The 60948-nt window shown below is 36.3% G+C and overlaps 4 protein-coding genes and 1 long non-coding RNA gene across 8 annotated transcripts; 4 read left to right on the forward strand and 1 right to left on the reverse strand.

The window, feature by feature from the left end:
- Positions 1-12028: 12028 nt before the first annotated feature.
- Positions 12029-16541, forward strand: LOC112417368 (uncharacterized). The gene is made up of 5 exons (XM_039829068.1): positions 12029-12142; positions 12259-14625; positions 14683-14948; positions 15237-15926; positions 16184-16541. Exons 1-5 carry the CDS (start codon positions 12029-12031, stop codon positions 16539-16541), a joined length of 3795 nt encoding a protein of 1264 aa, XP_039685002.1.
- A 10914-nt stretch (positions 16542-27455) lies between these two features.
- On the forward strand, positions 27456-28583 carry LOC120577508 (pentatricopeptide repeat-containing protein At1g79540). The gene has a single exon (XM_039829069.1). The coding sequence runs from the start codon at positions 27456-27458 to the stop codon at positions 28581-28583; it is 1128 nt and encodes a 375-aa protein (XP_039685003.1).
- A 2558-nt stretch (positions 28584-31141) lies between these two features.
- On the reverse strand, positions 31142-36705 carry LOC25502517 (ran guanine nucleotide release factor). 3 transcript variants are annotated; one of them, XM_024773283.2, is made up of 10 exons: positions 36457-36705; positions 35576-35639; positions 35402-35465; positions 35216-35297; positions 34538-34573; positions 34305-34442; positions 33140-33226; positions 32474-32521; positions 32282-32358; positions 31142-31573 (listed from the first exon to the last, which is right to left on the reverse strand). In XM_024773283.2, the coding sequence occupies exons 4-10, from the start codon at positions 35288-35290 to the stop codon at positions 31423-31425; spliced, it is 612 nt and encodes a 203-aa protein (XP_024629051.1). In that variant the 5' UTR covers positions 35291-35297; positions 35402-35465; positions 35576-35639; positions 36457-36705; the 3' UTR covers positions 31142-31422. The 3 variants fall into 3 exon arrangements, with proteins under 3 accessions (XP_024629051.1, XP_024629050.1, XP_013445511.1); XM_024773282.2 differs by lacking the exon at positions 35576-35639 and adding an exon at positions 35990-36066; XM_013590057.3 differs by lacking the exon at positions 35576-35639.
- Positions 36706-43887: 7182 nt separating this feature from the next.
- LOC25502519 (protein SEEDLING PLASTID DEVELOPMENT 1) lies at positions 43888-53251 on the forward strand. 2 transcript variants are annotated; one of them, XM_013590059.3, is made up of 6 exons: positions 43888-45102; positions 47876-48038; positions 48118-48353; positions 50483-50662; positions 50747-50869; positions 52708-53251. In XM_013590059.3, exons 1-6 carry the CDS (start codon positions 44155-44157, stop codon positions 53020-53022), a joined length of 1965 nt encoding a protein of 654 aa, XP_013445513.1. In that variant the 5' UTR covers positions 43888-44154; the 3' UTR covers positions 53023-53251. The 2 variants fall into 2 exon arrangements, with proteins under 2 accessions (XP_013445513.1, XP_024628507.1); XM_024772739.2 differs by having other exon boundaries at positions 52656-52884.
- Positions 45113-47337, forward strand: LOC120577369 (uncharacterized). Its single transcript, XR_005643425.1, has 2 exons — positions 45113-46193; positions 46288-47337. It is a non-coding gene; the product is annotated as an uncharacterized lncRNA (long non-coding RNA).
- Positions 53252-60948: the final 7697 nt, after the last annotated feature.

Raw genomic sequence — 60948 nt, forward strand, 5'->3', positions numbered from 1 at the left:
GAACGAAACCAAGGAAAAAGTACAAAAGCTAAAGCTCAGTTAAGATTTTTGAAGTTGTATCTCTTGGTGTTCATTCTTACAAGGTCCATATCCATGATGTTTACAAAAACTTGACTAAGTCCTTCAATTTTTGATGGAAAAAGTTGTTTATGAATGGATGCATGTATGCATGGTTATGCTAAAGTACATAGAATACATGATGAGGTTAAGTCCCATAATGTTGGAGTCAAGGGTAACAACGCCATTTGGTAAGGACTATGGTTTCAAATTGTACCGGTGTCACGGGTTCTACCAAGGTTCCCAAAGTCCTCGACCACTTTCGAATATTATCGGATACCGAGAAAACACCCCGGTCCAACAACGTCCGTAGGAAAGTCTCGTTTGAGTGTAGTATCGCGTGTCGACTAGTTCCGAGAAAACACCCGGTTAGCCACCGCACTACGTCCTAAAAGGCCAAGATGGGTTAAGGGTTACTAAAGGTCCTTAGCTTCAATGGAAACTTAAGAGTAATAAAGTCTAAACGTGAAAACACACGCCGACATATATCACTTCAAGCTCCTCCGCTAAGTGTGGTTATCTCACAAGTGCCAAGACACGAGTATACTCTCGGTATGCCACTATGAGTCTACCACTCCTATCTTATATTTCCCTCAAGCTCGGGTGTAGAGCTTATTTTCTCACCCCTCACGTAATAAGGTAAACATGTAAGCAAATATTTACAAAGTATAAACAAGTAATAAAGCACAAAACATAGAAAGTAAGGTGGGTTTAACCCGCGTAGGATCTAATATCCCCAGTGAAGTCGCCATTTCTGTGCTCCCTGATTTTCGGATGTCAAACCATTAATTGATTTGAATCGTCAATCTTTGAACTCTCAGTTTTTATTCATGGGAAGGGAAAAAATGAGTAAAAAACCCTTATCGAGACTTTGGATTCGGGGGTTGGTTTCGAATAGGGAAGGTGTTAAGCACCCTAAACGACTTCGGTACTCCGAAGGAACCGCTTACCTAGATTATCTTGTGCTAAATTCATTTTGCTTACTCGAAAAATTATTACCTAAAAAATCTAAGTAAAAGAATGGAGAGAGAAGAATTATGTTTTTGGTTATTTTTATTTGATTTGGAAGGACAAGTCCTCTGCCTACGTACCCTTTTTGGGAAAGGGATCAAAACCGACGTAGTTCCACTCAAAAATTTCTTTAGTGGGTTAGGTTGATTTTAAGATTTTTCGAAATGGGTTTTAAGAAGAGAAAGAGGCCTCAAGGCATGAGATAAAAGAAATGAGTGAGGTTAATTGATTTTAAATTTTGAAAATGATTGAAGTTGAATTAAAATTGATTGAGAGTTTGATTAAGAAAAATAAAGGAAAAATGTTATTAAGAAAATGATTTTTGAAGTTTTGCATATTTGACTTTTTGAGAAAATGATTTTTCTAAACTAACGGTGAAAACTAACGTAACGTCGTAAAAATTAACGGAAAGCGGTAAATAAAATGTGGTAGTGTCGGTGCTTGTGTTACCTATATTATTACATCAATTCCTAAATACAACCCTAAGGCCTTTATGCCAAAATAAAAATGCAAGAAATAAAATTACATCAATTTCCTATTTATACACACTAAGTCAATGACAAAATAAAATAATGAGAAAATTAAATGTGCATGCTATGATTCAAGACAAAAATTAAATAGTTAGTAAGCATAAGAAATATCATGGTGAATGAGACATAAGAAATAAAAAGCAAGGAATAAAGACAAGCAACAATTAAGATCATCATATAAGAAATAAATAGAAAATTTTAAAAGGAAACAAATAGGATGGGTTTTAAAAGATTAGAGAAAATTAAGATAATAAGAACAATATTTTTGGAATTTTTAAAAGCATTAAAATGTCAAAAAAAGTGTAAAAAGTATTAAAAAATGATAAAGAACAATTAATTAAAAAAAAAACAAAATTGGCTCAGCAGGATCTAATCTGGACCGTTGGATGAATCCAGAGGTCCAGATCTGAATCCCAAGATCTCATCACAGCCATAGGATCTAAGATCCAACGGTTAAACAAACAGAACACGGAAGACTGTAAACAAAGAACACGCGTGTGATCTAAACAGAATCATCCTTGACCGTTAGATTAAAGATCAATCAGTCTAGATCTGAAGATGTACAAGGTATCACCATGGATCACACATACAGGACCGTTAGATTAAAAGAGGAGGAAAGATCTAATGGTTCAGAAAGAAGGGAAAGAGGAATCAGATGGACCGGTCCGGTTCAGATGAACCAGACCGGTTCACACATGCTTATAAAAGGAGTTTTGGACCGGTTTTTTCTCATTTCCTCCTTCCTCCCTCTCTCTAAAACATTTTTAGTGAGAGAAGGTCTGCAAGTGCAGCCTTCTTCTCCGGCGAGCTGGTCCGTTTCCGGCGTGGTGGCCGCCGGCCAACAGGCGGCGCCGCCGCGCCGGAGAAACAAAACACCTCCGTTCGAAAAAATTTCTACATTTTTAAGGATCCTTTTTCGCCTAGAGTTCAAATCCGGCCTCAGAAAATTCAAAACAAACTCCTACAAGTCTAGATCTAGGAACAAAGATTCAAAGAAAAGTGAGCAAAAACACTTTGTTTACCTCACTATTCCGGTCCGGTTTGTTTGCTCCTCTCTTCTTCACAACCTCACGCGGATTCCAAGCTTGGATCTGTTCTCCCTCTTGTTCTTTGATTCAAAAAACGTGTTGCTTGCTTATCTCCGGTCCGGTTCGTTTTATGTGTATTATGTGTTGATTCGAGTTGGTTCTTCTCTATTAATGTATGGTGATGAATTTCGATTCCGAATTGTGTGGTGTTGAGATTTTATGGCCGAATTTGTGATGTTATGTGACTTGTTTTATGATGATTTTTTGTGAGAAAGTGTTTTTGTTGGTTTAGTGTTATGAAGAGTTTTGGTTCTTGGAATGGAAGAGGTTGATGTTCATGATGAGTGGCTATGAACATTCATGATGATTATTGTGTATTTTTTTTATTTTTTTTTTATCTGAAAAAGTTGAGAGAGATGAAAGATTAGGGTTTCTGATGGTGATTGCTGCAGCTGCTACAGTGAATTTTCGGACCCCTTTTCCCAATGATTGACAGTGTATTTATAGAGACAAACTAGGGTTGGCTCAGGCACAGAACTAATACCAAAAATGCCCCTGCTGAAAACTTGGAGACAAAGTTTAACAAATAAAAGATAATAATAATAATAATAATAATAATAATAATAAAATAAAAGAAAGGAGGAAAGAAAAGAGGGAAGGGTCACGTGAGTGACTCCCCTTTCTTTGTTGTTTTTTTTCTCTTTTTTTTCAAAGAAAAAAAATAAAAATGACATAATAATAAACAAAACAAAAAAATGAAAAGTAAAAATGACAAATAAATGAGTTTTAAATGGTAAAAGAAAACGAGTAAAGAATTTTAAATGGGCCAAATTTGGGGTATGACAGTGGAGATCTACATTGAGCAGGTTGTCAGATTGCATGGTGTTCCATCTAGCAATGTGTCTGATAGAGATCTGAGGTTCACATCTATGTTTTAGGAGAGTTTGCAAGCAGCTTTGGGAACTAAGTTAAGATTGAGTTCTGCTTATCATGCTAAAACGGATGGTTAATTGGAGATGGCTATTTAGTCTTTAGAAGATTTGCTAAGAGCTTGTGCTTTGGAACAAGTTGTAAGTTGGAGTGAATGTTTACCGTTCATTGAACTTACTTACAAAACAGTTTTCATTCGAGTATTGGAATGGATCCTTACGTTGTATGGAAGGAGGTGTATGACGCCGTTGTGTTGGTATGAGTCGGGAGAGAGTGCTTTGATAGGACCAAAATTTGTTCAGCAAACTATGAAAAAAGTTAAGATGATTTAGGAAAAGATGAATGCATCTCAGAGTAGGCAGAAGATTTATCATGATAAGAGGAGGAAGGATATTGAGTTTCAAGTTGGATATTGGGCGTACTTTGAAGTCTAAGAAGTTGACACCTCGTTTTGTCGATCATTGTGAGATTATAGAAAGGATTGGAGCAGTTTCTTATCGAATTGCGTTACCACCGACGTTGTCGAACCTGCATAATGTGTTTCATGTGTCTCAATTGCATAAGTATGTGTATGATTTGTCCCATGTGGTTCAAGTGAATGATTTGGAAGTAAGTGATAATTTGATCGTTGAGACTGTGTCGTTAATGCTTGAAGATCAAGAGGTTAAGCAGTTTAGAAGAAAAAAGGTTGCCTTGGTGAAGGTTGTAACGCCCTATTTCTATTAAAGCGATAAAACACGCGAATAATATAAATATTCAAGAAATAGACGCTACGTCATCATACAAAATACATGCCATGATATCAAAATACATCAACATAAAAGTTCTCCAAGTCCCGACAAGTGGGTAAATCTCCAACATGAATAAATCTGAAACAGATAATCTAGATAATCAAAACAGACACCTAGATCAGAGCCTATTCTAGACTCTACGAAACTGATACCGGAGATAGCTCCCGATATCCGACCAAGCATCAAGCAACTCACCGAAGCAACTACTTCTGCACAACGTCTACCCATCCATACAGACAGGTAGGCGGTCAAAACCACTAGGGGTAAGCATTACATCAATCATAATCAATAAAATAAATTTGAACATAAATGAATCATTTCAAGTTCTAAATAATTAACATGGATGTTCAACCTCGATAATAATTTATAAGATAAATCCAAATATCATAACCAATCACTCACATCCACAAGTATGTCAATTATTTCACATTTAGGACTCATGCAACAATATGATATGTCCCTAAACATGAGACATAAATGCATGTGGTACCATCGTCACCAACGTCTAGGCCGTCACCCCATGATGCCAACAAAATATCATAATCACCGCAATTGGATATAAAATATGTCACCATCAGTCATGAATGCATGAACATATGACTTGACAACAATGCATATGTTCACACAAACCATTCACTACATTGGATATAAAATCCGTCACCATCAGTCATGTATGTATAAACATATATCTCAACAACAGTACATATGTTCATACAAACAATTCACCACAATCTCACTAAACACTTAGCATGTATGCATTTACCAACAATCCATCATCACATGTCATATATGCACTCAACATCATCATTCAATATAAATACATGAATTTTCACATTTCAAATAAAGATGATATACAAAAATATTATGATGAACATCATATCCAACACTTAACAAGTTAATCACATAACTTTATTTAACCATCCAAAGCTATTCACCAAAGACTTATAAGTTAAACGACTTTAGAAAGTTAAATTCGACAAAGTCCGTATCAAGTGGAAAACGGCCAACAATGATAATCCCCAAAATAAAGTAACATATTCAAATTTGAAAACTCACAACTCAATCTTAATCAATCATGTAATCATGATCTTAAGCTACTTACAAACTATTAGACATTAGTTGAAAGTATAGCTTAAGTTCGTATGAGAAAACCCAAATTCACATTTTCCACACTCCCACCCGAAATTCAAGTTTAACATGATTAAGATATTTTACCAACATTACAAGTCCTACCTAAGTCTATAGAAACTGTAGGTTAAACTTGTTCCAAAAATATACAAGTTCCAACATGTAACGCCCGTTTTGATTAATTGATCATTTTAATGAGTTTTAGAATATATTTATATGATTGGTGTGATTTATGTGATTTACGTGATTTATGTGATTATGTGATGTGTGTTATTTTATTTGAGAGGTCTTATTTTATCATTTAATAGAATAAGATTTGAAAATAAAATAAACATTGAGATGATGGGTTGTTTTGAGATTTTAGAGAGTTTTGTGGGAAAAAGAGGAATAAGATAAAATAGATGATGGGAAGAGATATAAATAGGAGAAAACCTAAGTCAGAATAGTTTTCACGTACAATCACTTTTGTGAGATATAAATTGGCGTTTTGTTTATATTTAAGTCTCCTCGACCCTGTGGTTTAAAAGTTCTCCCTTTTAAAACCTTCGTGACGAAGAAACATAAATAGGGGCATCTGTCATACCCCAAATTTGGACCGTTTAAAATCTTTTTGTCCATATTTTGAAATAGTCCACATTCTCTTTTATTCGTTTTTTTTACCATTTAAAACTTGTGTTTTTTGTCTTTAATCATTTAAAAAAAAAACTTTTATTTTGCATTTAAGCCCCTGCTTGCATTTTTACAACAATTAAAATCACTTCATCTGCATTTTTATAACGCATTTTATAGTCTTTTTAGTCATAACAGTCAAGTCATTTTATAACGCATTTTATAGTGTTTTTAGTCATAACAGTCAAAGGTCTAATCGTATTTTAAAAAAAAATCACGTCTTTTTAATCATTTCAAACAAAATTTCGACAGGGAGGTTACTTTGGAGTACCTCATTTTGGTTTCCGAAAGAGACAATTTTTAATTTTATTAATTCATTTTCTCCATCTTTATTATTATCTTTGATTCTCATAATTTAATTTCCTCTTTTATTTTTTCATCATTTGATTTTAACTTTACAAGTATTTCCTTTTTTAAACTTTTTTTATTGTTCTTTTAAGTCTTTAGTTTCAGTCATGTCCAGGTGTCCAAAATCTATTGGTCCTTTAATCCAAAACCCTAGTTTTTAGCAGTATAAATAGCTGCAATTACTGCTACAGTAAGGGAGAGAGAAAAAGAGTCAGAAAAACGCGTCAGAGTCAGAAAACGGATCAGATTGGTCCCCATCACATACAAACACCTTTTCCCTTTCTCTCTCATCTAGTTACAGATCAAAACACCACAAAATGATGAACATCACATAAACGTCATGAACATTCAAGTATAATTTCCAGAATTATCAACCACCACTCAATTTTCTTTCTCGAATTCACTCACAAACATTACAATACAGATCCAAATTCTCGTTTTCATTGTATACCAACACATAATCAAGTTCCACTAACACAACAACAACAAGATTCAACACAGAATTCCAGATCGGAACCTTTAAGCACCAAACGAAATCAAAGAGGTGAAGAAGAAGAAACGGAACCGTGACGGTGCAAGGAACGGAGCCGGATTCACGAGCCAAGCAGCAAGGAGTTTTCCGTCAACAAGTTATTTTTCTCCGATCTAAACACTGAGGTAACGCTTTCTTACTTCCTCTTTTCCTCGATCTCTTCCGTTTTGTGTTCGTATTTGGTGATGAAGTAATGTTTATAAAGAGTTTTTGTTGATGAAGTTTTTTCTAGATCTAGGGTTTATGTGAACTGTTTTCAAAAATTTGAGTGTAGATTCGAATAAAGAAGAAGGAGAAGAACTAGATCCACAAAAAAAAAATTAAAAAAAGTATAGTTTAATTTTTCCGACGCGGTGGCTCCGTCGCCGGAAATCGGCCGGCCGCCGCGTCGGAGTTCTTTCCTCCTTCTTCCCCGGTCTGTTTCAAAAGAAAGAGAAGAGAGATTCTCTCTCTAAGTGTGACTTAGAGAGAGAAGGATTTTGTTTTGTGTGTGTTTTTTTGTTGAAACCACTTTATATAACCTCATCATTTTATTTTAATTCCATGTGTGTTTTTCCATCGTATTATCGTGTATGGTTAAAGCTAGGCCGTCAAATCGTAGATCTAACGGCCGATGATGCATCTTATAGGTGGTTGAGTGTTTATTTCTTTTATGTGGAATACTGCGTGCCTGCTGCTGAACCGTTAGATCGTTGATCTGACGGTCACTGTGCTTCCAGTATATCCTTCCTTTTTTCTGTTTTTTTTTTAAACCGTTGGATCTTAGATCCTATGGCTGTGATGAGATCTTGGGATTCAGATCTGGACCTCTGGATTCATCCAACGGTCCAGATTAGATCCTGCTGAGCCAATATTTTTTTATTTCTTATTTTTAATTGTCTTTATTTTTAAATACTGTTTTTACACTTTTTTGACATTTTTGTGTTTAGAAAAATTCCAAAAACATTGTTCTCACCATTTTAATTTTCTCTAATTTTAAAAATCCATCCTATTTGTTTTCTTTTCAATTTTTTTGTTTATTTCTTATATGATGATCTTAATTGTTGCTTGTCTTAATTCCTTGCTTTTTATTACTTATGTCTCATTCACCATGATATTTCTTATGTTACTAACGATTTAATTTTTGTCTTGAATCATAGCATGCACATTTAATTTTCTCATCATTTTGTTTTGTCATTGATTTAGTGTGTATATATAGGGAATTGATGTAATTTTATTTCTTGCATTTTTATTTTGGCATAAAGGCCTTAGGGTTGTATTTAGGAATTGATGTAATAATGTAGGTAACACAAGCACCGACACTTGCACCGACACTACCACAATTTATTTACCGCTTTCCGCTCGTTTTTACGACGTTACGTTAACTTTCACCGTTAATTTAGAAAAATCATTTTTCTCAAAAAAATCAAATATGCAAAACTTCAAAATCATTTTCTTAATAACTTTTTTCCTTTATTTCTTAATCAAACTTTCAATCAACCTCACTCATTTCTTTTATCTCATGCCTTGAGGCCTCTTTCTCTTCTTAAAACCATTTTCAAAAATCTTAAAATCAACCTAACCCACCAAAGAATTTTTTTAGTGGAACTACGTCGGTTTTGATCCCTTTCCCAAAAAGGGTACGTAGGCAGAGGACTTGTCCTTTCAAATCAAATAAAAATAAACAAAAACATACTCCTTCTCCCTCCATTCTTTCACTTAGATTTTTAGGTAATAATTTTTCAAGTAAGCCAAATGAATTTAGCACAAGATAATCTAGGTAAGCAGTTCCTTCGGAGTACCGAAGTCGTTTAGGGTGCTTAACACCTTCCCTATTCGAAACCAACCCCCGAATCCAAAGTCTCGATAAGGGTTTTTACTCATTTTTCCCCTTCCCACGAATAAAAATTGAGAGTTCAAAGATTGACGATTCAAATCAATCAATGGTTTGATATCCGAAAATCGGGGAGCACAGAATGTCGACTTCACTGGGGACGTTAGATCCTACGCGGGTTAAACCCTCCTTACTTTCTTTATTTTGTGCTTTATTATTTGTTTATGCTTTGTAAATATTTGCTTACATGTTTACCTTATTACGTGAGGGGTGAGAAAATAAGTCCTATACCCGGGCTTGAGTGAAATATAGGATTAGGACGGGGTAAAATCATAGTGACATACCAAGAGCATTCTTGGACCATGTTTACATGTGATAACCCTACTCGGCGGAGGCCTCACGGAAGGTAGTAGTCTTGTTAACATGAGCATTTGTGTTGACGTTATTACTTTCAATGTGAGCGTCCGGTGAAGCCGTGGACCTTAGTAACCCTTAACCCATCTTGGCTTTTTTAGGACGTAGTGCGGTGGCCAAACCAAGAGCATTCTTGACTTCGGTCGACACGCGATACTACACTCAAACTAGACTTACTTATGGATGTTATTGGACTAGGAGCGTTCCTATACACCGATATATTCGTAAGGGAAGTTGTAATTTGGGAACTTGGTAGAACCCGTGATACAGGTACAATTTGAAACCATAGTCCTTACCAAATGGCGTTGTTACCTTTGACTCCAACACTGTGGAACTTAACCTCACCATGTATTCTATGCATCATCATGCATACATGCATTCATTCATAAACTTTCTTTTCCATATATCGAAGGATTTAGACAAGTTTTTTTGTAAACATTGTAGATATGGCTACTAGAAGTATTAGGAGGTACCGGTTCGTGAGCCAGGATTTGGAAGAGTTAAGGAAATTGGGAGATTTTGTCTCTGATCCGTGGGGTTTCCAGTCTCGCCATGGAAAGTTGCTCAACATCCTTAATTTGAAGTTCGACGAGGGAGTTCTCAAGACCTTGGTCCAATTCTATAACCACCACTACCATTGCTTCATGTTCCCCGATTATCTACTCCTCCCTACCCTTGAAGAGTATGCCCATTTGGTCGGATTACCAGTGCTTGATAGAGTACCCTTCAGTGGCCTTGAGGAGGTTCCTAAGCCACTAGCCATTGCAAAGGCCCTTTGTCTCAAGATAACCGACATAACCTCTAATCTCACTACCAAAGGAAGAGAGAAAATCCCAGGTTTAACTTCCGGATTCCTAATCGGTAAAGCCAATGCTTGTATCAAAGCAAGGAGTTTCCATGCTTTCGAGTCTATATTGGCTTTGCTCATCTATGGTTTAGTGCTCTTTCCTACCTATGACGGTTTTGTAGATGCAAATGCTATCCAAATATTCCTCACAAAGAACCCCGTCCCTACTCTTCTGGTTGACACTTACCACTCCATCCATCATAGGAACGAGCAACAAGATGGACTTATTCTGTGTTGTGCACCGTTGCTATATAAGTGGTACACCTTACATTTGCCTCGATCCTACCTCACTAAGGACAAAGGTCAATATTCCGAGAAGATCATGTCCCTGGCTCCAACCGATGTAGTGTGGTACAACCCGGCTTATGACACTGGAACCATCATTGATAGTTGTGGGGAATTCAACAATGTGCCTCTCCTTGGTATACATGGAGGAATCAGCTATAATCCAATTCTTGCCAAGCGCCAGTTTGGGTATCCTCTGAAGAATAGACCACTCAGCATCCATCTAGAGAATGTGTATTACCACAACCAAAGTGATAGTAAAGATATGAGGAATCAGATTGTGAGAGCTTGGCATACCATTCACAAGAAAAACAGCAACCAATTGGGGGAAAAGTCAAGCCTCACCTATGAAACCTATACTCAGTGGGTTATTGATGAAGCTGCTCGGTATCAGATGCCTTACCCATTACCTAGATACTTACCCTCAACTACCTCGGTGTTGCCTCTACCATTACCTCCTACTACTCAAGAAAAATATAGAGAAAATATGGATGATCTGCATTGCGAGTGTAACGCTTGGAAGAAGAAGTACGAGGAAGAAGTGGCCAAAGTAAGGGAGAGAGATATGGAAATAGCACTGCAGAATCATGCACTCCTAAGGAAGGAGCAGAAAATCATAGAACTAAATGGTGTGATCCAAGAAAAAGATGCTTTGCTCAACCATGATCCAGCAAGGAAGAAGAAGCAGAGGGTTTTCCGAGGAGTTTGAAGTTTTTGCCATGCCTTCTTTTATTTGCTTTATATTTTTACTTTTATAAGTTTATCCCTTGGTTGTGTTGTTAGAAAGGGATTTATTTTGTATTTGTTTTAATTAAGTCTATCCCTTCGCTTTGTTGTTAGAAAGGGAATTATCTTGTAATCAACTTTGTTTTTTAATGAATTGTTTAGGTTGATATGTTTACAAAATTGCTTCTATAGGTCCTTCGATAAAAAAACATATATATAAAAATTGCATATTTTGGCATATAGCATATCATGCATCATATCGCATTCATAAAAAGTGTCAAAACCAAGTCTCATACTCTCCTCATTTCTGCCTCAGAGAAGCAAAGTGGCCCGGCGTATTCAGTACAAACCCACTCGCATTCACAACACTCGAGCCCATATCAAGAAGAGGATGTTAGCAGCAGAACAGGAAAACGCTCAGCTCAGAGAGGAACTGGTTAACCTCAAGGGAGAGATGGAAAGAATGGCAATTATGATGGAAACTATGATGGCTGAGAGAGAGCAAGCAGCAATCTCCAATTCAACTCCTGTTGTGGTCGTCACAGCTGTACCTGAGGGTCCCCCACAACCATCTCCGACTACTACTGCAACTATCGGCATCACCCAGCCTCTGATGACTGATTTTTCTTCTGGTAATATGGCAACTATGGGTAACTCAGGCTTCCGTCCTCTTGGCCCCCAGGGTCTCTTTTCTACTCCTCAGTATTCCATGCCTCCAGGCTACCCATGGGGCATGCCGCTTGTAGCTAATGGGGGTTTTCGTCCAAGTGCTACTGAAATGTCATTCGCTCATGGTCAACAGACTTCACCACTTTTTCAGATGGGCCAGCTATTTCCTCATGCTGCTATGACTCAAGCAGGACCCACTGTGCATGTTGAGCCACAGTAGGAAGAGCAGATCTATCATTCCGACAGTGTGATGGGGGACGACAAAGCAGTTAACTGGGAAGAGAGGTTCGGGGCTTTGGAAAAAGAGATGAGTAACATGCGTGGTAAAGAAGTAGTCGTCCAGAGTATATACGATCTTTGCTTGGTACCAGATGTGGATATACCCCCAAAATTCAAGATGCCTGTGTTTGAGAAATACCAGGGGGACTCGTGTCCACAAAATCATCTAACTATGTATATTACGAAGATGATAGCTTACAGGAACAACGTACCTTTGCTCATTCATTGCTTCCAGGACAGTTTGACCGGTCCTGCACATACTTGGTTTTGGGATTGAAGGGCATTACTACGTTTGAAAAATTGGTTGACGCTTTCATGCAACAATACAAATACAACACGTATCTGGCGCCTAGTCGCAAAGAGTTGCAGTCCTTGACCCAGAAGGACAAAGAATCATTCAAAGAGTATGCACAACGCTTCATCCAGAAGGCCTCCCAGATTCGTCCGCCCTTGGATGAAAGGGAATTATCCGAGATGTTCTATGAGACTCTGAGCCCTTGTTATTCAGAGAAAATGATTGTTTGTGCATCACAGAAATTCACCGACCTGGTAGAGACGGGGATACGTATTGAGGATTGGGCTCGTAAGGGAGCAGGTTCTTCAGGTGGTTCTGCAGGAAGTTCGTCTAATGGTAACAAGAAGTTTGGTAATGGTTACTCAAAGAGGAATGCTCAAGAAGTCGGCATGGTGGCCCATGGAGGATCTCAGCTTGTGTACCCTAATCATCCTTATGTTGCTAACATTACCCCACAAATGACCGCTCCCCAGAATCCAAATTATCAACCACCAAGACCTCAAGGACCTTCACCATACTATCCACCACTATATCAACTACCATACAACCCACAGCAATTCCCTCAACAACCATATTACCCCCAACAACCATACCAACAAAGGCCACAATACCCACCACAACAACAACCCCGTCCTCAAGCTCCCTACAATCAGCAGAATCAAAAACAACAATTTGATCCCATACCAATGACTTATGGAGCATTACTGCCTTCCTTGCTCGCGCAAAACCTGGTTCACACACTACCACCCCCTCGCATTCCAGATCCTCTCCCACGCTGGTACCGTCCTGAACTTCATTGTGTTTATCATCAAGGGGCAGCAGGTCACGATGTGGAACGTTGTTATGCCCTCAAGAAAGAGGTCCAAAAACTGCTCAATAGCAAAGAGTTAACTTTCACCGACCCTGATCATGTTGCCCAGAACAATCCTCTGCCTCCCCATGGGCCTGTTAATATGATTCAATACTGTCAGGAAGATGCCTGCATTCTCTACGCATGTGACATCAAGACCCCTTTGGTACCGATACATGTGAAAATGTGTGAAGTAACTCTCTTCAGTCACGATCACGAGGCTTGTGATGTGTGTTCCGTGGATCCTCGTGGTTGCATGCAAGTCCAAAATGATGTGCAAGGTCTCCTAGATAAAAAGGAACTTGTGGTTACAAACGAAATCAAGAGCAAAAGTGGTTGTGTTGTCACCCCGGTATTCAGAGCTAGGAGGCCGCTTGTGATAAACCCTAACAGTGCAAAGCCCGCTGGCACTCCTCTGGTAATCTGTGTCCCTAGGCATGTACCTCCTTCCTCTCAGAAAGCCGTATCTTACAAATATGAAGGCACAATTCTAGAACCCGGAAGTGAAACGACCTCATCCTCTGTTATGGACAATATTGCCGAGAGTAGTCAGATTTTGAGAAGCGGCCGCGTTCTTCCTGCTGTGGTTCAGAAAAGCACTAGTATTCCGGTCGAAGAAACAGTAAAGGAGCAGAACACAGGTAAAGGTAGAGTTGGAGAGCATCCCAAAGAGGTTGACTATGAGGGTGCTGATGAAATCTTAAAGCTGATCAAGAGGAGTGAATACAGGGTTGTGGACCAATTGTTACAAACCCCTGCAAAGATTTCCATTATGTCTCTGTTATCAAGCTCTGGTGCTCATCGAGATGCCCTGAAGAAAGTACTAGACCAGGCTTTTGTGGATTATGATGTGACTTTGGGCCAGTTTGAAAGTATTGTGGGGAATGTGACCGCATGTAACAGTCTGAGTTTCAGTGATGAAGACCTCCCAGCGGAGGGGAAGAAGCACAATCAGGCATTACTCATCTCTGTACTTTGCAGAACAGACTCCTTATCCAATGTTCTGATAGACACCGGCTCTGCTCTTAATGTGATGCCCAAATCAACCCTTGACCAATTGACATATTCCGAGGCTCTCTTGAGGCCCAGTAAGGTGACGGTGAGGGCATTTGATGGGACCAGAAGATCAGTATATGGTGAGATAGATTTGCCCATCTCAGTCGGCCCACATGAGTTTCAGGTTACTTTTCAAGTCATGGAGATCCAGGCTTCTTTCAGCTGTTTGCTTGGCAGACCATGGATTCATGACGCTGGGGCAGTGACATCCACTCTCCACCAGAAGCTGAAGTTTGTAAGCCATGGAAAGCTCATTACTGTGAGTGGTGAGTCAACCTTTTTGATCAGCAATTTGTCTGCTTTCTCTGTTATTGGTGGTAGTAGTTCAGATGGGTCATCATTCCAAGGGTTCTCTGCTGAAGGAAGTGTAGGTAAGATTGAGACTTGTATGACTTCGTTGAAGGACGCCTAGAGGGTAATCCAGGAAGGCAAAACTGAAGGTTGGGGTCAGCTAGTGGAGTTACCAGAGAACAAGCGCAAGGAAGGGATTAGTTTTCTTAACAGAAGGTCTGGGATGTTTGACCCTACCGAAGGCTCTTTCCGCAGTGCTGGATTCATCCACGATTCGCCAAAGATCAATGCAATTACCGATGATGCGCCTGGAGGAGTGGCACCTGTCTTTGTAACACCTGGAGGAGCATGCTGCAACTGGATTGCTGTGGACATTCCTTCTGTGATACCCCGTTCTAAGTAATATGTTTGTATTGTCTTTTGTTTCTTTTTTACTTTTAAGAAAACTCCTTTCGTTCTACCCAAGACGAAAGTGAAATCATGTAGGGCTTCGTCTTTGCTTACAGTACTTTTATTATGAATGAAAATCGTCGTTTCTGTCACGGTCTTTATTTTTATTTATTCTTTGCATTTTCTGGAAAAAATGGTAATAGAAAAATCCAAAAAAAATTGTTCTCTTTTTTCTTTTAAATTTCAAAATCAAAGGTCTGCATCTACTCATTAAAATCAATCATGAATCATGTGCAGACTGGACATAAGCGAGCCCGTTGAACACAGTAACCCCATGCTTCCTCCCAACTTTGAGGTCCCGGTTTACGAGGCTATAGTAGAGGAGGATGAGGAGATTCCTGATGAGATCAGATGGATGTTGGAACAAGAAAGAAAGACAATTCAACCTCATCAAGAAGAGATAGAAATCATCAATCTGGGTACTGAGGAAGACAAAAAAGAGATCAAGATTGGGGCATTGTTGGAGGTATCTGTCAAGAAGAGGATAATTGAGCTTCTCAGAGAGTATAATGAAATATTTGCATGGTCATACAAGGACATGCCGGGTCTAGATCCTGATGTTGTGGAACACAGACTGCCTTTGAAGTCTGACTGTCCTCCAGTAAAGCAGAAATTGAGAAGATCTCATCCCGATATGGCCCTCAAAATCAAAGAGGAAGTGCGAAAGCATATTGATGCAGGTTTCCTAGTCACATCAGAGTATCCTCAATGGTTGGCCAACATAGTGCCCGTTCCAAAGAAAGATGGCAAAGTCAGAATGTGTGTTGATTATCGGGACTTGAACAAGGCTAGTCCAAAGGATAATTTCCCTTTACCTCACATTGATGTATTGGTTGATAACACCGCTAAGTGCAAGGTTTTCTCCTTCATGGACTGTTTCTCCGGCTACAATCAGATCAGGATGGCTCCTGAGGATAGAGAAAAGACGTCTTTCATCACGCCCTGGGTGATTTCTGCTATGTGGTGATGCCATTTGGGTTGATAAATGCTGGTGCCACTTACCAAAGGGGCATGACCAAAATCTTTCATGATATGATTCACAAAGAAATCGAGGTCTACGTAGATGATATGATTGTTAAGTCTGGCACAGAAGAAGAACATGTTGAGTATTTGTTGAAGATGTTTCAACGGTTGAGAAAGTACAAGCTCCGGTTGAATCCTAACAAATGTACTTTCGATGTCAGATCTGGTAAACTCCTAGGCTTTATCGTTAGTCAAAAGGGTATTGAAGTTGATCCCGACAAGGTCAGAGCCATCAGAGAAATGCCTGTTCCAAAGACAGAGAAGCAAGTCAGAGGTTTTCTTGGTAGACTTAATTATATCTCCAGATTTATCTCTCACATGACTGCCACATGTGGACCAATTTTCAAGTTACTCCGCAAGGATCAAGGGGTGAAGTGGAATGTTGATTGTCAGAAGGCTTTTGATCAAATCAAAGAATATCTGTTAGAACCTCCAATTCTTGTTCCTCCAGTTGATGGAAGACCTTTGATCATGTATTTAACAGTATTGGGAGATTCCATGGGCTGTGTGTTAGGTTAACAAGATGAAACCGGAAAGAAAGAGCATGTTATCTACTATTTGAGTAAGAAGTTCACTGATTGTGAGTCCCGATATTCTGTACTTGAGAAAACTTGTTGTGCTTTAGCCTGGGCTGCCAAGCATCTCCGTCATTATATGATTAATCATACAACTTGGTTGATATCCAAGATGGATCCAATCAAGTACATATTTGAGAAGCCAGTGTTAACTGGAAGGATCGCTCGATGGCAGATGTTATTGTCCGAGTATGATATTGTGTATCGCACCCAGAAAGCAATCAAAGGCAGCATCTTGGCAGACCATTTGGCCCATCAACCAATTGAAGACTATCAACCAATCAAGTTTGACTTCCCAGATGAAGAGATCATGTATTTAAAAGCGAAAGATTGTGATGAACCGGTGTTCGGTGAAGGTCCTGATCCAGAATCCGAATGGGGTCTGATATTTGATGGGGCCGTTAATGTCTATGGTAGTGGAATTGGTGCAGTCCTCATTACCCCTAAGGGTACTCACATCCCTTTTACTGCAAGGATACGATTTGATTGTACAAACAACATCGCTGAATATGAAGCTTGCATCATGGGTATCGAAGAAGCCATCGATTTGAGGATTAAGAAAATTGTCATCTATGGAGATTCAGCTCTCGTGATTAACCAGATCAAAGGAGAATGGGAAACTCGTCATCCTGGATTGATCCCCTACAGAGATTATGCAAGACGATTGCTGACTTTCTTCAACAAAGTAGAGCTACACCATGTGCCCCATCATGAGAATCAAATGGCGGATGCTTTAGCTACTTTATCCTCAATGATCAAAGTGAATGGTCATAATACTGTACCAGTAATCAATGTTCAATTCCTCGACCGACCCGCTTATGTGTTTGCGGCCAAAGCAGTTGATGATGACAAGCCATGGTATCATGATATCCAAGTCTTCCTTCAAACTCAAAAATACCCGCCTGGGGCATCCAACAAAGATAAGAAGACCTTGAGAAAGTTGTCAAGCCGATTCTTCCTTAACGAAGACGTATTGTATAAGAGAAACTTTGATGGGGTCCTGCTCAGATGTGTGAATAAGCATGAAGCAGGAGAGTTGATGCATGAGATACATGAAGGCTCTTTCAGAACTCACTCATGTGGGCATGCCATGGCAAAGAAGATATTGAGGGCTGGGTATTACTGGATAACAATGCATGCTGATTGCTACAATCATGCCAAGAGATGCCACAAATGTCAAATCTATGCTGACAAGATTCATATACCACCATCTATGCTCAATGTTATCTCTTCCCCGTGGCCCTTCTCTATGTGGGGCATTGACATGATTGGTCGGATTGAACCAAAAGCTTCCAATGGGCATCGCTTCATATTAGTGGCTATCGATTATTTCACCAAGTGGGTTGAAGCAGCATCTTACGCCAATGTGACCAAGCAGGTAGTGGTCAGATTTATCAAGAACAACATCATCAGCTGTTACGGTGTTCCCAACAGAATCATCACAGACAATGGCACAAATTTGAATAACAACATGATGAAAGAGTTGTGCGATGACTTCAAGATTCAACATCACAATTCTTCTCCTTACAGACCACAGATGAATGGGGCAGTTGAAGCTGCAAACAAGAACATCAAGAAGATCATACAGAAGATGGTAGTTACTTACAAGGACTGGCATGAAATGTTACCCTACGCTTTGTATGGATATCGTACCTCAGTGCGAACCTCGACAGGGGCAACCCCTTTCTCTTTGGTATATGGTATGGAGGTTGTACTACCTGTAGAGGTTGAGATTCCTTCTTTAAGAGTCTTGATGGAAGCTGAATTGTCTGAAGCTGAATGGTGCCAGAGCAGGTACGACCAGTTGAATTTGATTGAGGAAAAACGCCTGGCCGCTTTGTGTCATGGACAACTATATCAGTCAAGGATGAAACAAGCATTCGATAAAAGAGTTCATCCCCGTGAATTCAAGGAAGGAGATCTTGTGGTCAAATGTATCAAATCCTTTCAACCAGATCCTAGGGGAAAATGGACGCCAAACTACGAAGGTCCCTACGTGGTGAAGAGAGCTTTCTCTAGTGGTGCTTTAATTCTTACAAATATGGATGGAGAGGAGTTACCTCGTCCTGTGAATTCTGATGCAGTCAAGAAATACTTTGTCTAAATATATATAAAAGAACAGCTCGGTAGGTCGAAAACCTGAAAGGGCGGCTTAAACCAAAAATGAGCGTCTCGGTGGATCGAAAACCCGAAAGGGCGGTCCAGGCAAAAATTAGAAAGAAAAAAAAATTATTAAAAATTATTATCCTGATAGATCGAAAACCCGCAAGGGCGACCTATGCAAAAATTAAGGATCAAGACAAGTAACTGCATCAGATGAAGCATCACTCGCCCGAGACACCTTGACTGTCAGAAGTTCTCTAATATTGAAGCATCCAAACTGTGGAATTCAAAGTTGTTAAGAAGTATAGCAGTTATTGTGTTCAATGTACCTGTCCCATATAATTTCCATATTCCAACTCTTTGTAATCTGTGGTGCCATGCCTTTGGCCGGTTACCATTTCTATTAAATCAATTTGAGCCTGTGCCTCTTTGTTGGAATTCTTGTTTATTCTATGTGCAAAAAAATCTTTCTTCCATTTTTAGTATTAGTACTTGAAGTAAAGACTTTGAAAACCTTTCTAAAGGTTTTTCGTATTTCTTTAAAAAAAAAAAAAATGACAAACATATTATCTTTAAAAAAACATGTATCATATAAGTATGTGTCAACAGTTGGTCCGAAACAAGCAGGTTCAACAAAGAAGAAATAGTCATTGCAAAAAAAAAATAAAAAAAAATAAAAAAAAAGAGAGAAAAGAGCTCGGTAGGTCGAAAACCCGAGAGGGCAGCCGAAACCAAAAAAAGAGCGCCCTGGTGGATCAAAAACCCGAAAGGGCGGTCCAGGTAAAAATTAGGGGCATACAAAAAGAGAAAAAGAAAATGTCTCCCTGGTGGATCGAAAATCCGAAAGGACGATCCAGGCAAAAGTTAGGGATTTCAAAAAAAATATATACAAAAGGCAATGACTATTCAAGCATGAAAATACGGTGTTGCATTGGTGAAATGGCGACTTCTACCCCAATTTGTGAGGACTTACTCCAGCAGTATGTTTAAGGGCTGTACCCAAACAATGTTTGATTCATCCCCCGTGACTTTATCCCCAATGAAGGTTTCGAGTGTTCGTACAGTGACGCTGGGCCATTCTCCTTGTAGACCTGCCCAGTCCCGTCTCAACAATCTTACCATTATACCGTCATATGAGTTTCATACATATTCATTCATTCATGCATACATAGCACGCATATAAATATCATCCATACATAGTTGCATTTTTACCCAATGGCTTATTTCAATATCCTCAGATATCACCCCCAGTGTGTCTAACTCCAAAATGTCATCAAATCAAACATGTTCCAAAGTGGCAGGTCTCACCAGTAATCAGTCCATACAATTCCCCTTTGTCTTCAAACAAATTCTTTTTCCCCTCAGCTTTACCCTTATCAAGTTATTCCCCACTGATATCAAGCTTTATAATGTCTTCATGATTACTGTGTGTTCACTATCCCACAATGTTAGCAAACTCTGTCGGTCCGTTTTGTCTTTACTTTAGCCACTCGTCGGCAAATCATGTCTTTATTTTCGCCACTCGTCGACAATCATGTCTTTACTTTCGCCACTCGTCGGCAAATCATGTCTTTATTTTCGCCACTCGTCGGCCAATCATGTCTTTATTTTCGCCACTCGTCGGCCAATCATGTCTTTACTTTCGCCACTCGTCGGCAAATCATGTCTTTACTTTCGCCACTCGTCGGCAAATCATGTCTTTATTTTCGCCACTCGTCGGCAAATCATGTCTTTATTTTCGCCACTCGTCGGCCAATCATGTCTTTACTTTCGCCACTCGTCGGCAAATCATGTCTTTACTTTCGCCACTCGTCGGCCAATCATGTCTTTACTTTCGCCACTCGTCGGCAAATCATGTCTTTACTTTCGCCACTCGTCGGCAAATCATGTCTTTACTTTTGCCACTCGTTGGCCAATCATGTTTTTACTTTCACCATCGTCTAAACCATGTCCTTACCTTTTACAATGGAAACAATGTTAACAAACATTATCATTCATACTCCAGTCGTTTCAAGCTATCTCACAACAATCATAAGCATTATCTATCATTTCCTTCCCTAGTGATACCTATCCATTTATCCCCCTGTCAGTCTTTATGCATCATCTGTACATTCATGCTTGCATCATGTTCGGTCATATCATCACCTTCATTAGCATCGCATCTCTGGTATTTCAAACGGTCCAAAATTGGCGTTTTGTTTATATTTAAGTCTCCTCGACCCTGTGGTTTAAAAGTTCTCCCTTTTAAAACCTTCGTGACGAAGAAACTTAAATAGGGGCATCTGTCATACTCCAAATTTGGACCGTTTAAAATCTTTTTGTCCATATTTTGAAATAGTCCACATTCTCTTTTATTCGTATTTTTTACCATTTAAAACTTGTGTTTTTTGTCTTTAATCATTTAAAAAAAAAAACTTTTATTTTGCATTTAAGCCCCTGCTTGCATTTTTACAACAATTAAAATCACTTCATCTGCATTTTTATAACACATTTTATAGTCTTTTTAGTCATAACAGTCAAGTCATTTTATAACGCATTTTATAGTGTTTTTAGTCATAACAGTCAAAGGTCTAATCGTATTTTAAAAAAAAATCGCGTCTTTTTAATCATTTCAAACAAAATTTCGACAGGGAGGTTACTTTGGAGTACCTCATTTTGGTTTCCGAAAGAGACAATTTTTAATTTTATTAATTCATTTTCTCCATCTTTATTATTATCTTTGATTCTCATAATTTAATTTCCTCTTTTATTTTTTCATCATTTGATTTTAACTTTACAAGTATTTCCTTTTTTAAACTTTTTTTATTGTTCTTTTAAGTCTTTAGTTTCAGTCATGTCCAGGTGTCCAAAATCTATTGGTCCTTTAATCCAAAACCCTAGTTTTTAGCAGTATAAATAGCTGCAATTACTGCTACAGTAAGGGAGAGAGAAAAAGAGTCAGAAAAACGCGTCAGAGTCAGAAAACGGGTCAGATTGGTCCCCATCACATACAAACACTTTTTCCCTTTCTCTCTCATCTAGTTACAGATCAAAACACCACAAAATGATGAACATCACATAAACGTCAGGAACATTCAAGTATAATTTCCAGAATTGATGTAATAATGTAGGTAACACAAGCACCGACACTACCACAATTTATTTACCGCTTTCCGCTCGTTTTTACGACGTTACGTTAACTTTCACCGTTAATTTAGAAAAATCATTTTTCTCAAAAAAATCAAATATGCAAAACTTCAAAATCATTTTCTTAATAACTTTTTTCCTTTATTTCTTAATCAAACTTTCAATCAACCTCACTCATTTCTTTTATCTCATGCCTTGAGGCCTCTTTCTCTTCTTAAAACCATTTTCAAAAATCTTAAAATCAACCTAACCCACCAAAGAATTTTTTTAGTGGAACTACGTCGGTTTTGATCCCTTTCCCAAAAAGGGTACGTAGGCAGAGGACTTGTCCTTTCAAATCAAATAAAAATAACCAAAAACATACTCCTTCTCCCTCCATTCTTTCACTTAGATTTTTAGGTAATAATTTTTCAAGTAAGCCAAATGAATTTAGCACAAGATAATCTAGGTAAGCGGTTCCTTCGGAGTACCGAAGTCGTTTAGGGTGCTTAACACCTTCCCTATTCGAAACCAACCCCCGAATCCAAAGTCTCGATAAGGGTTTTTACTCATTTTTCCCCTTCCCACGAATAAAAATTGAGAGTTCAAAGATTGACGATTCAAATCAATCAATGGTTTGATATCCGAAAATCGGGGAGCACAACTTTTGTGAGAAAAAGGGAGAACAAGAGGAGAGAAGACCAAAGAGAAGCTGCTGATCGATTTTGATCAAGGTAAGGGTGAGACTAACATTCAATTCTCTTAAGCTGATAATTCTGATGATTAGATTTAACATGTGTAGGTTAGTTTTGAAAGTTGGAAATTAGGGTTAAGATTGATAATTGATGATTAGATGGTGAGAAACTTCTAAATTGATGTAGAAAGTGTTTACAGACCTTGGATAATCCATGGGGTGATGTTTAGAATCAATTTTAAGCTTTGAACCATGAGATTAGGAGGATTTTCGTAAAAATCTGCATTCTACCCGAGCCTGTATTCATCGCTCGCCTCGCGGGGGATGATCTTCATCACTCGCCTCGCAAGCAAGTTCCATTCGCCTCGTGAGTTGCATGTTTCAGCTCGCCATAGCGAGTTGACCAGTGAGTCAACCTTGATTTTGAGAATTAATTCCTTTGGTCGAACTTTAGAGGATTTTGAGTGCCTAAATATTTATAAGAATGATTAGTTAAGTTTTTAGATTGAAGATTGAACATGGGGAAGTTAAAAATGGGATTTTTGGGTGAAAAATGTCAAATTCCCGAAAGCACCCAGTTTCTTGTTCGCCAAGGCGAGCAGCTTAGTCGCCAAGGTGAATGCCAATTTTTCTGAACTCGCCATAGCGAGTAGAGGCCCTCACCTCGCGAGCTCCTGAGAGACAGACTACCTTGTTTAGGTTGTTGTGGCCTTTGTCGCACGAGTCGTTACGAGTTGATCCTTGGGGTAGGAAATAAAGTTGTTATATTACTGCTGTTGTTCAGTATGCCTGACTAAGATGATTTAATGTTGTCAATAATGTGATATGATTGTATATGCATTATGTGAATTATTTATGATGTTTTAAGATGTTGATTATCGTTTGAAATTGTTATATCTTGAGATTGCTTGTGTGCTGCCATGTTGTTGTATATTATTGAATTAAGCTGCATGAGTCGGTCTATGATGTATGAAGTTGTTCCAAATTATTGGATTTATATAAGAGGTCGATGTTTTTAAGATGTAAGTTGTTGAGTCCATGCATACACATTCATGTTGGGGGCTTGATGCCCTAGAGCCTTTGCTCAACACGTTGGGGGTTTGATGCCCTGGAGCCTTTGCTCAATTATGTTGAGGGCTTAATGCCCTGGAAGTATATTAATACTTAAATACGTTGAGGGCTTGATGCCCTGGATTGGTACCACATGCATATTAAGAAGATAAGTTGCATAGTCAAGTTGAAGTTGCATTGTCGAGTCGAGTTGTCAAGTTGAAGAGTTGTGTCTATGAGTTATTAAGTTGCTATGTTAATGAAGAATTATTATTTATAATATGATACTGTTGTTTATGTTGTTAAATATAATTGATGAATTATATGCTTAATATTACTGTTTGTGAAATCTCACCCCCTTCTGCTTGGAAATGTTGCTCTTCGTATGAGTAACTTGCAGGTGATCGAGAATAAGTTGTTGTAGTTGCTGTCGTGAGTGGTTTCCTTCTCACGTGTGTCTTTAGGTGCTCTGATACGTAACGGGATAGGACTTTGTTGCATGTCTTTCTATTCCTTACGTATTACTTATGATTTTACATGACTATGTTTTAGATTGGATTTTTATGAGATGTTATGATGAGGTTTTTGTGCCAAAGACTATTTTAGTTGTTGAATAAATTCCGTTGCGAAATTTGGAATATTATGTTGATTGAACTTTGAAGGAAAATTAGTTAATTATTCCATTTATGATTTTTAAGAAGTGTGACATTCCGTTTTGTGTGGATTACTCTGATTATTTAAACGAAATTTTTATGTTGGGAAAACGGGGTGTTACAATTGGTATCAGAGCAGGTTGGTCCGTCCGGTCAAGTAGATGAGTCGTGTCTTGTTGAGTAACAGTTGTAATATTGTCTTATGTTGTTTCGATTGTTGTTTGTTGTGTAGTGAACTAAGAATGGCTGGAAGAAACGACGTTGCAATTGCTGTTGCACTAGAAGTTGTGGCTCAAGCTGTGGGGCATCAGCCTAATGCTAATGCTGGTGCTAATGCTGAGGTGAGGATGTTGGAGACTTTTCTGAGGAATCATCCTCCTACTTTCAAGGGAAGATATGACCCTGATGGAGCTCAGACGTGGCTCAAAGAGATTGAGAGAGTGTTCCGGGTTAATGAGTGTACTGAGGTTCAGAAGGTGCGTTTTGGTACGCACATGCTAGCTGAGGAAGCTGATGATTGGTGGATTACCCTTCTACCTGTCCTAGAGTAAGATGGTGCTGTTGTTACTTGGGCTGTGTTTATGAGAGAGTTCCTAGACAGATACTTTCCGGAAGATGTTCGCGAGAAGAAAGAGATTGAGTTCCTTGAGCTGAAGCAAGGAAACATGTCAGTGACTGAGTATGCTACCAAGTTTGTGGAGTTGACAAAGTTTTATCCGCACTATACTGTCGAGACTACTGAATTTTCTAAGTGTATTAAATTTGACAATGGCTTGCGTGCTGAGATCAAGCGGGCAATTGGTTACCAGAAGATCCGTAACTTTTCCAACCAGGTGAGCAGTTGCAGGATTTATGAGGAGGATACTAAGGCTCATTACAAGATTGTGAATGAGCGGAAAGTCAAAGGTCAGCAGAGTCGTCCAAAGCCTTACAGTGCTCCTGCTAATAAGGGCAAACAGAGAATGGTTGATGAGAGGCGGCCTAGGAAGAAAGATGCTTCGGTTGATATTGTCTGCTATACTTGTGGTGAGAAAGGCCACAAAAGTAATGCTTGTCCTGGGGATGTGAAACGGTGCTTTCGTTGTGGCAAGAAGGGACATACACTTGCTGAGTGTAAACATGATGATATTGTGTGCTTTAATTGCAATGAGGAAGGACATATTGGGTCGCAATGCAAGAAGCCTAAGAAGGCGCAGACTACTGAGAGAGTGTTTGCTTGACTGGTACTTAGACAGAGAACGAGGATCGTTTGATCAGAGGTACTTGTTATTTTGATAGTACACCTTTAGCTGCTATTATTGATACTGGTGCTACACATTGTTTTATTGCTATTGATTGTGCTTCTAAGTTGGGTCTTGCTATGTCAAATATGAATGGAGAGATGGTTGTCGAAACTCCAGCTAAGGGTTCGGTGACTACTTCTCTTGTGTGTTTAAGATGTCCTTTATCTATGTTTGATCGTGATTTTGAAATTGACTTGGTTTGTTTACCTTTGAGTGGTATGGATGTAATTCTTGGCATGAACTAGTTAGTGTACAACCATGTTCATATTAATTGTTTTAGTAAGTCGGTGTATTTCTCTTCTGCTGAAGAGGGAAGTGGCGCAGAGTTCTTGTCTACTAAGCAGCTGAAGCAATTGGAACGTGATGGAATTTTGATGTTTTCTTTGATGTCATCCTTGTCTATTGAGAATCAAGCAGTGATTGATAAGCTACAGGCTATATGTGATTTTCCAGAAGTTTTTCCAGATGAAATTCCTAATGTGCCTCCAGAAAGAGAAGTTGAATTTTCGATTGATCTTGTTCCGGGAACGAAGCTTGTGTCTATGACACCTTACCGTATGTCGACTTCTGAGTTGGCTGAGTTGAAGAAACAGTTAGAAGATTTGCTTGATAAGAAGTTTGTAAGACCAAGTGTTTCACCTTGGGGAGCGCCGGTATTGCTGGTTAAGAAGAAAGATGGTAGCATAAGATTGTGTATTGACTATCGACAGTTGAATAAAGTGACGATAAAGAATAGGTATTCACTTCCGAGAATTGATGACTTGATGGATCAGTTAGTGGGTGCACGTGTGTTTAGCAAGATTGACTTGAGATCGGGTTATCACCAGATTAAAGTGAAAGATGAAGATATGCAGAAGATAGCATTCAGAACGCGTTATGGACATTATGAATATAAAGTGATGCCTTTCGGTGTTACAAATGCGCCAGGTGTGTTTATGGAGTACATGAATCGCATTTTTCATGCATTTTTGGATCGTTTCGTGGTTGTATTCATTGATGATATTTTGATTTACTCCAAGTCCGAAGAAGAACATGTTGAACATTTGAAGATTGTTTTGCAAGTGTTGAAAGAGAAGAAACTTTATGCTAAATTATCAAAGTGTGAATTATGGTTGAAAGAGGTGAGTTTCCTTGGCCATGTTATTTCTGGTGATGGTATTGCAGTAGATCCCTCTAAAGTTGATGCGGTATCGCAATGGGAGACTCCTAAGTCAGTTACAGAGATTAGAAGCTTTTTGGGTTTGGCTGGTTATTACCGAAGATTTATAGAAGGATTTTCCAAGTTGGCACTTCCGTTAACGCAGTTGACTTGTAAAGGTAAAGCCTTTGTGTGGGATGTTCAGTGTGAGAACAGTTTTAGTGAATTGAAGAAGCGGTTGACGACAGCTCCGATTTTGATTTTACCGAAGTCCGATGAACCTTTTGTGGTATATTGTGATGCGTCCAAGTTGGGCTTAGGTGGTGTGCTTATGCAAGATGGCAAGGTAGTAGCTTATGCATCGAGACAGTTGAGAATTCATGAGCGGAATTACCCTACGCACGATTTAGATTTTCTCATACGAAAATCTTATAAGTTGGGGAGAGTTGTAACGCCCGTTTTGATTAATTGATTATTTTAATGAGTTTTAGAATATATTTATATGATTGGTGTGATTTACGTGATTTATGTGATTTATGTGATTATGTGATGTGTGTTATTTTATTTGAGAGGTCTTATTTTATTATTTAACAGAATAAGATTTGAAAATAAAATAAACATTGAGATGAGGGGTTGTTTTGAGATTTTAGAGAGTTTTGTGGGAAAAAGAGGAATAAGATAAAATAGATGGGAAGAGATATAAATAGGAGAAAACCTAAGTCATAATAGTTTTCACGTACAATCACTTTTGGGAGAAAAAGGGAGAACAAGAGGAGAGAAGACCAAAGAGAAGCTGCTGAGATATAGGGAAGCACATGCGTGGTATACAAAGATGTTTAAGGAGGGGATTGTGCCTGATGTTGTTTTGTACGCTATTATGATACGTGGTTTGTCAAAGGAGAGCAGGGTTGGTGAAGCTGCTAAGATGTTAGAAGAGAGGACTCAGATAGGTTTAACTCCTGATGCTTATTGCTACAATGCTGTAATTCAAGGTTTATGTGATGTAGGTCTTTTGAATCGAGCACAATCTCTTCTTCTTGAAATTTCTGAGCACAATGTTTGCACGCACACAATTCTCATATGTGAAATGTGTAAGCGAGGAATGGTTGCTGAGGCACAAGAATTATTTAATCAAATGGAGAAGCTTGGATGTGAACCTTCGGTTGTGACCTTCAATACGCTTATAAATGGACTGTGCAAAGCTAATAATCTTGAGAAAGCAAAAATTTTATTTTGCAAGTTGGAGGTCGGGAGAAGACTTTCGTTACACCTCAGTCTTTCTCAAGGTTCTGGTCAGGTTTCTGATAGTGCCAGGCTCCTGAAAAAGGCGAAGGAAATGTGTGAGGCAGGACAAATTTTGAGGGCTTACAAGTTAATCGCTAATCTTGCTGGCGAGGTTAAGCCTGACATCATTACATACAACATTCTACTCAATGCCCTTTGCATGGATCGTGAAGTTAACGCTGCTTATAATTTTTTTGAGTTCCTGCAAAAGAAGGGTTATCCCTCACCCAATAATGTTACGTATGGGACAATTATCAAAGGGTTGTTCATGGTTGATAGAGAAGATGAGGCATTTAAGGTTTTTCAACGTATGCAGAAGACTAGCTCTGAACCTACCCTTTCAGTTTATAGAACACTTATGACTTGTTTGTGTAGAAAGAGCAAGGTCTCATGTGCATTCACTCTTTATTTGGAACATTTGAAGAGCCTTCCTAGTCGGGACAACGACTCAATCAGTACTCTAGAAAAATATTTATTCGGAGAAAAATTGGAACAAGTGATTCGAGGTTTACTTGAACTGGACTTCAAGGCCAGAGATTTTAAATTAGCTCCATATACAATTCTACTTATTGGGTTCTGTCAAGCAGGAAAAGTATCTGAAGCATTAATTATATTATCTGTTCTTGATGAGTTCAATATCAAAATCAACGCTACAATATTAATCATTAGCTGCTGAATATGATTTACTTTGATGATTAATGTGAGAATATTTATATATTGCGAAAGATGTTGATATGAAGTTGTAATGGTTGTATTAGATGATTATTGTTGATGTTGACTTGCTGTAAATTATTTGATGGTGTTGCTTTGCTGATGTGATGTATTAATATCATTAAGATGCTAATGTTGGTTTAAGTTGTTTTTAAGTTGTAAGATGTTGATCCAAATTATTGGAGTCATAAGAGATGTCTAAGTTGTTAAGTTGTTAAGATGTTGAGTCCATTGCATACTCATTTACGTTGGGTGAGGGCTTGATGCTCCGTAATGTATATTTATACATAATATGTGAAGGGATAGGGCTTGATGCTCTGTGAGCCTATTTACGCTCAATATGTTGGGGGCTTGATGCCCTGGTTGGTACCACATGCATGATTAAGAAGTTGAAGTTGCATTGTCATTGTCGTTAAGTTGTCATTTGTCAATGAGTTGTTAATAAAGAACTAAATGAAGTATTAATATTTATTAATCGTTGTCGTTTAAGTTATTATGAGATGATAAATATGTGTTGTTATATTATGATGAGATGATGAATATGTTGTTCTTATATTATTATAAGATGATGAATATGTGTTGTTATATTATGATGAGATGATGAATATGTTGTTATATTATTATAAGATGATGAATATGTGTTGTTGTATTATTATAAGATGATGAATATGTGTTGTTTATATTATTATTAAGTGATGATTATGTTGTGTTGTATATGATTATTATTATTAAGTGATGATTATGTTGTGTTGTATATTATTATTATTATTAAGTGATGATTATGTTGTGTGATCTAAGTTATTATGAGATGATGATTACGTTGTGTGTTAAAGATGATATTTATGATGTGATGATCTATGTTGGTTATGATTTGGTTATTATGTGCTATATGATGAAGTTTATAATGTGATGAATATGAAGTTAATGATAATTAGAAGTTTGTTGAGTTATTAAGAATCATTACATAAAGGATTATTATTACTAATAGATGAAGTTATTTATGTTGTTAAATATAATTAATCAATTATATGCTTGATATTATTGTTTTGTGAAATCTCACCCCTTCTGCATGGAAATGTTGCTCTTCGTATGAGTAACTTGCAGGTGATCGAGTTTAAGTTGTTGTTAGATTGTTGTCATGAGTGGATTATCTCTCATGTGTGTCTTTAGGTGCTCTGATACGTAACGGGATGGGAACTTTGTTGCATGCTTTTCTATTCCTTACGTATTGCTTATGAATTTACATGATTAAGTTGTTAATTGGATTTTTATGAGATACTTTGATGAGGCCTTCGTGCCAAAATTATTTTAGATGTTCGAATAAATTCCGCTGCGAAGTATTAAATATTATGTTATTGAATTTTGAAGGATAATTAGTTAATTATTTCGTTTATGATTTTAAGAAAAGAAATGGTACATTCCGTTTATGTGAATTACTCTGATTAATTAAATGAAATTTTTACGTTGGGAAAACGGGGTGTTACACATTTCACTGTAGTTTTTTAGAGTACTAAGGAAAAAATCTTCTAAAAATTCGTTTTCTAGGTTGTGGTTTCCATTGTTTTGATTTTTTATTGTTGACGATTTAAAAATTCATAATTAATTCTTTCCTTGTCGGAAAATTCTTATTTTAGGTTGGAGAGACCTTATTTTAACATCCTAAGCATGACTGCAAAACATCATTAACAAATTCGACCTCAAGTTTTCAATTCATGTTAGAAAAAAAATTGTGAGAAATTTTTTTGAGAAGATTTTTTGTGACAAGATTCTCTCTACACGTCAGTACACCTCATATGTGATTGGGTTGTTGGAAAACCTAAATAGGAAGAATCTTAAATTATAATGGTAAAATTTGTGCTTTTAGTTTCCGTGAGCATAACTCAATTGACAGGGACAATGCATTATTATATGTAGGGGTTGAGGTTCGAACCCCTGACACCCCATTTATTCACTTTAAAAGTGAATTCTTAACCACTAGGCTACCTGACATAAAAAATTGTGCTTTTATTTTAGAGATGTTAGAGAGACTTCAACAATTAACCCTTTTTTAAATTTTCCTTTAGTAAATGTGCAACTTAAATTTTTTATCTTCGTCTTATCACCCCCAAATTTTTTGTTCAAGCTTAACCACTGTGCAGAGACGAAAAATATTCTATTATTATGATTAATAGGGATATTATTATTTTAATTAGTGGTTCATGTAACTTGTGATTCCCTTGGGATCTTGCCTTCTAATTTTGCAAATACCAATTCCATCTCACAAAAATTGTCTGGAAGTCTTCAAACGAATAAATATCTATGAAAAATACACGGAAGATTAGTCACTTTAGTCCCTGAATAGGAAACGAGTCATCACTTTAGTCCATGAATGCGATAAATTGCAAAATAGTCCCTGAATGTAGTCTCTGTTAGTCAATTTAGTCCCTGAATGTAGTCTCTTTTAGTCAATTTGGTCCCTGAATGTATATATTTCCAATAACTCTAATTTGGTCCCTGAATGTATATATACCATGAATGTATATATTTCCCTGAATGTTCTAAGAGACTTAGAACAAACTCTATTCCAGCATCTCCTCAAAGGAAAATTTTTACCAATTTTTCTAAATAATTGAACATATTCTCGCTGACAATCCTACCGACTAATAAATACGAAGAAGAAAACAAAAAGTTCTGCCCAAAGAAAATTCCATGAGGAAGACCAAAACAGAAAATGGGAATGCACCTATGTTCAAAATTTCACCCAAATGATGATAATTCTAAAATTTTCCAACGCCATATACTTTAACATTGCCTAGCACACACACTTAGGGTCTTGATGCATCAAAAAGACTCCAATCATAAACCTTGAAGCTTGTAGCAGCAAGTTTAAAGACCTCGTCCATTGAAATACATCCAGCTTGTGACGCAGGCACAGCCATGCCCGCACCAACTGTGTCCGCACTTTCGCTAAAAGGGCTGCAATCATAAAATAAAATAGAAATAGTGTGTGTTTTGGAAAACACCAGAATCACAGTGGAAAATCATGGTCGACAAAAAACTACATATTGGAGCTTCTAAAATTCAGTGAGAGATCAAAATTCACGATGGCAATTACCCACCGATCAACCAAACACATGCTTAAATGACTTGTAACCTAGCTTCCACAAAGTCGGCCCAATTATGTAATGCAGCCAACATTTCGTTTCTTTTTTCTGATTTACCTCTAATGCAAAGCTCTAACGTTGTTCGGTTTAGAGAAGGTTTAGAAAAGCTTATTTAAAATTGATTTAAACTCATCATAGCATGCTCTTGTATTAAGATTTGAATAAACTGAAAAAACTAAATTAAAACATGATTATATAACTGTTGTCAGTTTATCAAAACACAGACTAATTATAGACACGCCAGAATAGTACATGGGTAGATATTTAATTAAGCTGACTAGAATAATTTATTGAATAAACTTTCAATTAAACTCTTGATTCAGACACACCCTTGAAACTATCAAATTTAACGTGTACACAAAAGATCAGATTTTATAAAAAAAAATGGAGTCTGAATCAAATGAAATGCCCGTATAAAATTCAACTCAACTCACCCAATGAGTAAACAGTTTAAACAGCCAAATTATAAGACAGTTATCCAAAGGTCTTATGTCAAGAAAAAGATATTTCAGAAACTTACTTGATAACAATGGGCTCATATGCAGTGATTAGTACATCAGTGTCAACTCCTTTAACACGCAAATTAGCCAAATAAACCTGATTAAAGGAAACAATGACAAATTCACAAGACCAACTAATTATTATGAAGAAAAAAAAATGACAAATTAGCAAATGCAAAATTTCAAAAAATGCCCAGAAAAACAGAACATACTTTCACAATATTTTGTGCTTCCCGTCCTTGTCGTCCCTTAGAAATCGCCTGGCAATATTTGATAGAAACAGAGTTAGTGAAGGGTAAAAAGAATAACATCTGAAACACAAACTGCCAAAGAACATAGCAGTTAACTAGCACAACAAACCCGTTGTTAGGTCAACACTCAACAGACCTACAGTAGAAGTAAACACGTAATTGTTTTTCTGTTTGAGCAGCTTCAAGAAGAATAACTGATTGAAAATCTAAATAATCCAAATGACAGTTCTAAAGTAAACCACTATAAAATGTCAGTTTCTGGTTTCTCGAAGTCACAAAATTCATAGCTTAGGCACAAACTCACTGGACTAAGAACAGACTAATTGAAAGTTGGCTTGTAGTTTGTAATAGAAAAATGGGAAGCCTTAAAAAGGATTAGAGAATCACGGCATTACTTAGACTATAGGAAGCATCAATGCAAACATTTACTGAAACAGAAGTTCTAAAAATCATCAATTTGCCAATGCTAAATATGATGGACAAAAAGGCATGCAAGTGGATTTCAATATCTAATTGGCAATCCAAAGAAGTATAAGAAAAATGTATGCACATTAGTCCTGAGATTACTCATCTACAAAATGATGCAGTCACATCTTATAAAAGTCAAAAAGAGTATAAAAACTTTACCATTTGGCCTACTGCAGTTGTTACAACAGCCGGTATATTATTATACATCAAACCTGGTGCTTCAAGAACTCCTGATTGCTCAATAAGCTGAAATAATTTAAAGGGCATAGATGATCATGGAACAGCAAAGGAACTAAGCAGAAGGAAATTTATCCTCTCTTATAGAAAGTATTGTCCCTTTGTATTGAGATATATGCGAATGCATGCACACATTGAGAAATCGTAGTTCTTTAACTACATTGTGTCAAATAATTCAAGCATCAGAAGTATCATAGACATAATACTTATATCATAGCTGCGAGAACTTTTGGAATAATTTGGTTCATGACATGGTATTAGAGCTTTCTTATATCACTGTCTGTATTCTTCTAGTACAAGATGTTAAATATCCGCAAAAGGTATATGGGATCTATGCATAGTCTAAGTCTCTAAGTTTCAAGCCTCAGGACTCTTACATGAACAAGAACTTTAGAGATATAAATTACTACCTCCGGTCCTATTTATAAGAAAAAGTTAATTTTTTAGATTTATTCAATAATTAATGTACCTAGCCTAGAAATAGACCAAATACATCAACTATTCAATGAATCAAAAAAGTAAATTGTTTCTTATATATAGGACCGGAGGGAGTATAATATATCATGAATGTATCTTCACTTAACAACTTGAGTATTTGAAATAGTTGGTTCATCAAAAAATGGGGCAAACTTTTACATGCAATATTGTAGTAAACTGAAAGACGAAATGGAGTCTACCAAAAATTGCTGACAGTTAAATCTCTAGATATAAATACAAACAGTGTTGACCATGGTGGATGGCAGAATGCCAAAAATCCGCCATACAACCATGCTATTGCCTTCTACGGCAGGCATCCCTTCACTAATTTCCTACGACGATTTGATGAATCAAATCGAGTAAAAATGAAAGCACACTTCAACTGAACCAAACCAACAAAAAAAACCGTCAGTACAATTCATTCATTAGTGGCCCAATAGTTCAAAAAACACGCCTTTACTCATTGTATCAGCCACACATTCCCTAATAATTCATTGCCGCCACATATGATAAACAAACACAACATAATCCAGTTTCTATACCAATTACAAAGTCAAATTTCATTGTAATAATTTGAAGAAACCAAATTGAAATTGAAACAATAACATACCACAGTTCCTTCTGCATCCTGCTCCCTAGCAAGGTCTTGAAGAAACCATGCAGCACTTCCATTGTCAGCAATATCAGGCTTAAACTCTAAAAGCTCAACAATCAAGCTTTCATCACGGCTAGGATCCGCAAACACCTCCTATATAAATAACCAACACACAAAAATTAACTTCGTAAACAAGATCAAACACAACAATACAATATATCCAAATTCAAAGAGAATGCCCAACAAACCTGATGATCAGGAACTTGTCGTATATCACTGACATCCTACAAGAAATAACAAGAACCTTAACTTCAACAAAACTAAAAATTAAAGTGTCTTCCAAGAGTTTGTGCAAAGAACATAAAAATAAAAAATAAAAAAAAAATCAACAAAAGTCTACGAAGCACTGACATGAACACGGCACAGCCCAGACAGACACGAATAATAATTTGAAAAATACAAAACTAATTGAATATAACCACATGTTTCAGTGTCGAACACAATACATGTCGGACTTTATAAACACCTTAACTCTGAAGTGGTGCTACACAAACAAAATTTCAAAAATAGTGTTTCAAGAAAAACGACCAACAAAATTCTATGAAACCAACCAAATAACACCGAAAACTATCAACAAAATTCTATGAAGCACCAACACCAACAGGACATAGACACTCATAGTGTATAGTGTCTCAAACACTCCGTAGCACTGACACTTCTTGTCACAAAGGTGTATAGTGTCCAACACCGACACACATAATTACATTAAATCATGTCATTTTCTCAAACATCAGTGTCAATTTGACTGTGTAAGTGTAGCGTATGTGTCCATGCTTCATAGGTCAGACACGTTCGATCAGAAGTGTCAGTGCTACTACATAGCCAAAAAAAATCCTTTTTCAACATAAAAGACAATGATGTTTTACCTGGAACCTGTTGGGGAACGTGCTTGATATTCTTCCACCAAACAAAGGGCGTTGATAAACAACATCTTGTGACATTTTTGCACTAGTGAAAAAAATCAATTAAAACGATATCAGCAGCAACCAAAAATTAAAAAAGTGAAGAAAAAATATAAACGAAATTGAAGACCCAAATGGGAGTAACAGTACCTGGTAAATTATATGAACCGAATTGCGCGAGAGTGTGATTATGAGAGCAGTGGCGGAGCCAGACCTAAAATTTTGGGGTGGCAGCTTTAAAAATAAACTAAAATATATAAATCATATAATATACAATACGACCCATTTCGGTGTCGTTCATAAAAAATTTCAACAAAATAATACCAAAAACCGATCATCATATTCAAAGTGATGCTTTACGCATCCCGACTTTTCATCTTAACTTTTCCTGTTGAAACAGTTTCAAAATCAACTAACAATACATGGTTCCAATGTTACATCAATTCTAATAACATTCAAATTTCATAACAATAGCCGGTTTCAATTTCATTGAAATAACATAAATGATTTCAAAATGAACCAATTTCACTTGATTTTCATAAACAGAAGACGATGATAGCTGAATACAAAAGTTGAGCCAGGTTTGATAGATCTTTCTGATGGAAAATGCCATGAATGTTTCTACTTTTCATGACAAGTTGCTAGAACATGCTAGTCATATACAGAAAAACCAAACACTATCAAAAATAGAGGAAGATTAGCTCATCTAGGCATGCTAGAAGTTGAAGATATGCTTACATTTTTTTGAATCAAATAAGCTTACATTTTCCATCTTTTCCACCTCTACTATTTAGGATTATTGATTACGTCCTCCTCTATACATGATTAAAATTGGCAAAGGAAGTAAGTTAACTTTTCTTAATTACATATAGTAACTCTAAAACAATTTGACTAGTTATCAGGCTTTCATATTCTACTATTGTTTAAGACAATTATTTAAAACCGAGGCTTTCAATTGGAATTCGTCTCTCACACTCAATACAATTATTTAAACACAAGTAACAGTTCAGTAGCAATCAGAGTTCATGTTCTAAACCATAATAATAAGCAGAACATTCATGGCTTAGTAAAACATTCAGAGTTCTGTAGTAATCAGTAGCAATCGAAAACTAAAAAAAATCAATTTCACATTCAATTTCACATTACTAAAGAACATGTAATCATCAAATCAGAATTGAAGGAAATTACATTCAATTTCACATTACCTTACAAGTTACAACAATTAGGGTTTGTGGAGAGAGATGGATGGAGATAGCTCTCTAAACTAAAGAATCAATACAGAAGATTGAGGGGGGGTGCGGCGGTGATGGATGGAGAAGGAGAAGAGTGGTCGCGGCTCGCCGGCAGTGGTGTGGTGGTGGATGTTGTTCGGTGGTTTTGCTTTGGCTGGGAGAAGAAAAAAGAGGAACGCGCATCAGATGAAAGAGAAAGGGGAAGAGGAAATGAAATTGAATTGGTAACATTCATATTAGTTAAGGGCATTAAAGTAATTTCCAGTGTATAAATATTTATTTATTTTTTTATAGATGGGGTGGCGGTGGCTCCCCTTAGCACCCCCGAGTTCCGCTCTAATCATGAGAATCATAGGCTTAAGAAAATTGAATGTTACTCTTACTCTTACCTTAACAAAATCGATCAGCAGCTCTCTCTTGTTCTCTTTTTCTCTTGTTCTCCCTTTCTCTTCAAAACTGGTTGTACGTGAAAATAATTCTAACCTATTTTTCTCCTATTTATCTCTTCCCATCTATCTTATCTTATTTCCTCTTTTTCCCACAAAACTCTCTAAATTCTCAAAACAACCCCTCATCTCAATATTTATTTTATTTTCAAATCTTATTCTATTAAATAATAAAATAAGCTACTTAATAAATCACAACACATCACATTATCATTTAATTCACATAAATCATCTAAATAGACTCTAAACTCTATAAAAATAATCAAATAAACAAAGAGGGCGTTACACAAGGAGATACCTCTAGTGAAAGTCGCTTGGGGAGGAGCGACTGGTGAAAGTTTGACATGGGAGCTGGAGAGTAAGATGATGGAGTCTTATCCAGAGTTGTTTGCATGAGGTAATATTTTCGAGGACGAAATTCTCTAAGTTGGGGAGAGTTGTAACGCCCTAATTGTTATTTAATTATTTTTGATTGATTTAAAGTCTTTTATATGATTTTAAATGATTTATGTTGATTTTATGGTGTGATGTATTTTATTAAATGACTATTTTTATTATTTAATAAAATAAGTGAGAATTGGAATTTATTTGGAGTTTTGGGGTTAAATAATAGTTAAGTGAATTAAGTGGAAGTTAATTAGATTTTGGGAGGTTATGTTTACTGAGAAAATTAGAAAATAGGAGTTAGAAGCAGTTTTCACGAACAAACAGAGTTTTGGGAGAAAAACCAAGAGAAGAGCCAAGTGGGGGAGAATCAGATTCTGTAGAGTTTTGTTCATCAATCTAAGGTAAGGGTGAGGCTAACTCTCAATGATTATAGTCTGTATAATTCTGATTTTGTTTTAGCAAGGGGTTCTGGTTAAATTTGGGAATTGGGATTAGGTTTTGATTATTAATTTTTGAATTGAAGAGTGTGGAAACCATGGCAATACTGTTAGATTGTGTTCAGGTCATAGGCAGAAACTTATAACACTTCTGTAATCAGTTTTGGGGACTGAATTGGGGAAAATTTGGACTTTTGGTGAAAACTGCAGAATTCACGTAGTCTGACCTAACGCAACTCACCATGGCGAGTAAGCTGACTCGCCTGGCGAGTAAGCCAATCCATCGCTCGCCTCGCGAGCAAGATCGCTCGCCTTGGCGAGTACCTGAGGGGGAAAACTTGATTTTTCAAAATGTCGTTACAGGACGTGGGTTGGATGGTTTTGGGTGCCTGGATATATATAGAGAGGACCGGGCAAGTTTTTGGTCAAAAAAAAGATTAGGGAGCTTAAAAATGAGGATTTAGTGTGAAAAATATCAAAACTCCCGAGAGCAACTATTTTCTGCTCGCCACGACGAGTGACTTACTCGCCCTAGCGAGTAGCCATTTCCTTGAGCTCGCCATAGCGAGTAGTGCACTCGCCTGGCGAGATTGCACAGTGGCTGATGCCACATTGTGTTTTTTTGCGTATTTGTTCACATCCGTTTTTTTCGTTGGACTTTTGGGTAGAATAAATAATTATGATTAATTATGCTATTTTTACTAGAGCTGTTGATTTGAATATGATTGATTGTTGATTTATGTATAATTACATTTAAATAAAATATACAAGTTGTTGAATGCCATTGTCAAAAGTTGTTGTGTCACAAGTTGACCATGTTGAGGTGTAAGTCATATTTAAATATGTACTGTTGTATAGTAGATGTTGTTGTCCATGTTGTCGTTGTTGTAGATGAGTTGTATGTTGATATACACAAAGTTGAGTCTATTGCATACTCATAAATCGTTGAGGGCTCATGCCCTGTGAATGCTTAATCATTCAAACTGTTGAGGGCTCATGCCCTGTGAATGCTTAATCATTCAAACTGTTGAGGGCTCATGCCCTGTGAATACTTAATTATTCAACTGTTGAGGGCTCATGCCCTGTGAATGCTAGTTCATTCAAATTGTTGAGGGCTTATGCCCTGTGAATGCTCGTTCATTCAAAACGCGTTAAAATGGTACCACATGCATGTGCATTGTCGCATTTGTCGTTGTGTCGTTGCATGGTTGTTGTGTCGTTGCATAGTCGTTGTTGTTGGTTGAGTTGATGTTGTTGTTGTTGGTTGAATTTGTAGATGTTGTTAATGTCAATAAAGCAAGTAACATGACTGTAGAAATATATGTTGTTTATTAGATTGTTAAATACAATTGATGAATTATATACCTATTATTATTGTTTGTGAATCTCACCCCTTCTGCTTGGAAATGTTGCCCTTCGTATGGGTAACTTGCAGGTGATCCAGAATAGTAGTTGTTAGTTGCTGTTGTGAGTGGACTTTTCCTCACATGTGTCTTAGTTGCTCTGATACGTAACGGGATGGGAAATATTGTCGTTGTATTCATCATTCCTTATGTATCAATATGAACCTGTTGGTGTTGGATTGAATCTTTTAAGATAATTATGTTGAGGCCATGTGCCAGATTTATTGGAAGTTGTTTAATGTTGAAAATATTCCGCTGCGATGAATTGATATGTTTTACCAAAGCTATTATTTAATAAATAGTATTTTATTCTATTTATGAATTTTTGAAAAGCAGTGTGACATTTCGTTTGTTGTTTAACTCTGATTTTATTAAATATTTATGTTGTTGGGATAACGGGGTGTTACAACCAACACCACTCGATCCACGAGTTCCAAATCTTCTCTCTGACCATTCTTAATCTCTTCCAAAATATTACTTGTTAACTTCAACATTCCTAACCTCACTAACCTCACTAGCCAAAATATGGCGTTAACTCACTAACCAAACTCAAATCTCGAAACGGCTCAATCAATTCCAACTCTTTAACCATCAAAGCAGACATATGCAAAGTTTTTCTACTCAAAGCATCTGCAACAACATTAGCCTTCCCAGGATGATAACTCAACTGAAAATCAAAATCTTTAAGATATTCCAACCATCTTCTTTGCCTCATATTCAACTCCTTCTGATCAAACAGATACTTCAAACTCTTGTGGTCACTGAACACCTCAAAGTTAGAACTATACATATAATGCCTCCAAATCTTCAATGCATACACAATGGCCGCCAATTCCAAATCATGAGTCGGATAATTCCTCTCGTGCACTTTCAACTGCCTTGAAGCATAAGCCATAACCTGACGATTCTGCATAAGCACACCACCAAGACCCATCTTAAAAGCATCGCAATACACAACAAACGATTCCTTCGGATTCGTCAAAATCAACACTGGAGCTGAAGTCAACCACTTCTTCAACTCTTGGAAACTCTTCTCACACTTAGCATCACAAACATAAGCTTGTCCTTTCCGAGTCAACTGCGTCAATGGCAACGCCAACTTAGAGAATCCTTCAATAAACCTCCGATAATAACCTGCCAATCCAAGAAAGCTTCTAATATCAAAAATAGACTTAGGAGATTCCCACTGCAACACTGCATCAACCTTCGACGGATCCACGGAAATACCACCCTTAGAAATCACATGACCAAGGAAACTCACTTCCCACAACCAAAACTCACACTTAGACAACTTAGCACATAACTGATTCTCCTTTAAGACTCGCAACACTATCCTCAAATGCTCAGCATGCTTCTCCTCAGACTTCGAATACACCAAAATATCATCTATAAACACCACCACAAAACGGTCCAGATAAGGATGAAATATTCTATTCATATATTCCATGAAGACACCTGGCGCATTGGATACTCCAAATGGCATCACAGAATACTCATACTGTCCATACCTTGTTCGGAACGCGGTTTTGGATATATCTTCCGCTTTCACTCTAATATGATGATATCCTGATCTCAAATCAATCTTACTAAACACCTCTGCACCAACCAGCCGATCCATCAAATCATCAATCCTCATAAGCGGATACCGATTCTTAATCGTCACCTTGTTCAACTGCCGATAATCCACACACAACCTCATGTTTCTATCTTTCTTCTTAACCAACAACACTGGAGCACCCCACGGAGAAACACTCGCCCTGATAAACTACTTCTCAAGCAACTCTTCTAACTGCTTCTTCAATTCACCGAACTCCGATGCAGACATCCGATACGGCGCAATCGAAATAGGACTCGTTCCTGGTACCAAATCAATTGCAAACTCAACTTCCCTCTTCAGCGGTAATTCGGTAATGTCATCCGGAAAAACTTCTGGAAACTTTTGCACTACCGGCAAATCACTAACCCCTTTCTCACAACTTTCCTTCAACGATGCAAACATCATGAACACTTAAGCTTCACCGTCCAAAGACTTCTTCACTTGCTCCGCGGTCAAGAACTTTCTACCGGCTTCGAAAATGTTACACTTTTGGTCAAACAATTAATGCTAACCCCAAAAGATAACATTCAATCCATACAAAAAATCACATCCATATGATTCAATGGAAGACACACAAGATCTAACTCAAAATCAACATTACCAAAATTAACATGACACTTAGCACACACTAAAGAAGTAGTCACTGAACCACTAGTCGGGGTGTCGATGACCATCCCTCGCAACAACGGAGTTACAACCAATTTCAAACGCTCAACACAACTAACCGAGATAAAAGAATGAGTAACATCAGTATCAATAATCGCAATCAAAGGAGTACTATTGATAAAACACATACCTCGGATAAGATTATCCGGCTGCTCCACTTCCTCCACATTCAATGCAAACACCTTTTCCACCGCCTTCTTCGGCTTGGTACACTTAGTACTGATATGACCCTTCTCACCACAATTGTAACAAGTGATCTCCTTCTTGATTATGAATTCAATCGAGATTAATTATGAAATTTTGTTGGAGATTGATTTTTTTCTTATAGTAAGAGATAATAGATGTCATAACAATTTTTTTTTATTTGGAAATTGACCAATAAACTCATAAAATTAAGAAGATTATGAGTTTTTTTTTAGTCTAGTAGTCTAGTGACTGAAACTCACACGATTAAATGTGGAGAACTGAGGTGTCTGGGGTTCGAACTCAACCCCTGCATAAATTATGCAATATCCCTACCAACTGAGCTAAGCTCACGATACAAAGATTATGAGTTTAACTGAGGTTAATTACAAAATTTCATTGGAGTTTGATTTTCTATATTAGTAGTGGATACATTAATTTTTTTGTGATAAATATATTTTTAGGTCCAAATAAATATATCAACTTTTCGTTTTAGTCTTTCTAAATTTTTTCTTAGATTTTTGATCCTCAAAAGTTTTTTATCATCACTTTTGCTCCTTACTTTTAAGTCAAATCTTATGTAGCCTTCATATTTTTAATAAAATTTTGCAGAAATATTTAAAATATTGTAAGAATCTCCCCAATTTTTTTAATAAATCATGAATTAAACATGTTCCCTTAAAAACAACTTAATTAATGTTTTTTTTGTTTTGTTTTTAATACTTAAATATTCATATTTTTTTATATTGAAAAATTCTATTTTTTTAGAAGAGATTATAATATTCTAAACATGAGAAATGTTAACAATATACTCCAGTCTAAAACATAATTTTCCATACACTATTTGATTAGTTAAAATTCACTCAATTCTCTTCTAAACATTTCTGCCAAATTTCTTTTAATAATATGAATGAGTTGACTTAAAATGTTAGAACAAAAAGAGTGATTAAAAGTTTTACAAAGACAAAAAGTTGATTTTCTTTTACAAGGATTAAAAGAAATAATTGATATATTTTTTTTTGTCAAATAGCATCGAGATCGCACATTTTTTTTTGGGTAAAGTAATCTAGTGATTAGAATTCACCTTTTTTAAGGTGAATAAGTGGAGTGTCCGGAGTTTGAACTCTGGTCCCAAAATATAACAATGCATGTCCATTCTAACTGAGATATGCTCACGGGGGACCAATTACATATTTATTTATGGAAAAATTGAGTGTTTAGAGTTTAAACACAACCCCATATATATATATATATATATATATATATATATATATATATATATATATATATATATATATATATATATATATTTAGGAACCCACATATATTACTTATTATCACAAGCAACTTAGCTAAATTAACGGAACAAAATATAAATTATAAGAGGTAACAACATATTTAATTTTGAGTTTTTCTATTTACACCCCATGTTTTTCTGGTTACACCCAAATTTTCTTAATTTTTTTTTATAATACCAAAATTACCCTTTTATATAAATTTTCTAACAATTTGATGTTCAATATCAATCTCCATGAAAATTAAAGAGTGAATCAAAATATTTTTCATCCATACTCAATTGGATATAAGTAAGTGAATTTCTTCTCCTATTTGCTAGTTTCAATTTTTTTCGTTCAACTGCAATGATGCACTGTACGATTACGGTTTTAATTTACATTGGCAAGGTTAACTTAAATTCAGTTTAAGTAGGTTCATGTAAACTAAGTTTACATGAACCTACTTAAATTGAGTTTACATGAACCTACTTAAATTGAGTTAACATGAACCTACTTAAACTGAGTTTACATGAATCTACTTAAACTGAGTTTACATGAACCTACTTAAACTGATTTTACAAAATCGTAGAACTGTGAATCGCAGAACAAGGAAAACACAAAATCAGAACTGAGAACCCATAACAAGAAAACACAATCGATTGAAGAACAACACTTGCTAACCTGATTTGCTTCGAATTTTCTTTGAAATCATGAATGGACGTGAGAAAGTATGGTTTTGAAAATCTTCGCAGAACACAATCGATCGATTGGAGAATTATGGTTTTGGAAGAAGGGTTTTGGGGTGTAACCAAAAAAGAAGGAATAGGCTTTTTGAAAATCAAATTTTATGAAAGGGTAATCTTGTCATTTTGAGGTGTAACCATGATTAACTAGGATGCAAGTAGAAAAACTCTTTAATTTTCCTTTATTAAAAAAAAAAACATATTTAATCCTTTTCCTAAAAAAAAAAAACATATTTACTCTCGTAAAAAGTATATACCACGGGAAAGTATGACTTGGTTGCCACTCGTTCAGAATATCTTCCTGCTCTTCTTCTCCTCTACACACACGGAAATGGATTCCCTTTGAAAAGACAAAGCTTTGTTTTGTGAAACGAAAAAGACAAAATTGGAAGCAATGGAAAATCAAAACACGTAACCAACTAACCAACCAGCAACCTTCCCGTTCATTGATTGATTGTCAACTGAAAAACCTCGAACCAAACCAACCCACAAAAACGAAGCCGATAACAACCTCCATTTTTTTCCCGCCAAAATTATGATACTACGATTCCCACTTCCACTTCATCTTCATCTTCATCTCAATCAACTTTCGGTTCCGAACTCCTTATCACCCAAACGCTTCATCACCCCACACATATTTTCTCATCATCCTCCTCTTCGGTCCCTACATCGAACGGTTCCTGTTTTGCGGGTCAGTAGTAGTTATCCGGCTGGTTTGGATGAGACGGACATTGAACTGGGGCGTTTGCTGTCTCTATTGCCGGAGGAGATGCGGAGACGGGTGAGTGAGCATCCGGAGGTGCAGATGTTGATCGAAGTGGTTATGGATTTAGGGAGGAAACCGTTGGCTCGTTTTCCTTCCGGGGATTTTGTTATATCGGAGTATCCAATCACTGTTGAGGATATTCAGTATGCTACTGCTCAGGTTGGTGATTTTGCTGTTGACAATCGAGCAGGAATCAGTAGAACATTGCATAGGATAAGTGCTATTAGAAATCGGAAAGGTACAATTATTGGTCTTACTTGTCGTGTTGGTAGAGCAATTTCAGGAAGTGCTAAATTGTTGCAAGATTTGGTTCAAGATGGGTCTTCTTTGTTGCTTATTGGGCCTCCAGGTGTAGGAAAAACTACAATCATTAGGGAAATAGCTCGGATGCTGGCAAATGATTACAACAAGCGTGTCATGATTGTTGATACTTCTAATGAGATTGGTGGTGATGGTGATATACCTCATGCTGGAATAGGTACTGCTCGACGTATGCAAGTTCCTAATTCTGATATGCAACATAAGGTATTGATAGAGGCTGTTGAAAATCACATGCCACAAGTGATTGTAATTGATGAAATTGGTACCAAACTTGAAGCAATGGCTGCAAGTACAATTGCACAGCGTGGGATTCAGCTCGTTGCCACTGCTCATGGAATCACAATTGAGAATCTAATCAGCAATCCTTCCTTAGAGATGCTTGTCGGAGGAATACAGGTGACGGATACATACCTATACATTCTTATTAAGAAAGATTCGAGTTTTTTTTTTTTTTGGTATGTCGCATCACACATGATTAAGATTTTATATTTCGTCTGATGTGTTGAAATCCTTTATTGAGTACTGAGTATTCCATATTGTAGTCCCTACATGTGCATCTTGTTGCGAATATAATCAATGAAATTATTGGATTTGAGAGTTATGTCCTCTATTGTGTTTGTGACTTTGTGTATATGCCCTCTGATCAAACTGAATATACTAGCAGTTGTGTGCCTTATTGTGTTGATGCACTTCATTATCAGTGCGCGTGCGGAAAGGAATAGCAATAAAATGTGCTAGCAAGCTTTATTTTTTGGTTGTTATTGGCTTGAATATAGGAAAATAAGTGAACAGTGGCAATAATATCCACAATTGCTTACAAGAGGAGGCACCATTACAAATTAGATACTAATGTTATTTGGCTAAACATTTTTCATATGTATTTTGAATTGTTAATCTTGAATCCTCCTTTTCAGTAAATGTTATTTCCTTGATTGAGTTCAGAGTTACATTGTGAATTTGGTATAAAGAATGGAGTTTTATTCTCCATATGTATTAATCTAACTATTATTGAATTTATTCACTGTTAAGTGTCTGTAGCATTAGACTATTAGTGGTCTGTTACTTACTAATAGTGAATGAGTTAGGGGTGACTTATTGCCTAAAAATAACAAGGCGAGTTTAGAGGGGTAGGCATCTAGTCTTCTACGATAAACTTAGGGCATTTTGGGATATGGAAGTTTTGTATTTTGACTTTGAGCTGGATCTTACACCAAGGTTGGGGAAATTTTCTGTTGCAGGAAATTGGAGGAAGTTTAACTTTTGCCCAATTTTCTGTGTTTTACCATTCTTCTCACCATGTAAGAGAGTGTGTCAAGCTACCAAAACAATTAATGACATAAATGGGTTAGTACAAGTACAAAAAATGGTGGAACATTTTAGAATTGCACTCTCAAGCTTTGTGAAGGTTTTGTGGGTGTACCCGGATAATGGCGCGACCCTGAAATTGTTTGGTTACATATATGTTCAGCTCAGTCTGATTTACAAAGGTGAATACTTTTATCAGGAAAGCTACAAATATTGGTCCTTGTTATAACAAGACATTTCTTTGTTAGTCTCTCACTTCCTTGCTTTTATTCTTAGTGCTGCCTTCACTGTCTACTAATAATAAAACCACATGCACATGAGCCTAGAAATAGAAGTATCATGACATTTGGTGACCAAGTGTTTCATCAACTACAAGTCTATTTGATACCTTGCAACACTTCTGCCATTTTGCCGGGGAAAGTCTTACAAAATGTGAGGAAGAAACTACGGATAACAATGCTAAAAAATGAAATGGCATGGTTTGATCAAGAGATAAATAAGAGCGCTACGATTGTGCGGAATACAACACTTATGTTAGGTGCCTATACTGCAGGTTTTGTGTTGCAGAGGCACCTTTCCTTCATAGCTATCTTCCTTGTTGTCATCTATGTAAAGGATGTTGTTGCCCATAATTCAGAAAACAAAATAGTTGGTTGTTTCACATCCAACCTTGAAACTCCATTCCGGTACCTCTCTAGGAAGGGACAAATCTTTGAAGTGGATGTCGGATAGTTTTTGCACATTATACTTCCTAGGCACTTGGTTTATGATATGCTTTATAAATTGTAAAGCATGGCAATTCTGAATTCTCTAAAACAGTACAAGTTTTAAGGGTCCTCATCGTCAGGACCTACTGATGCTTCCAAATCTCAGTTTCTAATTGGATCAAGGTTTACACTCAGGGTTGGTCAAAACAATTTCTGCAAATTGTTTGTTCAACAGCGATGTCTTCAGAAAACAACACTTGGGAATTGGTTCAAGAAGAGGCTCAAAGCTCCTCACTCCCTCTGGTCAGAATTAGGAAAGGATAAATTTGTACTCAGAAGTCAATTTCCTTATCTTCCAAGGCTTTTCTCCAAGGGGTGGGTAGTGTTAGGATACCTGTTTTGGGCCTAAGCTCAACAAATGGGCTTGGGAAGTTGAGAGGAGGTGACGAGCATAGAAAACGTGATTATAGGAGCATATTTTATTGTTCGTTCAATATCTTATTTGTTAGAAACCTTTGGGTTGTGCAGAGAGAGATTCATCTCTTCTCTAAGGAGCAATAGCTAAGGTTACATGGGTTTTGTCTTCTTTCATACATCTAGTTTCTAATCAACAATACAATTTCTGCTTCTCTTTGATTTGGGTTTCTATAAGAGACATTGATCATTTGACATTATTATATAATAGACGATCATAATTTATAAGAAAATACTTATGGGTTTATCAAAACTGATAGAATATCTGCATATAACATTATATATTCTAGTCTATGATAGGATATCAGCAAAAGTGTCTTCGGAACTTAAAAAAAAAACATTGTTAGTATCCTACAAGTATCTCAATATAGAAAAGTATCTGTGCGTTATTGGGAAGTACTTGCAAATTATCATAATAATAATTCGTAAAATAAAATATATTTGGGTACTTTTGGGACGCATATCCAGGGAGTGCCAGTGTCCTATATGGTTCGACACCGACTCTTTCATTTTTGGTGTACCTGGGCTTCGTAGATCTTAATCAACAGGCCCGTTGTCTCCTTTTTCTCTTTCCTCTGTCATTATATGTGTAATAAGTTTTCTGCAGAAATATAAGTGAACCTATTCTCCCTACTTTGTGTTTATTAATTCTCTTTTGTTATACATCTCTACTATCACTTTAGAGTGTGACACTCGGAGATGAAGAGGCCAGCCGCAGGGGTGTTCAGAAGACAGTACTGGAGAGGAAAGGCCCATCAACATTTAGTTGTGCAGTTGAGATTATTTCAAAGACACAGTTGCGCATTCACCGCAGCCTTGAAGCAACTGTGGATGCTATTCTTTCAGGTAAGTACCCACCCTGTTCAAATAAACATTGCAGTAGATTGATTAATTAGAAGTATGCTCTCTTTTCTTGTTGGTATAGGTCGTCTTCCAAATGTAGAAGTGCGTAAAATGAAGTCTCAAGAGCAGGAAGAGATTTTACAAAAGGGACCTGTTATTAACAGCCCTCTTGAAAATGGTGGTGAAATTATGCTTGAAGATGCTCCAGAAAGAGCTGATGTCCAAACCAGGCAAGATGAATCACCTTTGATGTTGCCTATCGACATGTTAGAGGATTCTTGGGAGCACAGATTGCCACTTCGTCTATTTTGTTACGGGGTAAGACATCATCACCCAACAACTGAGTCTAATTTATGAAATGAGCATTTATATTATCACCAAGAGATTGCGTTTTGCTTGTGTGCTATGTTTTACTTCTTTTTATCAATAATATTTATAATGTCAACATAAGTTTGATTTATCTTATTGATATATACAAGTTGCGATCATATTATTTTTTGAAAGCTTCCTTTGATCCAAAGTTGTTAGTCCTATTTGTTTATTGAAATTGTCATCTACAAAACACCTCACACATCACTCTTGCTGATACAACTCAAGTCACTAATATTGGTGAAGCCTCTTGTTTCCCGTTCCAAAAGGCCTCTCGTTTATTATAGATTATAGGCGAAATACCTCCCTGGGTCCTTTAAGTTTCACGTTTGTTTCGGATAGGTCCTTTAAGTTTCTAAAGTTTCAGATAGGTTCTTTAAGTTTCGAGTTTGTTTCGGATAGGTCCTTTCTGTCAACCTCCGTTAAGCCAAAGCTGTTATGTCCGTTAAGCCAAAGATGATTTGTCCGTTAAGTGGGTGAGGTGGTTCTCTTTGACACTTGGCATCAATTTTTCCCCAACCAGATCAGTTTTGGCTTAACGGACAGATCAACTTTGGCTTAACGGAGGTTGACAAAAAGGACATATCTGAAACAAACTCGAAACTTAAAGGACTTATCTGAAACCTTAGAAACTTAAAGGACCTATCCGAAACAAACTCAAAACTTAAAGAACCCATGTTAAACCTTAGAAACTTAAAGGATTTATCTGAAACAAACATGAAACTTAAAGAACCTGGGGAGGTATTTGACCTAGATTATGTTGTTAAAGATATACAGCATAACTTAATACTTTGAAGACTGAATAAATAATAAACACAAAATAGGTAAAAGTATAAAATAAATATGAAAGGAAGAGAGGGGAGGGCGAGAAAGGAAAGTAAAAGCAAAAATGCAATAAAGTATTTCATCATGAAAGTCTAATCAGGGTGTGGGAGGCAAAGAGAGAGAGAGAAAAAATAAAAGGATCAATTTTAACCGAGTCATTGAGTCTTACATGTTTAAGCTTCTTTAGTTTTTGGCTTAAACATTTTGTCCCCCAAAGTATGGCAGCGTTCGATATTAGTCCCTGAAAAATATTCCGTCTTTTGGTTCTCATTTCTGAAAATGTGTCAGCTTGGTCCCTATAGGCTATAGTTATTTAGAAAGATTGCTTTAGAGACTGTGGAGGGATATGCCAGAAAGTGATACAGTCTTGCAGTGTTGAGTTGAGAAGAATGAATTGTAGAAATACCTGCAAGGGAGAATTAGATTGACACATTTTGCAAATGGAGCCAACGTTGACACATTTTTATAAATGAGACAAAAATTCAATATCTTGGGGAAGTGAAAACATATTTAAGCCATATATTATTTAATGTTTTCTAGTTAATTTTCCATTATATAAGTTGACAGTTAGTAAACACTGTTTATTACAGGCCTGAATATCTTTTTTCGTCCTGCAAATATATCAATTTTTCTTTTAATCCTTTTTTTTGTCCGTAAAATATACCACTTTTCACTCTTGCTCTCTATTTGATTTAAATCTATGTAATATTTGTTCATTTTGAAATTAATTCCTTTAATATGTGGACCGTATTAATTTTAGTCTTCATATGATCCATATTTTAGGGATTAGTCAACATGTTGAAAATAGGGTTATGCTAGCAAGTGTTTCGGGTTTAGGGAAGGCAAAAAAGGAAATAAGTGATAAGTTTTAGATAGAAAAAGGCGATTTTTAAGTTTCAATATGTTGAATGCACAATTCCTAAGATAAAGTTTTTGTTTTAGACTTCTTAACAGCCCTCACGACACTTGTTAGCATTGCAGGGTCTAAGTTCAACATGAATAAACAGTACATTGATAAAAACAAAAGTTCAACATGAATAAACAGTAGATTGATAAAAACAAAATAATAAGGGTCCAAGGAATTTTTTCTATGTTTTTTTAGGAACTAAAAGTAAACAATGGCATATTTATTTGGATGAAAAAGACATTCAAGCCTCTATTATAAATTAAAATAGTGGTCATGCTTTAACGCTGTTTTAAATTTTATATTTCTTCATTGGCTGATTAACTTACAGAATGCTCAGTAATTATAGATTTTAGAGGCAACTGTTATTCAAGGGGTTAAACAGTTGAAAATGAATGATGCGGACCTTCAATTGACTGATAATATTAGTGAGGCGAACGCTTTACTTGCCTTGCAATCAAAGCTAAAGAAGAATTCAAAGATCCAAGCTGCCTTCAAATCTAATGATATTCCCATTTATGTGACAAAGGTAATAATTGCCTAAGATTCTTTTGTTATTTTTGCAACTGTACTTGTCAGCATAGTTTACTAAACAATGTTTTTTCCACTCTAGACAAGTTCGTTGGAGCATGTAACAAAAGCCATACGAGCATTACTAAGTGATTATGAAGATGGGTTAATTGTTTTTGGATCAATTGATAAGATAAAAGATTCGGAGAAGGCTGATGCTTTGGAGGTAATATAGATATTATAGTTTTGATTTATTTCTATCCACTATTGCTTATGGCATTTGTTTGATGTCGATGGAACAAATCCATTCTCGAAATCCTTAAGCTGTCTGGGAAATATGAAATAGATTCAGTAACAAAACCAGTTGAGCTGTTTGAAATTCTGATTCAGCATAATTTCCTTTCATTCTGGTTAACCACGGTATCCTTGCTCGCTATATTAGCTTCATACCTTGAGTTTTGAAGTTTTTTGTACCTAGAAATATAACAGACATCAGAATTAAGCATGCTTTGGAGTTAAGATAGATATTTTCATTATGATTTATTTCTATCCATTATGCCTTTTGGTTTTTTCTTCTCTTTTGAAGTTGATGCAGATGGAAGAAATCCATGCTCAAAATTGCCTGTCTGAGAAAAACATGGACAAGTCCTAATTTCAGTAACAAAACCATTTTAGCCGGTTGGAATGTTGAGTTTTGATGGGGATGCCTCTAGTTAAAGAGTAAAATTTTATCTGAGGCCTTAGAGGGTAAAAATAATGAGTTAAATAAGTTTTTTGTCCTTTCAATATCTCAAATGTCGTTTTTAGTCCCTATAAAACAATTTCAACAAACATTGGTCCTCAAATGTTTTTCATCATGACTTTTGGTCCATGTTAAGTTAACTCATGTGTACCCTTCATATTTTTGAATGAATTTTTACATAGATGTTTAAAATATTACAACAATATTTCACACAAAAATTTAGAGTTCTTTAACAAAGTTTGATTAAATTTCAATTTTTAAGCGCGAATAACATAAAAATTCATATTTAATTCATCCCTTCGTTAAAAACATTAAAACTTTTGCAAGGGAGATTCTTTTTTTTGTTTTTTTTCTTTGGTACAAAAGAGGGCCAAAGGGCCTTTGAAAGGGATATTCTATAATGTACTAAACATGACTACTAAAACTGTTTCAAAATTTTGAAGGACACACAAGAGTTTACTTAAAAGTAGGGGGGGCGATAGAAAATATTTGGGGGACTAAACCCGGATGAAAATATTTAAGGGACTAAAAAGTGAAATTTGAAAATTTGATAGGGACCAAAAACTTATTTAACCCTATTCTGGTTGGCATAATTGAAATTATTGCTGAATGAGGAGTTGCAGTAAACTGAGTAAAGGATACTTTAGTTTGACAATAGAGCAGGGAAAATTGACTGAGATGAAAGGAGGAGTTCTGATTGGGGCCTTAGATCCCAATAATAAATAATATATTCCAGGAAATGGATCAGGTACTGGATTTGGGGTGCGCTGGAAGGTATGTTCTAGAAGGAAGAAAGAGAGCAGCAATGAAAATGGGATTAGTTATTGATGTGGCTGTAGTATCCACCTTTGTGGGGATTCTGTTATGGGAAAGGAATAAATGTATGTGGGGGGGGGGGGGGTTTGGGCGGGCTAAGGAGCTTTGCCTCTGGCTGTTATCATTTTCTCGTAAGAGCAATTCTGCTACTTTTCTTTTGTTAATCAATTTAATCAACCGATGTTAATCCCGGATTCCTAACATGTTCCCTTAGTTAAGTTTGGTGCCATCACTGCCATGGCCGTAGCAACAACAGTAAATGACACCATAATGACGAAGTGATTATGACGTCAAGGAAGTCCAAGCTGCCTTTTTTCCTTTCTTTTTGTGAAGCCCATATCTGATGATTGATTATTACTTATATTATGACATGACGTATAATTACCAAATACATTGCCAAAATGTTCTGTAATCTTCAGCTTGGACTATAAGACACACCTGTGATATTTTACAGCTGAAAATGGACACTTACATTGAAGAGATTCATGATCACATTCTCATTTCAGGAGGCAAGAATGGCTATAGAGCATGTAGTGATTCCTAAGGGAGAACCTGTGGATCTACTACCAAGGTCATATCCGGTAGTATCACTTCAGCTGGACCTTGTTCGTAGCTATCAACTAGAAGCAAGGAGAATCTGTCGAGAGTCAGATGTACATCATCTGCGCATCCTGCCATCCCATTACGGGTCGGATGAAATGATAACTAGTGAAACTTCTGAGTTCGATGATGAAAGTGAATTTGATGATTTTACCTCCTCCAATGGCAGTTCCAATGGCTCACTGAACAACTTCAATAGATTGCCTTTACTGCCCGAGTAGTTAACATGTTCGCTTGATTGCATATGTTATATCTTGGACTAAACTTACCTATGGATAGGTGCTGTTCTTTAGTAAATATTTATAATGTTTATAACTGTCTATAATTCCCTTAAAGCACATAAATCTCTCAACATTTCATGTCTGCATGTCATACTTATGAGTAGAGAACAACATCTATGGTATTTTATGTAAGTTTTCTCTTGTGTATACTTGCGCATACTTTATATTACATGGAGAGTAATATCCGCACACCTATAAGTTACAGATAGATCATAATGGCAGGACAGCTACCCGAAGGAAATGCTAGTACACTCCATTGGTATTAGAGATCCTCAACATTTATCAATATTTTGTATCCCTTTTCTTCGAAATACGTTTCTGTTTTGGCAAAAAATGATCATCGTGGCTTTCTGCTTTTATAGAACTCAAAAATCCCATTTTTTATGAACCGCAACTGCGCATCGCACATATCTTTGCACATCGCGTATTAGGCAGTAGCCGAAACATTCCGGGTCTTCAATCTTGTGCGTTGTGCAGCTTTCATGCACATTGTGCAGCTTTTCTCTGCTTCACATAAATTGCATTTTTCACCGTTTTATTGGGTTAATTGGACTTTTGTGTCTTCTGAAAGTTGTAGATATAAATGTTAGCTTTCAAATGTCATTGGTCCCACTCCATTAGGATGCCTACAACTCAAGCTACGATTAAAATACCACACAAAGATCATGTAGAGATCAGAACACCTTACTCGTGTTCTTTTACTCTTTTTCTGAAAAGATAACTTGATTGATCTAGTAAAAACCTTAGCACCACCACAGAGTTGTTTGGTTAGGTGAATTTGAGCCGGTTTCAAGGTCTTCTTTGCAAATTTTCATTACAATGCTAATTTAGTTAACTTTCACAATTCGACAAGCATTGGATGTTTTTTCGACAAGAAGGTGGAAACCGACGGGCAGTTAGTTTAATAAAGAAGTTGGTTTCAAGTTGTTTCAAGTGTCCAGTCCAGACACGTGGAAGACATGCAATTTTTAGCAGTTTAGGTTCTGCAGTTATTTTCTCTATGTAAAAAAGGTCGCAAATCACTTATAGAATTCTAGCACTCGAAGTACCAGCGTCCAGAGAAAAGAGTCATACAAAATGTATGTAATCTGATTTGTCGAACCACATTAACATTAATGCAATGCAATTTACCATTTCTTTAAGTTTATGCGTTTAAACTTTAAAATCTTTTACTTGCATTTTTTATTTTACTTTCAAGTCTTTTACTTGTGTTTCCTTTACTGATCTCTGTCGAAAGACAGTTATTTTCATATAAAAAATAGTTTTCTTCATCTTGTTCATAAAACAACCTATGAATATGATGAAGATTCATACAATTTTTGGAAAAAGATTGCATAACATGTCACAGGATTTATGGTTTGATCTTGCTTGTAATAATCAAAACTAGTCCTTTTGTTTACCAAAAACACCGGTAAACAACTAGAAAACTTATTTTTGAGTGAACCCAGTTTAGTTTGAAAGCTAAAATATAGTAGTATATTACTGGAAAGTTTTGTAGTTTAATATTACTTGTGCACTATTTTGCGATATTATGAAGATGACCGTTCTAGTTAAAAGTGTAATGTTTAAAGGGATTTTAGTGAACTTAAATTAGTAAATCAAATCAGTTAGTTGATGATTAATTGTGGAGTGTACTTGGATAATAGTAGGGTTCAAGGTAATAGGATGATGACCTTAAGAGATTAACTTTCAATGTTAGTTAAGTTAGGATGAGTGTCGAAACATGACATGTTTTGAAATAGTATGTTTTAGATGATGAATTGAATTGAGGTTATATTAAGTGATGAGCAAAAATATGAATTAATTGACGATGTGTAATGATGAATTATTTGACGATGTGTAAGGATGAATTATTCGACGATGTGTAGTAATGAGTTATTTGACGGTGTGTATTGATGAGTAAATTTTGACATTCATGGTCGAGTCTATTTGAAGATATGTATTTAAATATGGGTAGAATAAAATCAGTAATATACCTTTGATATCCAAAATCGGTGAGTAAATTTGGTACCACATGCATATTTGATCGAATTTATGAGCATTGCATACATAAATATATTTTATTGATGAGTGTGAATTCGTAAATGATAATTGTCATGTTATATTTTGAGTGACCAAATTGTGATTATTAAACGATGATGAATAATTGATCTTTATTAAATGATGATGATTGAGATGTGATATTGAATAGTGATTACTAAACGATGATGATCAAATGATGATTGTTAAATGATGATAATTAATTGTGAAAATGTTTTCTATCTCTTTGAGTCCACTCATGATTTTATGCACCAACACTATTTTGAATGTATGCTCACCCCTGTTTTAATTGTCGTTTTGGATGCTTGTACCTATTGGGAAAAACTTAAGTCCTACATCGGATAGACGAGACTCTTGATTGATGAGAATTTATAAAGAGGAGACACTTCTCACCTCACAAGCCGGTTTTGTAAGGATGAGTTATGCCCCAAATTTCAACAATATCTACATATACTCATGACGAGGAACCTTAGAAGTTTTGAGTCTCGAAGGATGGCGAGGAACCTTTCTTGTCAACTTTTATTGTCGCTTGGAGTTTAAATTGTGTCAATGCTCTGATTCTGAGGAATTGGAGTTTCTTTTTAATTTTCATATTTTAGTTTGAGATTCATGTTTGAATTCAGTTTAATTATTAAGATGATGTGACTGTGTTTTAAACTTATTTCTGCTGCACTATTTTTAATCAAAATGAAGTACTTTTGAACAATGAGATTGTGTGACACCCTTATATGTTTTATTATTAATTGTAATTTTAATATAGAAAATGGAAATAATAACCTGTGCCCTCGGACACTGGTTAAGCATACTAAAAAAATTATATAGCAGTTAATGCATTGAAATTGTGTAATTAATTTATAAAAAGTCAAAAATAGCTTCCTTTTATGGTAATAATTTCCTTTCATGATAATTAATAAATTTCATCATTTACCCATGACTATCCCCCTTAATATTCAATCACTGTTCAAGAATATCTTCATTGGTAACACTTGTGCAGATAACTTAATTTGAGAGGCTGATGTAGACGGAATTTATTCACCTAAATTTGGTTAGAGTTGGGTTATTCGATTCTTGTGGTTTTTCTTCCAACATGATAGTTAAGCTGCTAGCTATTCCGAATGGCATCAATCTTACTTTAGACAATAGTTTTAAGGTTAAACTGCACTTTTCGCCCCCTATATTTTAAAATGTTGCAATTTTAGCCCCCTATTAAAAAAAATGGTAATTTTGGCCCATTTCGTCCCAAAATTGCTGAGAAGACGCCACGTGTCCCAAAAAAAGGGCTATATTCGCAACTTTTTGTAAAGATAAGAGGTCAAAAAGCATATTTCCCTTATGTTAGGAGGTCAAAAGAGCATATTTCCCTAAATATATGAGGTCACTTTTGCCGTTTTTTTTAATAGGGGACCAAAATCGCAATATTTTGAAATTTAGGGGGCTAAAAGTGGAGTTTAGCCTAGTTTTAATTAAGGTGTGTGTGATGTGATTATTGAGTTTGAATCCAAAATTTTCTAGGAGTTTATTTCTATTAATAGCATTATGAGAGTTATGTTGAGACAAGTTTAGATATACTTCATTTATCTCCTCCAATTTGCAAGTCTGGGAGAATTATTCTATTAGTTGATTTATCATCTATTATAATAGCCGATGCATGTGGTATGAATTAGATGTCTTTGTAGCTTTTCTTTTCTTCTTTTAGTTTTTGCATGTGATAAAAATAAAGACCCACAAGTCCCGTGAACATAAGTCAACTGATATGAACGATGTGAAATTTAAATAACTAACTAAAAAAACATAAATAAATAAATAAATAAAGACCCACATTTATTTGTTTTATACACCATCATGTATCCTCACTTTTTTGTGTGTTTATATCACATACTCTTTTCCCCTAAAAATAATTTATATCACATACTCTTTTTTTACTCACATACGATACTTATCTTCTTTATAATCCTATCATATTCAAATTTATATAGGCACTAAATATGGCGTGAAGAATACTATATTCATAAAATGACTAAAAAATTTCATAAAGACTCAAAGAATCTTTTAAACAATCCACCAAAAAGAAAAAGAGAGACTTAAGGAATTAGAATCTTAAATATTGGATTATCTTTTGTTGAATGTTGCTATGGAGGTCAACTTCCAAGCTGTGTCATTGGGCCGCATCCCATTAATTGTTCTATATTAAACAAAGCTGAGTGACTTTCCCAAAGCTACGAATTGAATGATAGCACATGTTCGTGGACAAAGCTTTAGCTTTAATAAGCCAATTAATATTAGAGAAATACTCCCTCCGTCCCAAATTATATGATGTTTTGGGCATTTCACACATATTAAGAAATGTAATTAATATTGTGTGGGAAAGAGATATTATGAGTTGTTTTACAAAATTGTCCTCAATAAATGATATGGAAAAGATAAATGAAGGAATTGAAATAAGAGAGAGTAATAAATAGTTAAGGATATAATAGGAAAAGTAACATTAATTTCTCATTGGTATTGTAAAGCGACATACAATTTGGGATAAATATTTTTTTTTAAAGTGACATACAATTTGGAACGGAGGGAGTACTAACTTGTGTCTTAGAACACATGTTAAAGAACTAAAGTAGAAATTTGTCGAAAAAATTATGCTAATTTATTTTTCTAAAATAATAAATATTTACCATTTATGAAATCATATCCTTAAGATATAAGTTATTAACCTAATATACCTAACTGAATGGAATCTTTACGAACAAGATTTTTTATTTAGCACCAAAGAATGAATCTTTACAAAAAGGATAAAAGTACAATCATAGATACTATATAGTTAAATTACATATTTAATATTATAACTATTCATGGGATTTTAATATTTCTCTCACAAACTCATAACCTAAATTTATAGTTAGAGTAAAAGTAACTTCACAGTATACCTTCTGTTGTTGTAGTGAATTCATAAGCTCCACAATTGAAGCATTTGGATCTTGTTTTGGATCGGCTAGAAAGTCAATATCACGCTGACACGTGGATACGAAACTGATCGGATCAATGCACGTCGTTTGAAAGAACATGCTAGCTCTGGTGCACGTCACCCCACCGAAGCACGCCTCCTTGCATCAAGCACCATACACGTGTCCTCTAATGGCCTTTTGATGAGGCACCACATCTCACGTAGACAGTTGTTCTTATGCGCGCCTATATAAGGGTGACTTTGCTTCACCACAAGGAATGATTCACTTTTCCACGCATTTTTTTACAGATCCAACCTCATTTCCTACACTGACTTGGGCGTTGGAGTGCCAACGTGCCTACAGGCACCCTCCGTTCCACTGTGAAGACTTGGTCGTCACCATACCGGAGCATTTTTCACATTGTTGCCTCCATGTTAGACTGCATTTTATCTTGTGTATATTCAACAGGTAAAAGAAGGTTTAAAGCTGTAAAATTCTCTGAGTCCATGATTGGAGTTGCTGAATTCGACAGATACTGAGAGTATTCAACACAAGCCACAGTTCGACAGACAGATAATTTAGTAAAGAATGTGATTTCAAGTGTCCAGACACGTGGAAGGCATGCAGTTTCTCGTCGAAGACATGCAATTTTTTTGCAATTTAGGTTCTGCAGTTATTTTTCCTATGTATATATAGTAGTTTTTCATAAGAAAAATGGGTCGCAAATCACTTATAGAATTCTAGCACTCAAAGTACCAGCGTCAAGCAATACATTTGTGAATAGCGTCAGAGATATGACCTAATCTGCAACAACATGGTTCTCTCATGGCTTCAATGCTCAATTTTTGAAAGTATTTCTAAATCCATTTTATGGATCGACAAAGCCTCCTCTGTTTGGACAAATCTTGAACTTCGTTTTTCACAAGGGGATATTTTTTGAATCGCTGATATTCAAGATGACCTAACTCGATTTCAACAAGGTACCCTCGATATCTCTAATTACTATACTCAATTAACTGCGATGTGGGAAGAAATCAACAATTTCCGCCATACCAAAGATTGCACTTGTGCAATTCCTTGCACTTGTGGCGCTGCTTTGGATTTTCAAAATACAAGGAACAAGACAAGGTAATCAAATTTCTGAAAGGATTAAATGAACAATAGTCTCATGTTAGATCCCAAATCATGTTAATTGAACCACCTTTACATTAATGCAATGCAATTTACCTTTTCTTTAAGTTTCTGCGTTTAAACTTTTCTTTAATCATGTTACTTGCATTTTATTTACAAATCTATGTTGAAAGACAGTTATTTTCATACAAAAACGGTTTTCTTCATCTTATTCATAAAGCAACCTATGAATATGATGAACATTCATGTACTTTTTGGAAAAAGATTGCACAACATATCCTAGGATTTCTGGTTTGATCCTGCTTGTAAGTTTGAAAGTTGAGTGACTTTCGCAAAGCTACGAATTGAATGATAGCACATGTTCGTGGACAAAGCTTTAGCTTTAATAAGCCAATTAATATTAGAGAAATACTAACTTGTACTTTAGGACACATGTTAAGGAACTTAAAGTAGAAATTTATTCGAAAAAATTATGCTAATTTATTTTTCTAAAATAATAAATATTGACCATTTGTGAAATCCTTAATAGTCCTTAAGACATAAGTTATCATGAACCTTTACAAGATTTTTTATTTAGCACCAAATAATGAATCTTTACAAAAAGGATAAAAGTACAATCATAGATACTATATAGCTAAATTACATATTCAATACTTTAACTATTCATGGGATTTTATATCGATTACAGAATTATTATTTTTTGTTACGTTTTGATCTCTTAACTCATTATAGAATCAATTATTTCTCTCACAAACTCATAATCTAAATTTATAGTTAGAGTAAGAGTAAATTTACGGTATAACTTTTGTTGTTGTAGTGAATTCACAAGCTCCACAACTGAAGCATTTTGATCTTGTTCTGAACCGGCTAGAAAGTCAATCTCACGCTGACACGCGGACAAGAAACCGGTCGGTTCAATGCAAGTCGCTCGAAAGAACATGCTAGCTCTAGTGCACGTCACCCCACCGAAGCACGACTTCGTGCATCAAGCACCGTACACAGAAAATCTCAAGACCATTTCTGCTTGATTGTTCAACTTCGTTTGGTGACTATTCTAGCGAACTATGAATATAACCGTCGAAATCCAGAAACAGGGTGAGACCCGTCGAGATTATCTTTAATGGATCGATGCAAAGGATTTAAAGGATAAAGGAAAAAGAAAAGAGTCTAGACTAAAGAGCTAACCTAGAAATTAGATTAAAGTAAATGAATGTAAAAAAGAAAGAAAAGGTTGGTACACAGATTCATACGCTATGGCTTGTTTACTCGTTTCTCCTTTGTGTGTGTGCGGATAGTTTGAGTGTTTAAGCTTTCGGTATGTTTGAATTGTGACCCGTTTTCCATAGAGAAAAATGCTACTTATACTAAGTAACTGCCTACGGACACGTTTAAGACATAACCGCTAATAACTGCTACAGGCGTATTTGAACTCCAAATAACGCCTCTTCGGTGAGAAACCTCCATTTATCTCCTCCCTTCGATGCCAACCGCTCTTCGATGTCTTCTTCGCTTCGTCGAACGAACCTTTTGATCAGCAAATCTTTTGGTCGTCACTTCGACTGTCGAACTTGAGGCTTGAGCTTGCTTTGTTCTCTTCAAAAAATCTGGGTCAAACTTCATTGACCGCATTTATGATAGCCTGTTGAAAATACAGGCTAACAAATTGCCCCCCAAAAAATGTCTTTCTCGTTGATATCTTCAGATAGAAGAAGAAAGAGTACATTTTTTTTAATTTTACTGAGCATATTTCCTTGGT

The sequence above is a fragment of the Medicago truncatula genome, chromosome 8 (genome assembly GCF_003473485.1).
Source record: "Medicago truncatula cultivar Jemalong A17 chromosome 8, MtrunA17r5.0-ANR, whole genome shotgun sequence".
In the NCBI taxonomy this organism is placed as follows: Eukaryota; Viridiplantae; Streptophyta; class Magnoliopsida; order Fabales; family Fabaceae; genus Medicago; species Medicago truncatula.

What these genes read in the sequence shown, in the direction of transcription:
- LOC25502517 (XM_013590057.3), bottom strand. Translation starts at nt 35,290, where the DNA reads ATGTCACAAGATGTTGTTTATCAACGCCCTTTGTTTGGTGGAAGAATA. An exon ending in CGTTCCCCAACAGGTTCCAG is followed by an intron (nt 34,574 to 35,215) that starts GTAAAACATCAT and finishes TATTTCTTGTAG; the next exon opens with GATGTCAGTGATATACGACA. An exon ending in CAACTGCAGTAGGCCAAATG is followed by an intron (nt 32,522 to 33,139) that starts GTAAAGTTTTTA and finishes AAATATTGCCAG; the next exon opens with GCGATTTCTAAGGGACGACA.
- LOC25502519 (XM_013590059.3), top strand. Translation starts at nt 44,155, where the DNA reads ATGATACTACGATTCCCACTTCCACTTCATCTTCATCTTCATCTCAAT. An exon ending in TTCGTCTATTTTGTTACGGG is followed by an intron (nt 48,354 to 50,482) that starts GTAAGACATCAT and finishes CAGTAATTATAG; the next exon opens with ATTTTAGAGGCAACTGTTAT. An exon ending in AGAAGGCTGATGCTTTGGAG is followed by an intron (nt 50,870 to 52,707) that starts GTAATATAGATA and finishes TTCTCATTTCAG; the next exon opens with GAGGCAAGAATGGCTATAGA.
- LOC120577508 (XM_039829069.1), top strand. Translation starts at nt 27,456, where the DNA reads ATGTTTAAGGAGGGGATTGTGCCTGATGTTGTTTTGTACGCTATTATG.
- LOC112417368 (XM_039829068.1), top strand. Translation starts at nt 12,029, where the DNA reads ATGGGGGACGACAAAGCAGTTAACTGGGAAGAGAGGTTCGGGGCTTTG. An exon ending in GGTTCTCTGCTGAAGGAAGT is followed by an intron (nt 14,626 to 14,682) that starts GTAGGTAAGATT and finishes AGGGTAATCCAG; the next exon opens with GAAGGCAAAACTGAAGGTTG. An exon ending in CCTGAGGATAGAGAAAAGAC is followed by an intron (nt 15,927 to 16,183) that starts GTCTTTCATCAC and finishes TTTCGATGTCAG; the next exon opens with ATCTGGTAAACTCCTAGGCT.